The 72089-nt window shown below is 38.7% G+C and overlaps 1 long non-coding RNA gene across 1 annotated transcript; it reads right to left on the reverse strand.

Annotated features, from left to right (window-relative positions):
• Positions 1–13857: 13857 nt before the first annotated feature.
• Positions 13858–40903, reverse strand: LOC141372890 (uncharacterized). Its single transcript, XR_012378412.1, has 3 exons — positions 40812–40903; positions 16111–16178; positions 13858–14151 (listed from the first exon to the last, which is right to left on the reverse strand). It is a non-coding gene; the product is annotated as an uncharacterized lncRNA (long non-coding RNA).
• Between the last annotated feature and the right edge of the window lie 31186 nt (positions 40904–72089).

Consider the following 72089-nt stretch of genomic DNA (forward strand, 5'->3'; position numbering starts at 1 on the left):
TGAGGGTAAGGAAGAAAGAAAGAAGGAAATTGGGCTTGAGAATTATGTCTAGCAACTTTGGAATTATATTAGCTCTCTATTGCTGCATAACAAATTACCAAAAAATTTAGCAGCTTGCAACAACATTATGTCTCAGTACCACACGTCAGAAGCTGGGCATAGCATAGTTGAAGCCTCTGTTCGGGTCTCACATGGCTGAAATTAAGGTACTGGCAGGGGCTGGGCTGTGGTCTCATCTGAGTTTCAAAGTCCACTTCCAAAATTACTGGTTTTTGGCAAAGTTCTATTTCTTGAGGTCACCATTTCCTTACTGAGTGTCAGCTGGGAGCTGCTTTCAGCTCCTAGTGGCTGCTATCAGGTTCTGGCCAGGTAGCCCCCTCTGTCTTCAAAGCCAGCGACAGGGGATCTCCCTCACATGCATCTCTGACTTCGGGAAGGGCCCAGTTCCTTTTAAAGGCTCACCTGCCTGGATAATCTCCCTTTTGATTAACTCAGTCATGTGATTGGTAACCTAATCATGGCAGTGGCAGCCCATCATAGTCACAGTTCTGCCCAAACTCAAGGTGGCATTTATATATTACATATTTACATATTGGAGAAGGCATGTGGGTACATGGTGGGGCTCGAATTTTGGGGACTATCTTAGAATTCTGCCTACCACAGGCACTGAGGAGACTAAATAGGTTAGAAGCCTATCAAGGTTTTGAGGAATTTTTATTGTCAAAGAACCCAAAAAATGACAATAAAATAACAAAACAAAACAAAACCTTTTGAGCCCCCTAACTTTCATAAGCAATCGATGCTGGATGTCTATGCCCAAGACCACACTGCTGAAGGTGGAAGAGCCTCAGTCCACCTAGGTCTTTAAATGTCTGCATGGAGCAGACGTCCCACCTTCCCCGCTGCCGCTCTGGCCACCCTCCAGACTTTTTGAAAGTGAGAAATGACTGTGTTGAGCCATTGAGCTGCTTGTTTTATCTACCCGAGATGCTAACATCACTGTAACCAATACGATACCTGGAAAGGCAATGAAACAACGAAGTGGAAGGGATTTTGGGGGTTCCCAGATGACCCAGTGGAGTCAAGTTATACATCTCCCCTGACCACCTTCCCTTTAAATGTCTGTGTTGTTTGAGCCTCTGAATTTTTAGGTCTCTCCTCTCTCTTACAGTATCTTAGTCTATACCCCAAATAATAAACACATTCTCTTCTAAACAACTTTTACACCTTTGTATTGTTATCATTCATGCAGGAAAGCTTAGGTATTACCTTTTATTTCTTATCTATCTCTGTCTTGAACTGTTATTTATATTTTTACTGTTAATTAACTTTATGAGTGTTTATAGATTTTCTCTCCAAAGTTATAAGTTCCTTAAAGGACTGGGACTATCTCTTATGAATTTTTATGTTACATGATCCTTAATATTATTCCTTAAAAATAGAAGAGTTCAGTATGTATTGACGATTTTTGGCTACTCTAGATCTCCTGTATTTTTTTTTATTGCTTGTAATTCAAGTTTCTGTCTCCAAAGATATAATATTTTCATTTCTGAAATTAATAAAATAAAATAAGCCATTATTAGTCCAAATTTTAAAAACCTCATTCTTAGTTCTTTTGGCCTCTTTATGTTATGATAATGATATTCCTGCCTTAGATAGTGAATGTATTCTAAGCTTATCCAGCTACAGTAGTAATATTTTGTGAGTAAAGACAGGCAGTATTAAAGAAATCCCTAACAGAACCTACCTAATTACTTTGAAAATATCTCTTCCTAGTGACTTAACAGGACAGTTTTCCATATGAGAGAATGGAGCCTGGCAGAGAACATTCAGGGAGGACAGATTGACCTATCCAAATAGCACATTTTTTTTCCCTCTGAAATGGGACAAAAACAAGCTTAAATTTACTCTACCAAGTCTTTGGTCACATGAAATCAAATATTCAGGTGAAGTTTTTAAAAATCAATTTTATTTCACTGTTGAGCTTTGCTTTCTGACTTTGGGAAGGAGTTCTCCAAGGGCCACTGCTTGATATAAGACTGATCTGAAGGACAGAAGACATGAGTTTGAAAACTAACCAAGATCTCTGGATGGCTTAAGGTCCCAGACCAGGTGGAGTCCAATGGACTACATACTTGGGGGGCTGATCGTTCCCATGTGCCCTCCCAGGGTTCTGAATTTGAAGCTGGTTAACAAAGACTATGCACAGGATGCCTGGGTGGCTCAGTCAGTTAAGCGTCTGTCTTTAGCTCAGGTCATGATTCCAGAGTCCTGGGATCAAGTCCTGCATCGGGCTCCTTGCTCGACATGGAGACTGCTTCTCCCTCTGCCTGCTGCCCCTCGGCTTGTGCTCTGTCTCTCTGACAAATAAATGAAGTCTTTAAAAAAAAGACTATGCACCATCCATAAAGTACTGTATAAATATATACACACACATATATATTTAAAGTATGTAAAAGTTAACTTTATATACAAAAGTAACTTCAGGGGGTGCCTGGGTGGCTCAGTCAGTTAAGCATCTGCCTTGGGCTCAGGGCATGATCCCAGGGTCCTGGGATGGAGCTCCGAGATGGGCTCCCTGCTCAGCAGGGAGCCTGCTTCTCCCTCTCCTTCTGCCCCTCCCCTCCACTCCTGCTTGCTTTCTCTCTCTCTCTCTCTCAAATAAATAAATAAAATATTTTTTAAAAAGTAACTTCAGGCAAATATCCTAAATTTATAAAAGAAATAATTTACTGAGTTAATTGGTTATAAACTACCTAGGTGCCTATGCTCTAAACAGAAGAAAGAAATAAACCATATGCTTAACTTCTTATGTAACCTAGTCTTTCCCTGAGGAACTAGTAGATACTTTGTTTCTGTTTACTGAGAAAAAAAGTTATTTAGTTGTGAAATTTGGTGGACCTAAATTTAGACTTCATCTCAAAAAACAAAAATATTTTTGAATAATTATGACTGGTTAATTAGTTGCTGCCTTCTATTGAGTAGTAGCCTTATTTTAACTGGAGAAAAAAACAGCGTTTTGATTAGACAGGTGATATAAGTTAATTTATTGAGTTAACTGATTAACTGAATAAGGTTAATTCATTTTCTCTAATAAGCACTAAAGGACTTCAGTATTTAATCTTTTCTTAAGTGTGGATTTATTATACTCTTTTGGTTTTCTTTTTTTCTGTTTTACCATCTCTCATAAATAGCTTGTCTTTTATCTGAATGTTATTTCAAACTATAGTGCCACCTAGTGTTTATACAATTTCTCTGGTCCATCCTCTCTAAGAAATAAAGTGATGAAGTCATTGTTTCATGGGTGAATATTTTAAAGAAGAAAAGCCATGTGTGTGTGTGTGTGTTTTTTTTAAATTTTTCATACCATGGACTCTGAGTGAACCAAACTTATATTTTAAATTAAACTCAACTTCTAATTTCACCTAAAGAAAGCAACCAGTTATTTTTAGTAAACTTCACATGGGTCATGGCTGAGATGTTTAGTATTGTGCAGACTTCACTGAAGTGTTTGGAATTCACAGAGCTTCACACAATGTCAAGTCCAAAGTAGATGCTTAACAGATACTTAAAATCATAGACTGCTAGTGCTGGGATGTCCTAGCTGAGTGACTGGGGACATAGGGCAATGGTGAATAACAGGGATTGCTGCAAATATGCTGTTATTTGCTTTCTTTTCACAAGTTTCCTCATTGGTTCACATGATTTCAAACTCCAGAACTATATTCAACTATTTCAAAAATTAAGGAAGAATGTAAATAGGGCATTTACTTAACGATAAGGTGGTATCTAAGAGAATAATTGATCCTAATGTTAATTCCTTACAGATGTCCTCTCTTTAGAGAGATATATTGGATTATTTGTTCCTACTTTTTTTCTAAAGATTTTATTCATTTATTTTGCAGAGAGAGACAGCACAAGCAGGACGAGTGTCAGGCAGAGGGAGAGGGAGAAGCAGGCTCCCCACAGAACAAAGAGGCCCGATGTGGGACTCGATCCCAGGACCCCAGGATCATGACCTGAGCCGAAGGCAGTCACCCAACCTACTGAGCCATCCAGGTGCCCTGTTCCTGCTTTTTTAGAAGACAATTTATTACTTAGAATTGATGACTACTTTCAGCTCAATTTTAAATGTCATCTAAAGGAGTAAGATTATTTTGGGAACTTCTGACTATAGTTTTGGTAACTTCTCACCTTTCCTGGGGTTGATACTTTTTTTTAAGATTTTATTTATTTATTTGCCAGAGAGAGAGCACAAGCAGGTGGAGCGGCAGGCAGAGGGAGAAGGAGAAGCAGGCTCCCTGCTGAGCCAGGAGCCCAGTGTGGAACTCGATCCCAGGACCCTGGGGTCCTGACCTGAGCGGAAGGCAGATGCGTAACCAGCTGAGCCATGCAGGCATCCCTCTTGAGATTGATACTTTTTGATATTGTTTTGGTTGGAGTGCCTTTGTAGCAAGCACAGAAAACCCAGACGGTCTGTTGCCCATACAGTAAAAACCTATACAATTGGTTTGATCATAGCTCTGGTTCTGTTTCTCTAAGTTCTCTTAGCCCTGTTTTAGGTTTTGTCCTCCAGCTGGCTTCTCTCATGGTGATAATACAATCCATCATACCTGCCATCACTGCAGCAACCAGGAGGAGAAAGCTTTGCTTTCCCTCTCCCTGTAAAAAGCTCCAGACAGGGCTTTACTCTGCATCAAATTATATTGTGTCTTTCATTCTGGGACTAGGTCAAGAGAATGGGATTAATCTGAATGGTTTAAGTCAATCAGAAGCGGTCCTTGGAATAGAGCTGAGGTCAATTACAACCAAACTTCATGCCTGAAAGACTCAAGATTCTGTTAGGAAGAGGGAAATATATACTCCACTCCTTTCTGGATCTCAGACAATGCTACTGAACTCTAGATAGCTCCTTAGTTCAATCATGGCTCATTCACATTGGTTATCCCAACACGAGGTGTCATATACAGTAAGTGTTCAATTAATATATATTTATGTATTTATTTTTAAAGATTTTATTTATTTGAGAGAGGGAGAGAGAGAGAGAATCTGAAGCAGACTTTGCCCTGAGTGCAGAGCCCAATGTGGGGCTCGATCCCACAACGGTGAGATCACGACCTGAGCTGAAACCAAGAGTCAGATGCTTAACCAACTCAGCCACCCAGGCGCCCCCAGTTAATGTATATTTAAAATAAGTTAGCCAGAGGCTAAAGAATGCATTCAATAATGGCTTGTTTTTATGATTTTAAATAAAGAATGAATATGTTGGCTTAAAAATACCTTTCTAAGTCAATGGATTGAGAAATTTGTCATGTTTAAAATTGAGCATTTTTTGGTTATTTTTGCTATTGATTGTGGTAATAGCTACCATATGTTGTTATTACCCCACACAACCAAACAGAAAGTTAGAAGGATGATTCATGGAGCAAACAGTACCCTCAATATGGAGATTAAAGTCCAGGAAGTGGAAGACAGCATAAAATATTCGTATCATTACTTTTCAAAACTTGTTTCAGATGTTGTCACAAGATGTTATCACAAGAAATCAAAACAGTAAATCTGGGAATACTCATTGAAAATGTGAGACTAAAAACATGTTGTTGATGTCATTTAGTGAAGTCCGTGTCAACAAGGGAAGATGGGAGCCCAGGACTTTCCAGGTTTCCGCCTTATGGCTTTGCCTTATTATCAAGCCACAGTGAATGAAACCAGCCACATCTTTCATTCTGGTCCAGTGTTATGGCCACATAACAGGGGCATTATGTTAAGCCCTGATCTCTAGTATCCACACAGACCATGCCTCCAGAGATAAGGCATTCTTTTCATCAACTCTGTTAGAACCACCAGCCAAAACTTTTCCCACTGAAGTGATTCCTGACTGCTGACCACTTCAAATATGAGGGAAGTACACACCTGAGTAAAGCCCATGGTTTAGTTTTCTCCAGAGAGGAGGTTGCCATCTGGGTAGGTGGAGCCCCTGAAGTGGTTTCCAAGCTTGTTCTTCAGAGACCCAGGGTTTTGCCCAGCCTCAGGGACAGACATGAGGAGGAGGGTACTAGTGGATGTGATTCTATTCCTTACCTCTTTTCTCTGCTTTATAAATGGGTCTTTTATATATCAAGATCCCATATTCAGTTTTATTTAAAAAACAAACAAATAAACAAACAAAAACAAAAAAACAAAGCCAGTGCGTACAAAGTTTGGAGAGCCCTTGCTGTGCAGGATAGTTGAGTATCCATGCCTGGAGGGCATAGCTACAAACACTGTGATAAGGTTAGTGAAGGTCTTAGTGACATATGGATGCCATGGTCTGCATCCTGGTGAAACATCTGACTGAAAGAGCAGTTGCAGTTGTCATCTAGACTGGTTATTTACCATGTAGATATTTAACTGTATATCACTCTAAATTCTCAAATAAGCAAATGGAATATTAAATGATTTCTAAAATGCAAAGCCTTACAGTGTCATATATTACTACATATCTGCCAGTGATTCCCATGGGGCACAACAGAACTTCTCAAAAGGCCTGAGCATATGGGTAAGTGACTCTCTGTGGCATTGTGACTTAGGAAATTCAAATTCCCCTTTAAAAAAAAAAAAGTCTGTTCTAGACTTGTGACTAAACATTCTTCTGTTAAAAATTCACTTTTCTAGAGCAGAACATTGTCTTCTGTTAAAATGTAAATAATTCCATGTAGAAGATATGATGTTTCACAAAATACATACTCAAGTTTTCAAAAATAAAATTTAAAAATATCTGGAGTTGCATTTATTTTAGTGTACGATACCCTCTTTCTCTTTAACAACAGAAAACTGAATCTTGCCAAATTGAGGTAATTCAGTCACTTCTGGTTTTAAACTCAGTCTTTCTGAAACTTACTACTCAGCCTTTTAAGAGTCTTTTCCCCCTTCTTCCATTCTCCTTAAAAGAATCTGGGCTTATGGAGCCTTATTTAAGGGAATGCTGGTGCACTGAAGAGTACATGTCTTATCTGTGGTGGTCTCCTGCCCTCAGAGGCCTTTGCTGAGGTGTAACTCACCTCACCAGGTCTTGGGGATTGACTTCTGCCTTTGCTTCGTCTTCCACTTCCAGTTGTATAATCTACTCTCTTTGTCCTTCTTGACCCAATCACAAGGGTTCTTTAGTCTATCATTGCCTTAGATACTTCTCTGCCTTCAGGAACCCCTGACTGCTCCCGACCCCAAACTAAGGTGAGGAGAACTCTGGATAAAAAGGGTGGTATGTGGGGCGTCCAGGTGGCTCAGTTGGTTAAGCGACTGTCTTTGGCTCACGTCATGATCCTGAAGTCCCAGGATCGAGTCCCGCATCAGGCTCCCTGCTCAGCAGGGAGTCTGCTTCTCCCTCTGACCCTCCCCCTCTCATGTGCTCTCCCTCTCTCATTCTCTCTCTCAAATAAATAAAATCTTAAAAAAAAGTGTGGTTTATGGACATGATATGAGTACATAAACTATTTAAATTATTTGTTATTAGTTTTTAATGAGATCAGTACAGGAATTGAGAATAAACATTGAGAAACTTTTATAGAAATTTGGATTTAATAATTAAAACTTGGGGCTTGTATTTTTATGTCTTTGGATTTTCTTTATTATATACCTAGTAATTCATTTTTATTATTTTATTTTTATTAAAAAAGTAACTGGGCCTTCACCACAGTGAGTTTGAGAAGTCTTGGCCTGGATGATTGCCTTTCCTATTCAGGCTCCATGTTGGACTTGGCATAGGGCTTCTCTGTGAGATCTGGGAAGCTACATCTGCCCACTCCACTGAGGCCATGAGTCTCACTGACCCACCGAAAGGAAAGCCACAGGCAAATCAAGAAAAAGCATGAAAAGGAACCTCTGTTAAGATCTTAAAATATTGTCTACCTCACCATCTGGATATCACTTAACAAAAAAGACAGGAAAGTAGAAAGAGCTACATAAATGGAAAAAAATCATTTTACCTCTAGGGAGCCTGATTTTCCTCAACAATAAAAAGAGAATAATAAACCCCACTTCACTGATTGTTGTAAGGCTTAAATGAGAAAACATACATAAAATTCTTAACTCAGGGCCTGGCACAGAAATATTAATTTCCTATAAAGTTTGTAGAGTTCCTAAAACATTTTTTTTCATTTCAGCAGTTAAGTTCTCTACCCATATATAAAACATAAATGTCCATTCTTATTAATCTTTAAGTTACTGGAAGTTGAAAATTCACTACTTAGGTCTGTAACTGTAAGAATCATAGTATTTACTAGAATTGTAAGAATTAAATGAGAGAACAAATGCACAGTGGTCAAACAAAGTGCCTTGGATGTAGGAGGAATTGAATTAATGATAGTGTCCCCCGTGATACACACATGCACACACACATACGCATTCACCCACACACATATGCACATCTACACACAATCACCCATACCTAGCATACTCGGATACAAGATTCAAAAGCTGTTTTCTGTCAGTAAAATAAAAAATGCAGTAGACCTGGGCATCTACTGTGGATGATGTTTTGTTGATATATTTGGTGTATAAGTTTATTAAGCAGAAACAAGGCAAACAAATGACAGCTGCCTCCTGATGATTTTGTTCTCCAGCTATCAGAGAGTGATTCCATAATTGCATCTGTTTTCTCCCTATCTTGCCGCAGTGTGACTTTGGTAAAGTAATTATACGAGCAAAGGATGGTTTGGACCTTGGAAGTGGAATATTTCTCTTAAACGCTGCTGTTTTAATTAAATGGAACCTCTAGGAGAACAGTGTTTAGTTGTGCAAATGAAACGGGCTGAGCCTTGGGGCACTCTGAATCCAATAGAGGAAATAGAGCAGCCTAGTCAATTGGGCACAAGCTATGAGAAAAGTGAAACCATTTATCAGGCAGACTGGAAGTTAATTATTTAGTCAAAATATAATACCTCATAACATGCCAATGCATCAAGCCACGTGGGGCAAATACGTAAATGTGACGACTATTGATCACCACCAAATTAATGCCTTGGTTGTTTAATCAGTTTTGTATTTGTTTTTAGCACGTTAAAATCAGTTAAAAGCCAGTGCAGTAAAAACAATGGTTGGAGCTGATACAGAGACCAGAGCCATAATCAAATTTCAAAGTCAGAAACTGAATTTGGTTCATAAAGCCCCGGAAAGCATGGTTTCAGAATCACTATGTAGACTAGGGTTTATGGGGAAATTTTCTCAGTGGCATAAATGAGATCCACACACAAAGTAACAAAGAGAGTAATCATCTTCTCTTTATACATCTCTGGGCCTTCAAATCCACCCACAGTCCTGGACAAAACATACTTTCACATAATTCGGGGAGTAAAGTGGTATCAGGAAAAGAAAATGATGGGGATGAGAGAGCGCTACATTATCAGGAACCTGTCTTAAAATGTACCCAGGGGTTGATTTAATTTGTTTTATGGTAAGACCCGTAGGCATGGAAATGACTATGGTGAAGGAAGGAGTTTTTATACTCACAGTTCTTTAGAAGCTGGAAGCTAGGCATGCCACGCAGGTCCACATGGGAAGCACAGGTTGGTCAGGAGGTAGAGGGAAGGCAAGGGAAAGTATGGGAAAAGTCTTCATTGTGGTTTCTGTGGGAAAGAATGGGCCAGGCCAGGCAAGGCAAGCAGATTTAAGATTGGCTAGTTTGAATAATTCCAGCAGGCTCTGGGGTGTATGGATTGTCCTGAACTGTTTTATACCTGGTCCTGAAGTGATCAGGGCAGCGGCGCTGGTGGCTGGGTACCTGAGAATTCTGTAAAGGAGGTAGTCGGGGAGCTTGGGCTGCGGATTGGCCGGTTTGCATATGAAAGGGGTGCTTCCAGGCATGTCCTTTACAGTCCATAGGAATTGCCCTGAGAGACCGTCTCTCCAAGGCAGGTGAGGCCCTAGAGCATCAGAAAATAGAGAAAATATGAAAATATGGGTAATCCAGGACCTTTCTTTCTCTGTGTTCTGGGATATGAAGAATATGAAAGTATTGAAAACACTGGGGCTGGCATCACTCTGTATGTCACTCAGCTGTGCTAAGGGCTGTCTTTATTTTTATGCTTTGTTGTTAACCATTCAAAGATGCTATCTGAGCTTTGTGGATCCTGACCAGGCATTCTTCTTAACTACAGATTATTTTGCAGCTCTGCTGCTAATCATGTTTTCTTCAATAGCAAGAAGGCTCAAAAAGTTAAATAATGAGAAAATGACTCTTTAGACACCAGTGATTCTGCCGAAGTTCTCTTGAAAACTCTTCACTTATGGAGAAATGCCTGGGAAGGCTGCCCACTGAGGGTGTCAGTGAAGGTATTAAAAGATCAAGCATTGTTGAGGAAAGATGAACATCCCATTGTGACATAAACAGAATACATTCTATAAATTAAGGTCTTGACACTTCAAAGAGCAGAAGCAGCAATATCCTTAGACTGAAATAGGTGGGAATGGTTTTCAGATCACTGTTTTATACCTCATACACAGAATAAATTATAAGCCAAACTGTAGCCAAATTTATCATATCAGAGGTGTATTTTACGTTCATTTATTTAATGTGATCACTATAATGCCTATGGTTACATTTGTGCTAAATTTTCAGTTATTAAATTTGATTTTCAGTAGATTAAATTTAGCAGTAAAATGTTCTCTGTGCCAAAGCATAAAAGGAGAATCCTCAGGCAATAACATTTTTTCAATCATTGTTTTTTGAAATGCATTTGGTTGTAATAAACACAAACACACATGGCAAAATATGATAACTATTTTTTTCATTGTTAGCATTTTCATCTGGAAGTTTGAAATTTAGCCAACAATTGTTTTTGTTCCGAGGTCAAGAAATGAAAACATCATAAAAATGTTTTCTCACAGAAAATAACACTGCATTGATCACATCTAACGGGCTCTGGAAAAATAACAAAGAACCAGTCCTCTGTCTCCAAGGGAACAAATGCCTGTTTCCCTTAAACAGTGGCTATTCCTTGTCTCACCACTGTGGGGTGCTGCTTCCCATTAAATTGTGTGTGTGTGTGTGTGTGTGTGTGTGTGTGTGTGTGTGTGTGTGTGTGTGTGTGTTTGCTTTTTACATCTATGATGCTTGATGTTGAAAGGATAGTATACATTCTGATTTGGAAATATAAAGTGCTAGGATTCTATGTACTGAATTTGAGCTCTCTGAGCTTGACTGTGGAGATTCGGCTTTATCAGATGATAACTAGTTATCCTGAGCCTGAACTTACATGTATTTCCCACTCAACAAATGGCTTCCATGATGGTAGCAGAACTCCAACTAACCATATTGCTAATTAATCTTATTCCACACACAGAAAACCTTTGAAATTATGGAAGCATTTAACTCTCTTACCAGTTGAGACTCCTGTGTTTCACCATTTTAGTGAAAGAATAATTGAACGAACAAGTAAGATTTTGTTTTTTTATATATTTTTATTTTTATTAAGATTTTATTTTATTTTATTTTATTTTTTTATTTTTTTAGATTTTATTTATTTGACAGAGAGAGAGAGACAGTGAGAGCAGGAACACAAGCAGGGGGAGTGGGAGAGGGAGAAGCAGGCTTCCCGCTGAGCGGGGAGCCCGATGCGGGGCTCGATCCCAGGACCCTGGGATCATAACCTGAGCCGAAGGCAGACGCTTAACGACTGAGCCCCCCAGGCGCCCAACAAGTAAGATTTTGAATATGGATGCTCATGTAGACTTGCTAGTTAGTTTGGTTAAAAAGAAAAAAAAGAACTCCACAAGACTACTTGACTTAAGGAAAAGGGGAATAAGTTAAAGACTACAGGAAAAACTTAAGGAACTCAAAGGAAGAGACTATAACCTCCAAGATGGGAGCTGAGAAATGCCAGTCTTCAGGAAGCAATGGAGCTATCTCTATACCACTAAAGCCACATGGTCCTTTCCTCTCTCTGAACTTCAAACTGAGAAAATGCTTCCTGTCCTTCCTTTTTTTATTTAAACACAGTAAAATCCCATGAGGTAAAAAAAAATTAGAGAGTTTGTATAATACTTCTCTTTACATAAATTGATGCCACACTTTGAACAGACTATCTGGCTTTATATAGATTGGGATTGATCTTATTCCAGCAAAAGGGGTTGAATATTCTAATGCTACCCATGTCTTTTTCTTCATTTCAGCTTGATGTCTTTATACATTTTGTTGAACTTCACTGAATTTATTAGCATTTTTTAAGAGTCCCATGATGACTATGTAATAGAAAGGCAGGCTTGCTGCTCTTCTGATCCCTATGGCCCTTGGACAAGGGATGGATACATCATCCAAGGCCTATCAATTCACTGATTGGCCAGATTCTCTCTCACAGGAAATGGGCCATGGAGACACGTGCACTACAATAATTTGGGGGCTGAAGTTTGAGCTGAAAGGTCAGATTGAAGCAGAGCTTGATTCAGTGACATAGCAAGTAAAAGCTACAAGCAAGCTGAACGTTATGGGGAACCTAAACTGAGTAAAAGAGTAAATTATTAAATTTCCTGAATGAAGTCTTTTCCATTGACAAATACTTTGGAAAGGATTCCAAGAGGGCATGAAAGAAGGTCTAATAATTGAACTAGGTTATGTACATATCTGAGACTCAGGATTTGGGGACAGAGGGAGTATTTAAAAAAAAAATACCTTTCTCTCCTGATTCAACTCCAGGAAGGTTAAATAATTTAAAAGGTCTGGTAAGATGGAAGAGAATTTCTAAGGAAATGCACCATGAATATGACTGGATTAAACAATTGCCAGGTCACAGGTGTTGAATCTGCTTTGCTTTCTTCACCATATGCCCCACCCCAGTTTCTGCCATGCCCCTCTGGCCCAGGAATAGGGGTAGAGGAATTGCTTCCTCAGTATTGGGGTTAGAGAAGAGGTACAGTGGCTATGGTTGCTAGTTTCTTACTGACATTTTCTTTTCCCTTGGACACTGATGGGAGAAAGAAAGGAAAACATACACAGTGTTATCAAAATATAAGCCCATTGACAGTAGCAGGGCTGTGGCATTTATTTTAGATACTTTTACCAAATAAGAAGCACCATCCATTTCTAGAAAGAAGTCTAAAAGAGAAATTGGTGATTCTAATTCTGTCCTATCCCTAACAAACTTTCTGAACCCAGACAGGTCCCCTCATTTTCCTGGGCCTCAGTTTTCCTTTGTATAACAAAAGATCAAGTCCCTTCCTACTCTCTCTATTGCTTATATTTCTTGTTATTCTCTTGTTAAAGTGGCTGTACCCATCCCAAACCAGATGATGATCTTTGTTTCCCAGCCCAAATCAGGGTGTATAATTTTGGAAGAGCAGATCTGCCAACTTAAGATTTATAGGAACCAATAAATTAAATAAGATGGGCTTTTGACAAGCAGTTGTTTTGAAAGAGGGAAGAGAATCCAGGTAATTACTTGATATTCCATGGAATTAAACTATTTCAACCCTCCCCCCTCCATGACATATGCACATGATTCCAACCAAATTGTTGTGCATCTGAAACCCATGTGGAGAGGCAGGAGAGTACAGAGAGTTTGAGGGTGTAGGTCATAAGGCCAGGTTGCCTGATTTCAAAGCCCAGCTCTGCTATTTCCTACTATGTGATGTTGGGCAAATTACTTAACCTATGTGAGCCACATTTTCCCCATCTGTGAAATGGGTGTAATAATGGTACTTTCCTCAAAGAGTGGTTGTGAGGATGAATAAAAGCACTCAGTATAGTGTCTGGCACATAGAAACATTGCTTATAATTATTATCTAAATATACTGGTAAGGACGGGGTTAAGAGCTCATGGAATTTGATAAGGTCTGGGAATGCTTTAAAATGAAGAAAAATGGATTACAGACAGACTCTCTGGCTTCCAAGAGGCATCTTTTTTCCCCCCATGCTGGCATGTCCCCAACATTTGTCCGTCACATCATCTGAGTGGTGAGTGGCCTCTCCTCTTGAGTACGTTCCAAGAACCAAGGATGGAAGAATCTTTGTAGACGACTCCAAATGGCTACCCATGTAAGCAGGCTGGTTGGGTTTTATTGATTACCTAGTGTAGTTTCTCGTTTTATAGATGATTGGCCACCCATATTGGAGAAAAGGGTAGGCAGATAGCCGAAGCAGCCACACTGTCCGGGGAAGGGCCGTGCAGAGCATGGGGAAGGCTGTCTCGGAAAGCCAGAGTCCAGAGGGGGAGATAAAACAGGAGTCAGCACCATATGAACAGGGTAGAAGGAAGAGGCAGAAGAACAAAGTTAGAAGAATTTTCCACAAATACCTCCAACAATAATCATGCAGTTTGGGAACCGAGAAATCTCTGTGGAGCTAGGCTCTGCTGTGTCCTTGGCACTCCTAGCATCAAAGACGGCCAGTGTCTTGGAGACCCAGCCTGTGATACAACTCATGAGATTCTCATGAAGAAGATGGGAAGTATGTATGGGGAAAAAAAGTGTGGCTGCCAACTGCTGGCTTACTTACAGGTACTGTGATTTGTTTAGTGTTTTATTCAGTGTCTAATAAAGCTGCTTATCATTTTGTCCATATCACTTTGGGCTTATTCAAAGGCAACGTCTTTTTGTTAAAAATCCTGATGTAAGCGCTCTAATTAGTTTTTGTAGAACTAGCTAGATGTGGAGGAGCTCTAATGATCAGCAGCTGGTTGCTCTGCTGGTGCCCAAAGAGAAGGCCTGCCCCTAATTGGATTTACCTGCATGGTCTAGTTACCAGACAAGAAGTACAGGAGAGGAGTTACTGGGGAATACAGACGTGAAATAAGGACGTGTGCATGAGAGACCGCCAAATATCAAAGCTTGTGCCATCTGTCGTGTTTATAAAGCTATGCTATTCATAGATCAGACTGGACAGAGTTTTAGGGTTCACCTAGCCTAGATCCTCATTTTTTTTAGAAGAGGAAACCGAGGCCCAGAGTAGTTCAATGCTCATGCAAGGTCACCGAGTCTAGGAGGCAGCCCATGTCCTACTCAGGGGCTCTTCCTGCCTTAGCCCACTGCCTCTCACCCTCACGGCTAACCTGTGTCTTCGGAGGGGAGGAAGTTGTTTCTCTCTGTTTTTATCGTGTAGGCCGGAAGACTTCTTTTTGGTAAAACATAGTAGTGAAAATTACTGTTGGCTATTTTCTAAAATACAGTTCTTTTAGAATGAGGATTTCAAAGATAGCTTCCAGTTAGAAGAGTTCTTCGCAATGATGTGTGAGACAGACCGCCCCTTTGAACAGCCCAGGAAGCATTCCTTATAGAAGACTCAGGTCATGGGTAAAGAAGCTGGAACAAGGTGATGGCCTTTTGTTAGAAAGGAAAATGCTTTGATGAATGAACCAGGGCAAACATGTGAGAAAATGTACCCTCAAATCCCAGGAAAGGGAAGGCGGGCTTGCTTGTCTAAAAATGGTTAAATATGACCAAGTTAAGTGTATGAATAAGCCAAATTACTTATACTTGTCTGAGAGAAGAGGTGGCTTATCCAACTACCTTTCAGGAAAGGAGTGTCTCAGTGCTCTGTGACTCTTCAAGTTTGTTCAGGTTTCTAAAATAGGATTACCAAGGAGGCTGACAGCAATGGGAATAATGAAGTGCCCAGAATAAGCAGCAAGGTGGCTTATGTCATGTTGTATGCAGCATCATGAATACGAGGTGATTTATCCCTTCCATCAGGCCAAGCTCCTCACAGGCAAGGAATCTTATTCAAACTATGGCCACATCCTAGACCATAAATAAAAATCCCAAGCAACAAAAGCACTTTTGACCAAATATAATTTAAAATTAGACTGCATTCATCTGATTTTAAAGGTAGGAAAATGTTTCAGAAACATTTTATCCATAGTCTATAAATAATATCATGATCTTCACAAATTTGATATTTAAAATTCCAGTTGGTGAAACTGTTGTCAAACTCTCCAAGGGCTTTAGGGGAATATGAAAAGTACTGTAAGCCACTTGAAGCCAAGGAATATTGAGAAAGCATGGAAGGGTTGATGTTTCTCCGGGTTTTGTAGGAAATGTAGGAATGGAGTCACTGTGTAATGGAAACATATATATATATATATGCTTTTATATATATATGAAAGGAAAATAACATGAGCAATCTGCATTTAAATGTTGTCTTACTTTTGAAGAGTATCAAGATCCTTTTGTTTTTTTCCTCATGGAAAATCTGTAGACCTTCCCTTTAATACCTAGGGAGGTGAGGAGAAAGTATTAGATGGATCATTTGGAGGTGAAAAAAGCCTCATAAATTTGACTTTTATTGTGTCATCACAAAATTTCTAAGGAGTTTTATTTATTATTATTTTAGTTACAGAAAAAACTAAAGTACATTGTATGCCTCTATTTACCAAGTAAAGTTTTTAATGAGGTCATTAAAATGACTTTCTAATTCCACGGTGCTGATTTTTTAGGTAAAATGAAGGGAAAGGCTCTTACTGCAACCTCTGCCCTCTGTTGTAAATTGACCTTGCACATGCCTGTCTGCTATGTGAACCGTGAAAAATTTTTTGGAACTCTTTCAACCCTCTCTCTTGCCTTGTTGTGGTAGTTAACATCTACAGTGAATGATAAATCTGTAAAAGGCACAGTGCAACGCTGCTCATTAATTGGAACACGTGTTACAAATTCATAGGTAGATGGAGGCTGTGATGATCCGTATGAGTAAGTCGAGAACATTGGGTTTATTCAGCCCCCTTTGTTCTTCATGTGACGATAATAAGGGACATACAGTCATTACCAATAAAACAATGTTCTAGGGATCTCTTCCTAATGAGCATCAGTTCTAACACCGGAGGCTGTTAGCTGTTGCCAGTATTATAAAACTACAAACAAGTTTACTAGTTTCTTCCTGAAGCTTTTTTTGGGTTTTGAGTTGTAAGCTTTTAACAGAGTAACAGAATGAACACATCGTTCAACTGCTGGTTTTTTCACTCGGTCTTCTTTTAGACCCAAAAACTATACTGCAGACATGGCTTTTTTAAAAATCAAATTCTTTTGACATTTTATAGATTTGATGGTTTAGGTGAGTCTTTCTTTGTTCACTGTAACTTAAGGGGGGAAAAAACTGAGCAGATTCTTTTAGAACTTCCCTAAGTGAATGTAGGCATGGTAGATGCCAAAAGTCACTCCTCCAAGGACAACGCGAGCTCAGGTTAATAGTGACTGTAAATAAGAATCTTGAAATGAACCAGAATAAGTGAATGATTATAACAGGATGATCTTTACCGTGCGGTTGCTCACAGGGTGGTTTCTGGTGTTGGACTCCAGCTGTCTGAATTTTAATTTGCCATTTGCTATTGTTTCACTCTGGAAGTGTATCCTCTGGTTGAGTGTCAGAATAAAATGGAATTATAATAGTGACTTCCTCATAGTGCTAGGAGGACTAAATGAGATGGTAGATCCAAAACTTCTAACACAATACCTGGTTATAGTAACCATTATTATGTTATTATAATTTAAGTGTGGTGACATAAATTCATAGGATTAAATGAGCTGTTCATCTTGAAATTCTCATAATTCTAGCTATCCATATCCGTGGTTACATTGTAAGACACATTTTATTTCTGTTTTCAGATGAAGAAAAGATATAGAATGAATAACATGTAATTGAGTTTATCACTGAGTTAAATATTAAGGTATTTTAAAAAGTGCTTCTAATATTGGGACATGATAACAGTTTGGAATGTGAGTCATACTATCCGTTATATCGTGTGACTTCATCTGCCAAGAAGTTCGGTGGTTGCATTTTCCCCTTCCTTTATTTTTAACTTTGCAGAACGAGTTGAACGTTTTGCTTTTCAAATTTCATTTGAGGGAAAAAGTCTATGCTATATTTTTGCAAAGATTTGCCCTCTTTCTCTTATTTGATAAAATCTATTCAGTTCAGCTAAGGACTTTATGGCCAAACCATTTCTCTCTACCGGAAGAATCAATGTTGAATCAGACATTTGTTTTGATGATAAGAACTATTTGACAAGTGCTAAAAGCTAAGAACAGCTAAGTGACAGGAACTTGGTTCAGGAAGATAAAACCTAGCCAAAAGAGGAAGGTAAAGAAATCCCTGCCAGAATGAAATGGGGGCTTATTCCAGTTGCTTCCCCAATCAGTTTGCCATTCCTTCTGCATTCTGTATGTGGAGAAATGGAAATGGTGAATTCTGGGGGCTGTCACTCCGTGCAAGGGATTGAGACAGGCCCCACTGGCCGGCCCCTCCTCAGTGCCTGGGACTCTCTAAGCAATGGGGATTATGGTAGCCCCCCCCCACTTCCCAGCAAGTGGCACTCTTTCTTTTCTCCTTTTTCTCTCTCATTCTTCTAGTATCCTTTTTCAAGAAATGCATATTCTCCAAATGCACGAGACCGGCTCCTGTCCTCAAAAAGCTTATTATTGAGTGGATGTGCCCTGCAGCGATCCATCCTCATGGAGTCCTCCACGTGGCTATCAACATCCAATCAGGATGATTCGCGGCCCCTTACATTAAACTGCATTTTATGGGTCTGATAAGTACCTCCTGAGTAGCACCTTTGTAGTATAAGAACATGGGGAAAGAGAAAGCTTATTTGTCCCATGATTACATTTTCTAAGGGAAAACTTAAAATGGGCCATTTTATTTTCCCATGTGTAAAATAGTGTTTTGTATGTAAGTGGACTCAGCAATCCAAGAGGGCGTGTGTAGGTGCCAAGAGAGCTCCAGGTTGCTTGGCAATGTACACAAGGACCAAAAACCACATATGGCTGTCCTTCCAGGGATGCTCAGTGGAGAGCAGCCCAGAATAATAAGCTTTGAATGAGAGGTGAGAAATGTGAGGGCACCACTGTGTTTAATTTTTTTTAAACAAAAACAAAATAAACAAAAACCAAGCCGTAAATGTATTATTTCCCCTCAGAAATGGGACACCAATAATGGGGTTTAGGCTTATGGTGCCAAGTTCTCTCAAGTTAAAACTAGCCTGATGCAAAGCAGATGAAATTTCATCTGTGGCTTACAAATGAAAGCTTTTTAATGGGGAAATAGAACCACTTCTGCCCCGGAATTGTGCGGGAGCCTCAGGTTCAATAGAAGTTCAAGTCTTCTCTTCCTCAGCATGCTGGAAGCAGGCATCTTGGTAAACATGTTCTAAAGGATTCATGTGGAATGTACTAAAGGTTTAATGAGAAGGGTTTCTGAAAGCCAAGAAATAAAGAAAGATCCCCCAAATGAATAGTCTACTGTTTAGGTTTATTTTTTAAAGAGTACATCAATCTAACATACATACAACTAAATCTCATCAAATGGGGACCGGTTGATAGAGGATACCTTTGGTAACACACTTCATTGTCTCTTCATTTGGAGATGGTAATGAACTTGGCAGCCACCCTGCCCCTTATTATAAGTTTAGGGGTGGGATCCCATCCATCCCTAACTCCTCTGTTTTCTGAGCAGAGCATTTTTAGGGCACCATTGTCATCGATAAGGCATTAATGCTGAAAGAATTGACAGCATTTGGGGGAGTTGGAGAGGTGAGGGTTTTGTAGTTTTTTTTCTATAATTAAACCTGTATTTTAAGTTATTGGTTCGTTTTATGTCGTTTTAAACCTCAGTGAAATAGAATCCTATCTTCTTATTTTCTCCAATATATAGAATATTGGACTGCTTGTGGGAGGTGGAGCTGGGGCAAGAAGAGGGAGTTGGATGATAAGGTTCTTGTGAGTCTAAGCAGTCACTAGCGAGGACAGTGTGAAAGGCTGCTTCTGATCGCTGCCTGTGGCACCTGATGCGAAAACTTACGGCTGAAGAGCGTACAGTGTCATCGGCCATCAGATGCTTGTCCCCAGGTGCTGCAAAATCCGAAACTGGAGAGCTACAAGTTAGTTCAGTTTCTTCCCAGAATAAAATGAGACCACCACGAATTTACCCTTGCTTGGTAAAGGTAAATCTCCAAACGGACAGGAAGAATCCTCAAGGTGGCAGCACCTTCATAGCTTTCAAATCCTCCCCTTCTGAAGTTTTTTAATTAGAAGATACAGTAACTACATAAAAACAATGGATCCAGGAATAAACACCTCCGAGGCGCTACCAACCTGGAACTAGGCAGGAAGCATCCAATTATTAATGATCTCTTCTAGTCTCAGACTAAATATTGCTTGTTTTGACTTTCATGCGAAAATACTCCCTTTCAAGGAACCACTGCCAGTTGATAGACTTGAAAATAAAACAGAGCATAGAAGTGCAAGAAGGAGGCTTTGGTCTGTGACTTCCGTGCGGAGATAAGATAGTGGGGCTGCCCGTTTGTCTGCCCATCCTTCGCACCAGCAGCACTGTGCCGTTGTTATTGTTGCTCTGATTTTCCACGTCTCTGTGCTTAAGGAAAAAGCAATTATGGGAGATTTGAGCCAAGGGAATAACAATAAAATATGATTTAAAACCAGGAGCAGGAAAAGAGAGGGAATGACGGCTCTTCAGCAGGCTGGTGAAGGGTGAGCTGAACTGCCCTGGTGGAAATGGCTTAATGTGTTTAGGAAAAGCCGTTTGTTGCTCCGTGAGAAGTCCTCTTTCGTTTTGGACTTGGCAAATGATCCTACGGAGAATATTTATTTGTTGAAAGTATAGTCAGCTTAGTCAGCAGTCTCTTCTGTACAAGAAAAAAAAATGTAGGAAAAGTTAGCATATTCCACAGGCCCTCATATGGCTTGATCTTTCTTCATTTATGGGTCTAGGTCTCCACGACATCAAAAACGAGTGGGCAAGAAGGGAACTATGGAAAAGCTAGCTGTCCCTCTTATGTATCCCTAAACTAACCAGTTGGATTTTTTAAAACTGGATTTACTGAATTAAATGAACTGAACTTGAGTGATGATAATTTCAATTTTGGGTGATCTCCGCAGAGCCGGTGTGAGGGTGTTGGTGACACTATTGTCTCTTATTTATTGTCTATCAGTGTCTCAGTTGCCCAGGCTCAGAATCTGAGATTTACTTATTAGCCATCTATTCAGACACCATGCATTGAATAACCACTGTTTAACTCTGTCAGGCCCCGTCCTAGGGCCTGATCTTCAGCATTTTATTTTCTTTCAATCTTGTCATCAATCAGCCCAGTTTTGGTTTTTCATTCTAGCCCATGGACTCCACCATAGACTCTGCTCATGTAACGGGTGTATTGCTGCAAAAGCCCTGCTCTAAATGTTCATGTTTGCTGATGTTTAAGCCTTGAGTGTATTCTATGTGCCCCTGCCACCCACTTGCATGGTTCCTTTTTACTACCGTGACTCCATTGTTTATGAGATCAACTGAAAAATCCCTTTTGATGGAATCGAAACTTTCTTTTTCTTTTTAAAGATTTTATTTATTTATTTGAGAGAGAGAGAGGGTGCGCACAAGTGGGGACAGGGGCAGAGGGAGAGGGAGAAGCAGACTCCCCCTTGAGCAGGGAGCCCGATGTGGGGCTCCATCCCAGGACCTGGGATCATGACCTGAGCTGAAGGCAGACGCTTAACGACTGAGCCACCCAGGCGCCCCTGAAGTCGAAACTTTCTTATCACCTGACCCTTCCTCATGGGAATAACCTTATTTCCTGAGGCTCTTCATCCCGTCCTATACCTGCTGTGCTTTTTTGCCTTCTGGCATTTTGCTCAGAAAGGTTTCTCTACCTTCTTACCAAACTCCAGGCCTCTCCTAACATTCCTTGTCTCTTCATTGCAATCTCTCCCATGGCATTTAGTATTTCTACTCCATATTCTGTCTTGTCTTACTTTTTTTTGTTGGTTTGGCATTTGCTGTTTTCCTAACAAGTGTATATTCTTCTGAAAGGCATATTCTCGATCTCTGACTCATTTTGTCTTACTGTGCTCAGCACATAGTAGGTGGTGAAGAAATGCTTACTGAAGAGTGCTTAGCAAATTGAATGTTTTCTATAAAGGAGTGGTCAACCAATACCTGCCTACTACGCTCATCTGTCCCCAGAGGAGCAGCTTTCAGAAAGAGTAGATAAAGGGAAAAGTTCAATTTAAGAATGTTCCTAATATGTACTAGAAAGTGTTGAATCTTTCATGTTGTAAAAGCCACCTTTAGAAGATTACGTGATTGTTCATGTAACAGGAAAAGCTTATACTTGATTTTTATTTGAAACATGAAGTTTAGGTAACTGCAACATCTGCATTCTTATGACATGTTTAATACTGGGCAGCCTGACCTCTTATTGTAGCTTAATAATTTTATTTTTTCTAATAACACAGTCTCCATCATGGTGAATTATGGTATTCAGAAATGTTTTGGCGGTTACCTTGTGCAAAGTGAGTAATTCTGACCACTGAAGGCCTTTTTCTGCACCAAAGTAAGGGGTTGTAAGACAGTTGCCCTTTGCCATCATCCCGGTTGACTTTGAAGAGCATAGAGACACAGCAAACAAGCTTTCTTTCATGGGACTTGTTCAATGTGTATCTTGCCCATATCTGAGTGTCTCCATTACTGATATTGCCTCAGCCTCCTGGGACTCAGGAGAGAGGGGAGGGAGAGCATGATTCCAGCTTCAGATATAGTATTTTAAAGACACATTTATTTCTGAAGCGATCTCCTAAAGAAAGCATAGATAATGCAATTATCGGTCTTATAAAAAACATAGAATATTTAGGAACTAACTTTTTAAAGAGTGTTCTATTACCACTGGTGCTTGTTTATATGTTCCATACTTGGCATAACTACCCTTAATATAAGCAGCCTTCAATTTTACAAAGATTACCTTCCACAGGTGAGGATGTTAACACGTACCAGCATAGGGATTTATAAAAGTGGTCAACAGTGAAAGGCAGGAAAACCTCTGAGCAGGAAAGGCTAGAACCCTGGGAAAAAGGAATTGTCCATGGCTTCCATCACTGGCTATTAGAACTGCCAATCACCGCCCCAATTCAGTTTTTCTGCCATCTTGACCAGATGGTCTGTTTTGCCTAACTAGTGTATTCCACATCTTCTTTGAATTAGCAGCCTGGAAAAACTTGGCAACCTGCATTTTCTAGCTTTTGTGAAAAGTATTCCCTGTTTGTTGAGCTTTAGCAAAACCCCTGTGCCAGACTTCAAAGGCTGCACCAGATGGCAAGGGCTCTCCTCCTACTCCTGAACTCTCTTCATTGTGGGCCAGAGGGAAGAGCTGGCTCACCTCTCTCTCTGAGTGCTGCCCATGTCAGGTCAGAGCAATAGAAGTAAATATCTGGCACAGCGGAGTAAAAGAACTATATGATAATAATGCCCTAGCATTATGCTGAGAGAAGTGGTCATATTATAAGAGATGGGGTGTGTTTACCTTGTAAATACTACTGCGAAGTACCTGAAGAATTTAAAGCCCTCCCACCTGCACTCAGTCTCACCAGCTCCATGAGAAAGAGGTGGGGAATCCAAATGACACAATGTAGCTGAAATCCAATACTTTCACAATTCTGGACTTCAAGCTCTATTACAAAGCTGTCATCATCAAGACAGTATGGTACTGGCACAAAAACAGACACATAGATCAATGGAACAGAATAGAGAGCCCAGAAATGGACCCTCAACACTATGGTCAACTCATCTTCGACAAAGCAGGCAAGAATGTCCAATGGAAAAAAGACAGTCTCTTCAACAAATGGTGTTGGGAAAATTGGACAGCCACATGCAGAAGAATGAAACTGGACCATTTCCTTACACCACACACAAAAATAGACTCAAAATGGATGAAAGACCTCAATGTGAGACAGGAGTCCATCAAAATCCTAGAGGAGAACACAGGCAGGAACCTCTTCGACCTCAGCCGCAGCAACTTCTTCCTAGAAACATCACCAAAGGCAAGGGAAGCAAGGGCAAAAATGAACTATTGGGACTTCATCAAGATAAAAAGCTTTTGCAGAGCAAAAGAAACAGTCAACAAAACCAAAAGACAACTGACAGAATGGGAGAAGATATTTGAAATGACATATCAGATAAAGGGTTAGTATCCAAAATCTATAAAGAATTTATCAAACTCAACACCCAAAGAACAAATAATCCAATCAAGAAATGGGCAGAAGACATGAACAGACATTTTTCCAAAGAAGACATTCAAATGGCCAACAGACACATGAAAAAGTGCTCAACATCGCTCGGCATCAGGGAAATCCAAATCAAAACCTCAGTGAGATACCACCTCACACCAGTCAGAATGGCGAAAATCAGCAAGTCAGGAAACGACAGATGTTGGCAGGGATGCGGAGAAAGGGGAACCCTCCTACACTGTTGGTGGGAAGGCAAGCTGGTGCAACCACTCTGGAAAACAGTATAGAGGTTCCTCAAACAGTTGAAAATAGAGCTACCCTACGACCCAGCAATTGCACTACTGCGTATTTACCCCAAAGATACAAATGTAGGGATCCAAAGGGGTACGTGGACCCTGATGTTTATAGCAGCAATGTCCACAATAGCCAAATTGTGGAAAGAGCCAAGATGTCCATCGACAGATGAATGGATAAAGAAGATGTGGTATATATATATACACACACACACACACACACACACAATGGAATATTATGCAGCCATCAAAAGGAATGATATCTTGCCATTTGCAGTGACGTGGATGAAACTGGAGGGTATTATGCTGAGTGCAATAAGTCAATCAGAGAAAGACATGTATCATATGATCTCACTGATATGAGGAATTCTTAATCTCAGGACACAAACTGAGGGTTGCTGGAGTGGTGGGGGGTGGGAGGGATGGGGTGGCTGGGTGATAGACATTGGGGAGGGTATGTGCTATGGTGAGTGCTGTGAATTGTGTAAGACTGTTGAATCACAGACCTGTACCTCTGAAACAAATAATACATTATATGTTAAAAAAAAAAAGAAGATAGTAGGAAGGGAAAAATGAAGGGGGGGAATCAGAGGGGGAGACGAACCATGAGAGACGATGGAAACTGAAAAACAAACTGAGGGTTCTAGAGGGGAGGGGGGTGGGGGGATGGGTTAGCCTGGTGATGGGTATTAAAGAGGGCACGTATTGAACGGAGCACTGGGTGTTATATGCAAACAATGAATCATGGAACACTACATCAAAAACTAATGATGTAATGTATGGTGATTAACATAACATAAAATTAAATTAGAAAAAAACAAAATCCAATACCTTGGGGTGGAATTAGAGGGGTGAAAATTTAGCCTGGATTATCAAGGGAGGTAAATAAGGGAGAGGGAGACAGAAAAGGAGAAAATCCTTGACACTGAACTAAGATGGCTTCAGTATGGAGTGATGGATAATTTAAGAGGAAAAATAAAAAGTTGTTTTGCTCCATCCTTTGGCTAGATGTAACCTTGATTATCTAATAGTATTGCTTCTTTTCTGACAATGTATTCTCCATTCCTTCCAAACCTTAGGGTATCAGAAAGATACACACAAAAACAGAAACAAAATTCCTAGAGTGGCAGTTCATTAGGAGACATAATCTATGAATGAAATGCATACGTTTTCACCACAGATGCACCTGGGTGGGTATTTCACTCACATTGCTACCTCCTCCTTCCTTTTCTGATGCCATTCCTCAGAACCTACTCCTCTCCAAGGCCCCTTTCAGGAACTCTATCTTGCATACTTCATTAATATCTGTATATGTAAGCTGAGATGTCTGAGGGAAGTGGTGAGGAGGAGAGTGGAGAAGTCAGCCCACTCTCTCCTGATTGCCTCTGCCTTGCTATTTCTCTGAATCTTCAAAGCCTTCAGATTTTGAAAAGTCTTTTAGGGGCAGAGAAGTCATGTATTCTTTCTTATTAAAAGGTTTAAGGAAATATATTTTAAAATACTCTTATCTGCTCCATAGGCTATTTGGGGATGGGGGCAAATTAAGAAGTGTAAAACATACCAGGAAAACGAACAGATGAGTGGAATGCAGACCACAGCCTTCTGCAGGAGAAGCTGCTGGTTCTGAAGTCTTTTCTGGCTCTCTCTCTGACTCGGGGCCTGAATTGGTTTCTGATGTCTGTCTAAATTAACCCCTTGTTATTGAAAGTCAAGACCCATTTGTATGAGTCAAGAAAGAAGTTGTTCTCCTGAAATCTTGGTGGTCTGTGTCTATGCAGGCGCAGCCCAAAGTTTCAGGTGAGGTGAGAACATCGAATTCCCTGCTGCTTGCCTAACTCGTCTTCATACACTCCTGAAAACCAGGCCGAAAACATGTTGGTTCTCAGGATCAAGTGACTGAATTAAGGCTGCCATGACTCCTTACCTACGCCGGATGTCATTTTCTATCATTGTTATAAGTGTAGAAAAAGCCAAGAGGAGAGGATGTTGTGTGCCTAAGACAGCATTCTAGCTTGACTCATGCTACATGCAGAATTGCCAAGGATTATATTCAACTCTGTTCTATAAATCCCATGTTGATTTTTTAAATGCATATTCTACTCCAATGACAGTACTTGAAGAAAAAAATTTGCCCTCTAAACCATTTTTGGAAGATATTTCCCTCTGATAGTATATGTTGGAAGATAGAGTAGAGTAGTGGGCTGGTACCTGCTTACTTCTGTGACTATTGCAAACTATTTAACTTCCTTGGGCCCAAGTTTTATCATTCATAATATGAAGATAATAATAAATTCTATCTTATAAGTTCACTGTGAGGATTAAATAAATTAATCCATATAAATCCAATAAGAACGTGTGCAGGACATACAAACACTCAAAAATATTAATTGTCAGCAACAATGTTGCTGACATTGTTGGGTTTTCTGTTATTTCTCTCATCCTAAAGATTAATACAAAATTTATTTAAAAACACATTTTGGGTAGTAATTTCTGATTTGTGGATTGTGAATCAACTATAAATTACTGTGGATTCATTTTATACATTTTCCCAAGGCAATAAAGTTTGTCCTGTAATAAATCTAGATATTATAAAAATGTTTGTAAGTTTCCAAAATAAGGGAACTTTCCCTGTAATTCATAAGGACTTCAGAGAAAAAAACTACATTTAAACTATTAATTTATTTAGAGGAAATCTGAGATGATTGGGGCAGAGGTGTCAACGTAAGTCTTGGGTCTTCCCAACTACCACATTAAAAGAGATAGACAACTAGAGAGCAACATAAAAAAAAAAACCCACAAACAACACAGAAGGGTGACAGAATATCCCCATTAACTCCAAAATGTAAGAATATGAGAACATATTACCAATAGCAACAAGACCTACCAGTTATCAGCTTCCGTGTGAGGGGAAGCGTAGGGAAGCACCAGACATCTGTCAGATCTGAGAACAAGAGAGTCCCCACGTAACCAACAGACATTCATGAAAAGTGCAGCATACCAATTTGAGAAACCAGGAGGGATTTTGCCCAATCCAATAGCAGCATAAAGAGTCTGGTGATAAAGACTGGAGGGATGGAGCAGGCCAGCCCTTGTGAACTCTCAAAATGGACTAGTCGTGATTCTATTCATGACAGAATCCTACACTGAGGAGAAAAAAATTAGATCTGAATAAAAGCTGAGGACAGAGATAACAGAGATGGAGGAAAGATCAGGTCCAGATAAAAATGGGAGAGGAAAACAGTTCGGGAATCTCAAAATGAGCTGCCATTTTATTTAAATAGTACACAAGAACATGAAAAGAAACTGTGAAATCTATCTTAAAGTTTGCTTCTTTATAAAAGTTCATGAAAACTAAATTCACATTAAAATGGGAGACAGTAAATTATTAAATATTACATACACATTTAAAAACAGAAAAAATTATAATATACTATTTTTAAAAATCTTTTAAAAATCGAGCACATATTAGAAGAGTTGAAAGAACAACATAAGTCAGAATAAAAAAAATTTAGAAATGAAGTGACAGAACTCAAGAAATAATTAAAAGTAAAAGATCATTTTAAAAGCAAACACTAAACTAGAAAGAGCACCACAGCAGTTAACACAAAGGATGAAACCTTAAGAGAAATAGAAAGGAAAAGAAGATTTTTTTAAAATAAGAAGAAATAAACAGATTTCACCTATAATACCTAAAAATCTAATGCTATACATATACTATACCTCAAAATGAAATGCATTAAAATAATAACACAAAAGAGAGAAGAGGATAAATGGAGTTAAGTTTTTCTAAGGTCCTAGCACTGTTTGGAAGGTGGCAAGAACATTCAATTATACTGGATTCTAATAATTTAAACATGCCTATTATAATCTCTAGAGAAATCAGTAACAACCAGTAAGCGAATATATAACTATCAGGAGAAAAATAAACATCTGATTAATTCAAAATAAAGAAAAAAAGCAACAGAAAAGTGATATAAAATAAGTGAGCAAAAAGAAAATGCATAGCAAAGTGATAGAAACCCACATATTAATTATTAATGGTCTAAATAGTCTAATTAATAGACTGGATTTTTTAAAAAGCAAAGGCCAACTATAAATTACTTACAAAAGACACACCTTAAGTATAAAGAAAGGTAGACTTGAGAAAGAAGTATTATTAGAGATTAAGGGAGATATTTCTTGAAAATAAAAAATCATCAATGAGGAAGATACAACAATTATTCTAAATTTGTAAGCATCTAATAGCATAATTTCAAAATGTGTAAGTCAAAAATTGATAGTACTACAAGAAGAAATAATCAAATTCACTATCATATTGGGAGATTTTAATACATCTCTCCCAGTACTGATAAAACAAGCTAAAAAATTAAAATATATCATACCTGAACAGCATAATTAATAAGCTGCACTTAATTCACACATATATATAACACTACACAAAGCAGCAAAATACTCAAGGAACTTTGACAATAACTGAATATATGCTGGGCCATAAAGCAAGTCTTATCAAATTTCAAAGTTTTGAGTTTAGAGTATGTTCTCTCATCATAGAATTTATTAACCAGGTATTAAGCTAGATAATCAAGATAAAAAGGATGACTAGAAAATTCACCAAATGTTCTAAAATTAAGCAATATGCTTCTCAAAGCAACCCATGATCAAAGAAATCACATCAGAATTTAGGAATAATTTCTAATAGAATAATTAAAATATAATATATTCAAACGTGAGTAATGCAGCTGAAGCTATGCCTAGATGAAAATGTAGGGTCTTAAAGGTATGCATTAGAAATAAAGGCTGAGAAACAATACTTTAAGTAACTATCTCAAGAAGTTAGGAAAAAAGACCAGAAAATTAAACTCAAGGAGAGAAGAGAAAATTGGCAAAATGAAAGAACCAAAAAGGATACAATAGTAAGATAGTACATATAAACCCATACATATCAGTAATTACATTAAATTTGAATGGTCTAAATACTCTAAGTAAAAGTTTATCAAAACAATAAAAAAAATCAAGATATGAATGAAGAGTCCTGAAATAAGAAACAATTGTATATTAATGAAAACAACAAAGCCAAAAGTTGATTATTTAGAAAAACTAATACAGTTATTTGGCATATAATAAAACTGATAAAGAAAAAAAAACCGACAAGGAGCAATTTACTAATATCAAGAATGAGAAAGGGGATGCTACAGATCTTTCCTACATAAAATATGTATAGATACAGATATTATGAAAAATTTTATGTCAATACATTAAAAGAGTAAAATGAAAAAGACAAAATCCCCCACAAAATTACCAATATTGACACTAAAAATTAGAAAATATGAATAGCTGTTATTAAATAAATTGATTGTATAATTAGAAGTTTTTCCACAAAGAAATATTTAGTTCAGATAGCTTCAACAATTAATTCTTACAAATAGTTAAAGAGGAAATAATACGAAATTTATACAAACTCATCCAGAGAAAGAATAAAGGAAACCCTTCCCTATCCCCTACTTGTAACCTTTAGAGTAAAATTGGAAAAGTGTATTAAAATAAAGAAAAATTATAGATTTCATGAAAGATTCAGGAACAATCCCAACAAAACATTAGCCAATTGAATCCCTACTATATAGAGATAATATATTAAGACTACATTTGGTTTATTCTAGGAATGCCAGTTTGCACTAATATTAAAAAAAATCAATCTTTGTAATTCAACATATTAATAGAATAAAAAGGAAAAATTATGTTGCAAGCCAAAATGCAAAAATGTACCAGGCTAAGAATAGTAGAGAACCTCTTTAATTTGATAAAAGATTATCTGCAATAATGTATAGCAAACATCATATTTAATGCTGAAATATTGAAAGTTTTCCTCTGGAGATTGGGAACAAAATGATATCTGCCATCACTACTTTAACATTGAACTGGAGGTCCTTAATAGTGCAATGGAGCAAGAAAAAAATATTAAAGGCATAGAGACAGTAAAAGAAGAAATGAATTATTTGCAGACAGCATGCGTGTCCATGGAGAAAGTTCAAAGTTATCTACAATTAAATAGACAAACCTAGTAAATGAATTTAGCAAGGTGGCTGCATATAGGCTTATACCAAAATCAATTGTATTCCTAAATATCAGCCATGAATAATTAGAATATAAAATTAATATAAAAGAGCTAAAATAAGGCAGGCAGAGACAGCCAGGGGTTTCAGTGTGCTACACTCCATAGTGTGCCTTGCCATAGGTCCACTCAGCTCCTCAGCCATCAAATTCCAGTGTCCGTATGCATCCCCACAGAGGCATTCTCAGACCTGTGGTGGCTGAGGCTGTGATCTTCTTTCATTTACTCCATCCCACAATCACTGTCAAAACATATCTGCCCATTCTATTAGTCCCATCCTATAATCTCTATTTTATCTCCAATGTAGTACCATTTTTTTCTTCATAGAACATATTAAAACTATCTTTTTTTTTTGCATCACTCGCTACAATGTATCTTCAGTTGAAAGTACAAAAATAATGAGACATTGATCACTAAGGCTTCGTGGAGTTCAATTGGTTTGTCAGAAATGTGGATTAGAGCTGGGTCCTGTTTCAAGATGAGTGTGAAGCACGAAGAGGCACTGATGTCATATCTGAGTTGGGATGCTGTCAGATCTGAGTTGCACATATTCTATATAAGTAACTGAAATGATGTCTTTTCTTTGCAAGATCTCCATACCATTAAAATGAGGACAGAAAACTTCCAGGTAAAAATGGCATATAGAACTCATATACTACCTTCTTGGTCTCAAGAAAAAAATTTGACTGGATTTTGGCAAAAGGAATGTTTTAAAACTGCATAAACCATGAAGCCTAAGAAAATGGAGGAGGCAAAACAACAAGAAAATATTAGAAAATAGAAAGCAGATGGAAGGAGCTCTAAAGCTACCAGGACCTATCTCTCTTCCCATCTTTCAACTCAGCCTTCTCTGCGTGATGGCTTCATTCTGAAGGTAGTCTTTGGATATGGTGGGGAAGATAGCTAAGGGCATCTTTAAGCCTATTCTTGCATATTTGTGATTCAAGGAGAGATCCTCTGTGGCCGGGTGGCCTGGCAAAACTCATGAAAGAATGTAATAGGCCCTGCTTTATGCCACCAATTTGCCCTGCTGGGGGCTTGACCATCATAGGTCAAGTGCACCTTTCTGAAATAAGGAGATGTCATTGATAGCCCCATTGAGACCACCTGGAGAGGGGAACTTAGGTTCCACAGAGAAAAAGGTGCTGCTGGGCAAACAAGATATATCTACTAGGGAAGAAGAGGTGAGGCTGCAGACAATACACAAGGTAAAAATGAAAGTAATGACAATGTAAGAGAGAGGGTTTAGGTTTTGTTTGTTTGTTTTTGTTTGTTTTGGTTTGTTTTTACTAACAGTTCCCTATAGCTTCTGCCAAAGCATCTCTTATTATTTCAGTGTGGCATCACTGGGGCTCTAACCTGTTCCCTCCTGCACAGTTTTACAAATCCCTCTCTCTCTTATAGCTCTCCCTAACTCTAACTGTTCCAACCAGCAGAGTGTGGATGAAAAGAGTTGCCATGTGGTGAGTTGATGTTGCATAACTGAAAATAGTCTTTTTTAGGTTATGCTCCAAAAACGTTAAGTGGATGAGAGAAGTATTTATTAAGTACCCACTCTGTGCCCAGGATGGCCATAGGCACTGAAGATCCCAAAGCAGTAAAAGGAACAATTTCTGTCTTTGAAGGTCTTGAAATTTAGTTGCGGGTTGCTATGGACTGAACATTTGTGTCCCTCAAAATCATATGTTGAAACCCTAGTCCCAGTGTGATTGTATTTGCAGGCAAAGTCTTGCGGAGGTAATTAGGTCATGAAGGTGGAGCCCGAATGAAGGGGATTCATTCATGAGTAAGAAGAGATTCAAGAGAGATTATCTCTACCTCTCAGATAAAGAAGAGGTTGTATCTTCTTCTTCTTCTTCTTCTTTTTTTTTTTAACATATAATGTATTACTTGCTTCAGAGGTACAGATCTGTGATTCAACAGTTTTGCAAGATAGCAGAAGGGGAAGAATGAAGGGGGGGAAATCGGAGGGGGAGATGAACCATGAGAGACGATGGACTCTGAGAAACTAACTGAGGGTTCTAGAGGGGAGGGGGGTGGGGGGATGGGTTAGCCTGGTGATGGGTATTAAAGAGGGTACGTTCTGCGTGGAGCACCGGGCATTATATGCAAACAATGAATCATGGAACACTACATCAAGAACTAATGATGTCATGTATGGTGATTAACATAACAATAAAAAAAGAAGAGGTTGTATCTTGTCTCTATAGGTGAAGGAAGGCTCTAGGAGGAGGGTTCTCACCACAGACACTGAAATCTGCTGGCACCTTGATCTTGGACCTCCCAGGCTTTGGAATGGTGAGAAATTAATGTTTGTAGTTCAAGTCCATGGTAACTTGTTAATGCAGCCCAAACTGACTAAGACAGGCATGAAAAACATGTAAACAAAACTAGGGATCAATTCAAATCAATTCATAAAGCTATAGCCAGTGTAGTGTGTTCCATAGCCTAACCAAGGAAAAGCTCTAGCCAGTGGAAGGATGGAGGAACAGTGTGCTTTTTGGTAAGCTGCTGCTTTTCACCAGTGCCCAGCTCTGGGGTATTGGCTGAAGTTATGAAGTATTTGAATAAACCCCTAGAATATTTCACTTTCATTGCAGGCATAGCATACTTGCTGAACCACAGTTCACCTATATGTCTTGGTCCTTTCCATAAAATCTGTCCCCCTTCTGAATGTCTACACTGGGAGCCTATCAAAAGGAGAAGAGAATTTTTCTGTCCTAGTCTCTGTGTATCAAGTCTTATGCATAGAGATTCAGATGGAGACAGTGGCCTAACTGCCCGGTTCCAATCCTGGCTTTACCACTGAGTAGCCATGTCGACTTGGGTAAGACATTAATCTCCCTGTGCCTCTTACTGGGTATTTACCCCAAAGATACAAATGTAATGATCCGAAGGGGCACCTGCACCCCAGTGTTTATAACAGCAATGTCGACAATAGCCAAACTATGGAAAGAGCCCAGATGTCCATCGACAGAAGAATGGATAAAGAAGATGTGGTATACACACACACACACACACACACACACACACACACACACACACATTTATATATATATATATATATATACACACACAATGGAATTTTATGCAGCCATCAAAAAAATGAAATCTTGCCATTTGCAACGATGTGGATGGAACTAGAGGGTATTATGCTATGTGAAATAAGTCAGTCCGAGAAAGACAGTTATCATATGATCTCACTGATATGTGGAATTTAAGAAACAAAACAGGATCATAGGGGAAGAGAGGGAAAAATAGAACAAGATGAACCGGAGAGGAAGACAAACCATAAAAGACTCTTAATCATAGGAAACAAACTGAGGATTGCTGGAGGAGAATGGGGTGGAGGGGTAGGGTAACTCGGTGATGGACACTAAGGAGGGCACGTGATGTAATGAGCCCTGGGTATTATATAAGACTGATGAATCACAGACCTGTATCTCTGAAACCAATAATACATTATATGGTAATTAATTGAATTAAAATTTTTTTTAAATGTTAAAAAAAGAATTTCCCTGTGCCTCACCTGTATAATGGGGATAATAATAGTATCTATTCTTAGGCTTGTTATGTATGTTAATTGAATTAATGTGTGTAAAAGCCCTTAGAACCACACCTAGCTAATAGCTGACACTGTACATTAGCTCATAGTATTATTTTCCCAGTTCTTCCAACAGCACGATGATTCTCTCCATCTTTTTGAATGACTATATATATATTTATTGAGTTCTGCCATGCCCTCTGTCACAATATCTCCATTTTTTCATTTGATAAACCTTTATTTACCATGTACCATGTTCTAGCCAAGCTATGGAGATTAAAAAAAAAAGGGAGACCCTCCTATGGGACATTTTCTCTCCATTTCTATGACCACAGCTATCAAATCTGGACTGCTGTAATCAGATCAGCTTCTCTAAAATCTGTCTTTAACAAAGCCGTCCTACTAAAGCCTCTATTCTGTTCTCTGATGGTTAGTAGCTTGAGCTTGCACCCTGGACCAGAATTTCTCCTTATGGATTCTACCTCTCTCCCTTCATTCCAGTGACAATTCTGGTCCAATCCAGTTTCCTGGCCATCAGTAAACATACTATGGTTCAGGTGTTTTGTTTTATTTTGTTTTGTTTGTGCCTTTCTCCTCAGTTAGCTTCTAAAATTCCTTAAGAGTAGGCAGTGCTATAATGGAAAGAACATGGGCTTTGCATTCAGACCTGGTGCTGACATTATTATACAGCATGGCGGTTAAGTAACTTGTCTGAGCACCAGTTTCCCCAGCTGTAAAGGAGAAGTGTCTCATACAGTGCTGGGCATGAAATAAATGTTAGTTTCCTTCCTTCCTTTTGTGTCCTCTCTGGCACCCACTAGAATGCTGAAGGATCAGCAGGTGTCTTAGCCATACACACAAGAAGAGTGCAATCATATAATGAGCATAATTCATTTCAAAGTTGCTTCCTAACTACAGCTGCTCTTTGAGGTCATGGGAAATGAAGAAACCGTTCTAGCATCACGGCCTCGGCTTAGCATTTTAGAGATTTCCTCTACGCATTGCCAGGGCAAGAACTGGAGTCTGGATTTTTCCAGCCATTCATCCTGTATTTTTATTTCTGATGTCTCCGACTCATCTCTCATGCAGCCTGGTCTTCAACACCAGCTTCTGAAGCTTAATTTTTTTTAAACCAGGACTCCATGCTGCTGTACAAATAGCCTGACAGGAGAGATGTGGTGTGTGACGGTCTAAATCCTCCAGCTGGAGAATGAGGAGTTGCCCAGCTTCCTCCAGGCCTGCAGAGTGGACTTCTGGGGCCAGATTGATTTGATGCGGCAGCTCTGTGATGAGTTGTGTAACTACTGAGTAAAAGAATCAGCTTAGATTATTAATGGCCAAGTCTCAGATGATTCAAAGACTAAGTTCCAATAAGTAGTTCCAAAAGAGTCCAGGGAATTTAATTCTGAGGTGTTATAGTGTGGAGCCTAGAAAACTTATCTAGAAAATTTTGAGGGTGTTTGCTACTGTTTGAGCAAGAAATAGCAAAAGAAATACCTTTCTGAGATGTATTTTCATGATCTGGAAAGACTAGATATGAGGCTAACAGGAGAAATCCGCTGAATCAAATTGTTGAGCATCATACTAAAAATATGCACAGTGAGTTTTAGCATCTATTGAAGTAAAAATATTTTTTGTAGCCTACCTCGTGTAACAACTTGGTAGAAAATATTAGGAAATAGCAACATGACTCATAGATGAACATTAATGGGTCAGTTATTCTTGTGTTAGCCTTCCTTGAAGTTACTGAGAATAAATGAGTCAAAGTCTGACGTTTTACTCTAGATATTGTTCTATGGAAGTGGTCTTCTGATTTAACATAACCTAAATTCAGGGCCTACCACTCACAGTGGGAGAATATGTAAACATTTTAGGTGGAGGTTTTGTTTTTTATTGTTTTGGTTTTTGGGCTTTTTTTTTTTACATTTAATGATAAATCTATTTTGTTGTAAAAGGAGATTCATTGGTAAATCATAGGAAGGTAGTGTTGAGTGACAAAGGCAAGTGCTAGACTACCTCAGACAACACGATATCCTTTCCAAAAAAGTTCAAAAAGCAACTAAACTAAACAATATAACATTTGGGCGTATATGTGATAAAAACCACATTTTCAAAAGCCTGGGGATGATAGATAAAGACAAACTTCAGGACAGTGACTCCCCTGCACTGGAGGTGGGAACTGGGACACACGGGTTGATCGAAGTCATTGGCAATGTTCCAGGGTTTGCGTCAGGTGGTGTGTTCACAAGGCCTCACTAGGTAATTAAATAGATGCCCAAAAAGCTTTCACATGAGACTATGCATGAGCCCATAGTGACAATGTCTTGAACTAAGAATTGGATCATTCCAATTTGGTATACCTGAGGTTCATTTACAAAAAACTTAATTTTGTAATAAAAGATTTCAGGAGGAAGGCACAGGCATTATGTTCTCTCCTCTTCCCATTTATAGGATTCATTGAGCTTGCATCACTGGGTGCCTCCTCTATGCAAGGCATAGCAGAGCTGTAGATGAGGCTTTCAAACAGGCATTGGATTAAAAATGGAGCTGCCCCCCCCCCACTTTCTTTTTCCTGGAGAAGAGTGTCACCTAAGGCAGTTTTAAAAATTGAGTCTGTCTGATTTTATTCCACCTGGTCACGGCATACCGTTTGTGAACATTCAGGTTTGATTTTGATTTGTGATGCCTTGCTAGGAGCATCTGTCCTTACTCCGGTGGGCACCCTCCCCCTTTGTTTTATAATCTCTATCGCTTAGGATTGAGGCTGATGGACATCTGTAATCAGCACATTTCTGTTCATATACAGCATCTTTACTGGAACTACAATCTGTTTTGCAATAAAACTTACTTTCTGGTATTTACTAACTTTAGTGGGAACACCAATTCCAGTAATTAGGCTGAAACCATGACATGACTGATTTAGAGAGACTGATGTTAGCTGTTTAGATCAGCACGTTCTAGGAACCTTCCATGAAAGGGTTTGCCTACAAACTGCCATCCCTTTAAGGTAGGTGAAAAGCAGTCCACAGAAGCCCTCTGACATACTTGTAACATTCAATTATTCATGGTAATGAGGACCAGGCATGCAGCCCTGTTGTTCCCAGTGGGACATCAAGTTAAATCCTGATGGCCTAGAAATAAGGGCAGTATTTGGGTTTGTGTACCCAGGGGCCAGTCAGGCCTTTGTCACTGGTACTTCCTGCATTTTTCCAGGGTAGTAGGGGAGAGCTTAGAGTAGTAGCCACCTGTTGAACAACCTAACTATGCCCATTGGCCTCCTACGATGTCAAGATTCTAAAGAGCACTCCAAGAACCACCTAGAGCATCAAAGTAACGCAGCCCATCTGCTCTGCAGAGACATGCTAGCAGTCCCGGCATACAACCTCCTTTGTGGCCTTCCTTCGTCCTCTTCTGTAGCCTTCCGCTGGGTGTAGAGCAGACCCATTGAGGATGGAGGCTCAGCTGATGTGGAGAGAGCAGGTGGCAGGGTGGAGAGCCTGCTGTGCTGGGCTCATAGGGGCAGGGACACAGCAGGTGAGGAAAGCAAGCGGGCTACCCTAAAGGGGCAAGGCTGCTGGCTGGGTCCCTGCAGGAAGGTGTGGAGAAAGTGTTTCTCTTTGTTTGCTCTTGCTACTTATTCTGTGGCATCTCAAAGCACTGTCATGGTCCAGGACATGGCGATAGGACACTTATTTAAGGATTCTTACTTTTGTTCTCTTTTAAAAAAACTGTTAAAAAGAGATTGTGTCCCAGAGTGGGTTGAATGTTGGGACAGCTGTGTAAAAACCACTTTGGAGATTCAGGAAAGATACTGAATCTGGAAGTGAATAACATGCCAAGAGATTTCCAATACAAATTGAGGAAAGCACTTTTTCAAGTGAAAGCTGATGGGAAGCCTCACACTAATGAGTGCAAATGAACAATGCGCTTTGGTTTGGATCATTAATAATGAATTAGCAACGCCATCTAAATTTGCACAGGCATGTTTTCCATTGATTATTTGATCCTGTGATTGTTCTTGTCAGGTACGTACGACTGACAAGGTAACAGAGGAGTTGTCTGACTTCCCCAGTCCACACAGCTGAGGAGAGTGGGGAGGAGGGTCAGAAGTGCATTGGTTAAGAATCGGAAGATCTGTATTCTGATTCCAATGGGCTAATTAATTTTGCAGCGGTAAGCAAGCAAATCACTTAACTGCTCAAAAAATCCCTCACTCGTAAAATGAAGTTTGAGAAGATTAATTGCTCTCAACCTCAACTGCACTTTTAGCTCCCCTCCCCAGTGGAGAGTTTTTGAAATATTACATCCCAGACTTTAGACTCCACCCCAGATCAATTAAATCTAACTCTTCCGTGTGCTAGGCCCTTCAGCCTCCTTGGCTTGTTTGCTTGCTTGTTTGTGCTCATGCTGAGATCTCTTGACCTGTAGATTTCTGAGGTGCCTTCCATCTTACATATTTGATGTTAATCTAGTTCCCAAGACTGGATATTTTTAGGTCCATTGCATCAACTCCCACAGTGTGAAACTTTGGCGAGAGGCTAAATAGGTCTATTTACTCAAAAGAGCAAAACTGAGACAGGAGTGCATGGGTGCTGATGCCCACCCTGGGCTATGTCCTCTAACATCTCAAAGGCTCCTGCAAGTGTCAGTCCCATGGAAAGTAAGAACTCGTTTGTGTAAGAGGAAAACAGCGCATTTTTATTGAAACATATTATCAGTTTAAGTGAAAGTCAAAACAGAGAAGGAGACAGCTGTCACTTTTTCAGTTTTAAGAATTGAAAATGTGCTGGCAAGAATGACGATCTGTGGAAAGAAATAGAACCTAAAGCTTCCCTCATCTCACTGAGTGAAGACATATCAATGCTCACATCCTATGAACATATGCTCTTTCTACAAGAAACCAATAGTAATTTTAAGGATATATACATTTGATTAATAATTTGTTGAAGATGCCAAAAGCCCAAGGAATATTTCATTGTTGTACTTTCCTCAGCACCCCAATTTTAACTATCTGGCATTATTTTTTTTAAAGATTTATTTGTTTATTTGAGAGAGAGAGAGAGAGAGCACGAGTAGAGGGGAGAGGGAGGAGAAGTAGGCTCTCCACTGAGCAGGGAGCCCGATGTGGGGCTTGATCCCAGGACCCTGGGATCATGACCTGAGCCAAAGGCAGGTGCTTAACCAACTGAGCCACCCAGGCGCCCTCCATCTGGCACTCTTTTCTAAGCATCATCCAGCCAATTGTCTGAATGGAAGAATACACCATTTAGTGGGGACTCTACATTGTATTTTAAAGCTAGCACATAATTTGCTGATTAGAAGGCAGTTCTTTTTGTGCTGTATGTTTAATGTAGAGCAGTGATACAAATACTAGCACATTTACTAATATCTGTGTCACTACTATATGTGAAAAAAAAAAGCAGTGTTTTGGGGAATACTTTTTCCATGGGGGAGGAAAAGATTTTCTGAATAACTGTGGGAAAGACTTGAATAAAGTTATACAGTTTCCTTTAGAACAAGCCTGCTGAATCTATAATACACCAATTGCCTTGGACCTCTCCAAATGTGAGAATGCAGGGCAATATTTGCCAAAGTCTGCTACCTCAGAACCACCTTTTGTGGAGCATCCTGTGCATTAGGGATGCTTACAATTTTGGAAAACAATGGAACAGAGATAGAAAGATGTATCAGTCATAATACTTATATTGGATTTTGCCATCATAAAGCATCTGTGTTGGATTTTTATATTAAATTTTTGCTTAAGATAACAAAGATGAGAACAGAATAAGTAATTATCTCTCTACCTGCAATGCATTGAATATCTTCCGCAGAAACCCTCAGAGGTGATAATCCTAAACACCTATTTAACAACCAAGATGTCATGAAGATAGTACAAATCAAGAAAAAAAGAAGAGCACAATTTCAGAGGGAATAATGGATGCAATTAAGTTATTGGGTAAGTCACTTAACCATGGGGCAGGTAAGTCAGCCCCTTATCAGTTAAAGTCAGAAATAATGTTCCATTAGAAGATTGAAGGAATACCCAAACGCTTGCTTAATTTAGGTAATGATGATTATCTCTTCAAAGAATGTTCTGTATTTATAACTGCTATATATCTGTTTTGGGTGGTGAAAACTATAATTGCAAAACTAAATTGAAACTCAATTTTACTTTTATAACATTGCCAGTTTAACAGATACATATGTGATGAAATTATAGGAAGCATAGTTTAAATTAAGATTGCTAACCTAAATGTTCAAGATATAAACACAATTTATGCTTGTCCAAAATTGGCAGGAAGCATTTGGAACTGAACTGTGTTTTTGCATGAAGCTCTTCCTGCCTCATGGTAGTAAACACAGAGTTCTTCCCTGGCGTTAGGAATAACAAGAATGAGTGAAATCTTGAGCTTAATGAATTGAGAAATTCAAGAGCTTAATTTTAGTTCACAGTTCCAATTTCCTCCTTGAGTAAATCATATCACTGCTGCTAAAAAGTAGGAAACACAACTAATTTTAGTTTTGTTATTTTTCCCACTCCTATCCACACATTAATGAGCAATGAAAGTCCATAAGGCAGGACATAGGAGAGAGAAGTTAAACAAAACAAAACAAAACAAAAAAACCAAAACGACCAAACAACATCAGGAAAAAAGGTCCACTGGCTGGGTAATGGTTCCCTAAATTAATCAAGAGTATGCAAAATTAGAAATCAAAACAATGCTGAAGGCCAAAATGACCTTTCTAAAGATATGGTTGAAACGTCTACTGAAAGAACGCCCATTTTTTTTACTTACTGACTAAGACTGTTTGGAAAACACCACTTAAAGTAAGCGAATCAACTAGTTTATAGGGTGTTAGTAACAATATTAAGTAGGGAGGCTGCTGGACCATTCCTTACCTTGAGGAACAGGAATTGGAGGATTCCAGGAGAGCACTCTGAAGCAGAATAATAATGCCAAGCACTAAGAAGGTCTACAACGATTGTCACTGCATAGATGAAAGGATAACAAAATGAAGAAATTATGGAAAGAGGGATGTCACCTTTAATATTAGCCTAGTTCTTAGGTTATGCTTGATTTCTTAATTTTGTGAGCTTCCAAATACCTCATTCCCTCTAGGACTAGGATCTTTCTTCTTTACCCTCTATTTTGTCTTGCCCCTGCTTCTTACTGGTGGAATTCCCTGATTCCAACTTGTTTCCCAACTATCTGGTTTCCAAGTTCTGCCTAATCTTGGATTCTCTGTTGCATTCCTTCTTTTACCATTGCCCATCCACCGTGTAGAGAGCCAATCAGATCCACAGCCACTGATTCCTTGGCTATTATTGGCATCTATTATTGGCATTCGCTTCTTCCCCGCTAGATTTGGCCCCATAGTCCATCCCCCTGGCTCTGGGGCTCTGGTTTCTCTGCACCACCACTCTGGAGTTAACTGAGCATCTGCAGGGGTCCTGTCCCAAGGTATGGCCATGAATATGAATCTAAACAAGTGGATATTTAAAAATAAATACTAAATCATTGTTCCTTTCCCCCAACCCCAATACCATCAGCAAAACAAATTTGTGGGCATATTCATAGTCCATGAGAAAACTCTCCACATATACCCAGGCCAGATGACCATTGGAGGAACTCTATGTAATTGCAGGTTCCCAGAGGTTCTAGCTCAAGATATCTGGTGGGAGGATTCTCAGGCACAGTCAGGCTCAGGAACTCCAGGGCTCTGTGTTGTATTCTTCACATTGAATTGGCTTCTGAACACCAGCTGTGATTCATCTGACTGAAGCAGCTTGGATCATAGACTGCAGTTTCTATTATTTTTTTACTTCAGGTATTCTGTTACATCTTAGACTCTTGGAAGACTTTTTTTTTTTTTAAAGAATCTCACTTTCAAATGTAAAATGGTATAAATGCTGTGGAGAAGAGTAGGGCAGTCCCTCAAAAAATTAAAAATAGAATTAAACTGATGAATCATTGAACATTATATAAAAACCAATGATGTACTATACCTTGGCTAATGGAATTTAAATAAATTCTAAAAAATAGAATTAAAAATAGAATATGACCTAGCAATTTCACTTCTAGGTATATATTCAAAAGAATTGCAAGCAGGGTGATAAAGAGATATTTATACACCTACGTTCATGGCAGCACTGTTCATAATAGTCAAAAGATAGAAGCAATCCAAGTGTCCATCCATGGATGAATGGGTAAATAAAATGTAGCATAAACCCACAATAGAATATTAGTCACCCATAAAGAGGAAGGAATTCTGACACATGCTATAGCGTGAATGAAGCTTGAGGACATTATGCTAAGTGAAATTAACCAATCACAAAAAGACAAATACTGTATAATTTCATTTGCACGAGGTACCCAGAGTAGCCAAATTCATAAAGACAGAAAATAGAATAGTGGTTTCCAGAGCCTGAAGGAAGAGGGGAGTGGAGAGTTACTACTGTTTAATGGGTATAGACTTTCAGTTTTACAAAATGAAAAGAGTTCTGAAGATCGACAGTGATGATGGTTACACAACAATAGAATGTATTTAATATTACTGAACTGTACACTTAAAAATGGTCAAGATAGTAAATTTTATCTCATTTTGTTTTATTGTGTGTTTTACTGCAATTAACACATTTATTAAAAAGTTAGTGCTTGCTGAAAAATTTTTAAAAATAAGAAACAAAAAAATCCCACTTTTTAAGCTTTGGTTCCCAATTCCAAGATACAGTGGAGGTATGAATACAGTTGCAAAATCAAAATGAACTTTCTAAGCTATTGTCAGATTTTGCTCAAATAGTCTGACATTCAACTGAGCATCCACCATATTTAAGGCACTGTGTTAGGTGCTGTTGGGGGTGTAGCAAGTATAAGAGTGTATGGGAGAGAATCTCAGGCATGGGAAAATTTAAAGTCCACTTGAAGGAATAAAACACGTCCATTAGTAAATATACTGTGGGGTTGGATGCTATGTGAGAGAGAAAATTAAATGTCACAGGAAAGCATAGAAGGAAGAGAGCACATGTGGGGCACAGTAGATGGAGTTGGTGACAGTTGATCTGATTTTGAAAGTTGGGTAGATAGTGATAGGCAGAGATATGGGGTGGTCTTTCCAAATAGAAGGAGCAGAAAATAGAAAAGCATGAATGGCTTTCCAAGAACAGGAAACTGGACATAGGCAGACACAGTGTGTTGGATCCACTTTAGACCTAATTTGAGGCAATAAAGAAACCATGAAAGGTTTTTGAGTTAGAATAGTCACAAAAAGACAGCTCTTTTAAAGATGTAATCCGCACTGGTGATCTTACACTGAATTTGAGAATGCAGGTGGGATATCAGCCAGAAAATTATTACGAAGGCATGTAAAAATGGCCACCTGGAACACAGAAATGGCTACAGAAATCAAAATAAGGGGAGGAGATGAGCCGTTGTGAGAGGCAGCAGGGACAACAAAGAGGAGTGGAGAGAGCACTAGGTTGGGAGTCAGGGGTCCAGGCGGCAATCTTGTTTTTACTAGCCCCTTCTTTGTATAAGCTTGGAAGGTCACTTAGCATCTTAGAGCTTCAGTTTTTCTCATCTTTAAAAATTGGGAGTAAGGATGATTTCAGTGGTTACTTCCAGCACCGAGGTTGCAGGATTCTAACCTGAAGTTATGGTTTGGTGGAGTGATCACAAGAGAAGTGAAGTCACCAAGGAGGGGAAAGTCAAGGAGGAGATACCCATCGTGAAAGACTCATCTCCCTTTCCTGGGTACAGTAAACAAAGCTCTATCTCAGTGCAGTCCTGCCAACAGGGGATTTGTGAGGCACACTGGACCGGTTGTTGGTCTGGCAGGAGAGAGCACTGGGGAGGAGAACAGCTGAGCTAGCAAGGGCGCGCGTCTGTATTTTATGGTCCCGTTCCTCCTGGCTCTAGTGATAGCACCACCATCGTTCTGGCAGACCCGGCAGCAGGTGCACGACCATTGTTTGTGTTGCCCAGCTCTGCAACAGTACAAGCTAGGCCAGGGAAATGGCAGCTGCTCTGCTGAGCTGGGTGATGGGAAGGGATTGTTTCTAGATGGCTTTGCAGCTGACATCAGACACAAATCATCATTGTTTATGAAGAGGATTTCTCCTGTCATTTAGCATTTCACTGTTGGACAAAAAGATTCAATGAAGGACCAAGTGAACACAGTATTTGGTTTGAGGCTGTTCTTACCCATAATCCAGAATTTCAAAAATGTGTAATCCCAAACCAGCTAATTTGTGCCATGCATTGCTGCCTTAAGACTCCCCCATTATCTCATCCAAATACTGTAGACGACCCAACTGGCCAAGACCCTTCTTTGAGCTAACAAATATTTATATGGAACCATCTCACCCCAGTGGCAGGAACACTCTACCTTATATAGTTATTTTCCACTGTTATTAAAATCCCGGGGGGGCCTATTCCTTCTCACAACTCATATCTATATGAGTAAGATCTCATATCTATTCCTGTATCAAAAAATGCTATTATCAGATCTCATTAAAAAGTCTGTTTATTTCTGGTGTTCCTAACATCCTTTTCGGAACATTAGTCTTAAGAGATTGTGGAATTTGAAGTTTTGGTTAAAGAGAATCTACCTTACTCTAAATTCTATAAGAGCAGGGAATTATTATTTTTTTGTTTGTTTTGTTCATTAATACCTGGAACAGGGCCTGGCACATAGCAGAGGTTAAATAATTATTTGTTGAATAAATAGAATATATGGGTCATGATGATGACCAGGCCTTCAGCAATCTGGTCACAGGACAAAACTTCTAGAAATTTGTTAATATCTCTAGACTAAATATTCTATTTAGGGTAGATTGCTTCTCCCAGAACAAAAGTTCTCTGTCATCCTCCATAGTTGTGGTCCAGTCAAAGCTTGTTTCCAAGGAAAGCACCTAGTAGATCTCAGATGATGACGATGATGTAGAAAAACCCAGGGGAGCCCACAGAGCTTATAATATTTATATCTAGACATAACTTTGCTTGTGGTCTTGCAGAATCACCATTAAGGGTGGGGCCCTGTAAACTTTATGTGCAAAGATAACAATGTTTAGATATATTCATATATGAAATGATGAATAACCAAAGAGTTCTAATGTCCATATGCCTTAATATTACTGAGCCACTTACATATTGAACTAAGCTATGTAAGAGTTAAAAGTTGTTGATAAAGTGATTCACTCTGTCAAAAATGTTTTTTCTTGTATTGTTTTAATATTGATATAACTTAATATTAGCTTATTGATTTAAGTTCTATTTCTTCCCAGTACCCAGAAGTCTAGATCCAGAAGGGGTATTTTCACTGGTGTGCTTAGTAACTGACTGAAAAATAATTTCTTCCAATTCTACTCTTAAGTAGATTAATGTCAAATGTATGCATCAGTTTGAAGAACAGCTTAAATCTTATGTTAATTGGCAGCTATACAATCCAGAAATTATTTCAGTGGATGAAATTTCTTCAATACAGTAGTTTTTAATGGGATATAAAACCACCTAAAAACCTTCAGTAGAAGTACACAAATCTCCAACAACAACAGGTATGTGATAAATTGGCATGCCAGTCAATGCACAGACATTTCAGGCAGGATAGAGAGGATTTTAGCCTGAGAGACTAAAACATATATGTATTTTACTATTGTTGGAGAACCAAAGCAAAATGCGTTACAAACTGTGACTTAACACAGTCAGCAGGGCAACCCAAGGAGGAAACCCATTAAACATTAGTATAATTGAAGGATCACTAAAGAATCCAGTGTGACTTGCAGGAAAGTATCTGGAGAACAAGCAGAGTTCTGCCCATGTATCTGCTCCAGGATGAGGAGGGACAACATGGAAATGAATAAAGCCAGAGCACTGGATGGAGTGTTCATCTGAAAGCCAGATCTGAGGGAAAATGTGACATGAAAGCAAACCCGTGATGTAATAGAAGACAAAAAATGCTGAAGGGCTTCTTGTACTACAAGTATCTTCTGTTCAGCTGACCAGGCCCTGATAAATCAGGATGTGATTTCATCTTCATAAAACTATGTAATTCTTAGCTGAGAAGAAAAAGATGAGGACTAAGATTTCCAGGAGTGATGGGCATTTTTTTGCAATGGGCAACCCTGGTATTTCTTGGGCATGTTCTGGGTCATCAAATTGTCCTCTTAAATTTTTTTTCATTTCTGTGTGTGTGTATGTGTGTGTGTGTGTGTGTGTGTGTGTGTGAAATTTCTAAGTTTTTATTTAAATGGACCATTTGGTATTCTACCTTTCCATTACCACTTGAAAAAAGTGGGAATGCTCAAGTTTCAAGATAATGTACTCCAGCCTAAATGGCTAACACTAATTACGTCAGAAAACAATGGAAATACAGATGGATTAAAGAATAATATAAAAATACATACATGCATGCAACACATAGGTGAATATTTTTGTGATCTTGGGATACAAAATTACTTCATGTGATAGGTTGAATAATGTTCTGCAAAAAGTCATGTCCACAGGAACCTGTGAATATGACTGTATTTGGAAATAAAGTCTTGGCAGGTGTTATCAAATTAAGATGAGGTCGTACTGGATTAAGATAGGCTCTAAATTCAATATGACCAGTGTCTTTGTAAAAAGAGGAAAATTTGGACACACAGACACAGACATACAGGGGAAGCCTGTTGAAGAGGGAGGCAGAGATTGGAGTAATGTATCTACAAGCCAAGAAAGCCAAGGGTTGCCGGGAATCACCAGAAACTAGGAGAGAAGCATGAGAACAGATGAGGTTTACCCTCAGAGCTTCTGAAGGAACCACACCTACTGACACCTTGATTTTGGACGTCTAGCCTCAGAACTGTAAAAGAATACATTTCTGTTGTTGTTAAGCCACCCAATGTGTGGCAATTTGTTACAGCAATCATAGAAAAATAATATACTTCCTAAGTAGAAAAGGAAGGAAACCCCCCAAAATTGGTTATTTGACTTAATAAAAAATTTAAACATCTGCAGGTAAAGAAATGTAAAACCGAAGTTAAAAAAAAAACAGGAGCTGAGAAAAATTAACCATGTATTTGAAATATTTATGTCAAATACATGGTTAATATCTTTAGTATGCATGACTAGGTAAAGTAATTAAGTACCCATTAGAATGTTGTGCTAAAGATCTGAATAGACAATTAATGAAAGAAACAAAAATGTCCAATAAATCTATGAAAGCATATTCCATCTCCATAATAACTATGAAAAAATGAGAAACTAATTTTACCTACAAAATTTGCAAATAATAATAGCAAAAATGTGCACGACATTGTTCTAAGTACTTTACGTGTTGCTAACTCTTTTGTTATTTACAACAGCCCTATGAGCTAATAGGGTTATTGTTAGCTAATGTTATTATCTTCATGTTATAAAGGAAAAATACAAGCCATAAATTTAGCAAGGATACTTAAATGGCTATCCTCATATACTACAGTTTGGAGGCTAGTTTGGCAAATTTTGTTTTAAAAACAAACATATCTTTTATTGCAAGAATTCCCTTTGTAGGAAGTTGTCCTTAAAAAGATAAAAGGACAAAGTGTTAACAGATATTATCTCTGTGTAATTAAGATGTATTTTATACTCTTTTGTATATTCTTTATATTTTTCTGTTTTCCGAATTTTTTTATTTCTAACATATAGCCTGTGAATAGTATCCCTCACTTTGGCAGTGCACAACTTGACAGCCCTGATGATTTTTAAAAAGCAGATGAGAATTTCTGGCTGTAGATAATTGACAATTTTCCTTGTGTTACTGAGAAATCAAATATGGCAGATGGGAAGCTTGTTGGGTAGGCAGAGGTAAGCTTTATGATATAACACTTTGTCTTTCCTTTAAAGGGCACAGCCATGTAAAAATTATTTGATACTATTTTTATTCATCCCAAGTAAATATCTGGTAAATATTTTTATCAGTTTTTAGGTGGAAAAATTGAAGCATATATCGTTTCCCTTACCTAGTACTCAAAAACTGAGCTTAAAGTCAAAGCCGTGGCCTGTTTCCAGCAAGAGTGTGTGCACTCACAGCATAAGATATCATACATACATTTTTCCAACTCATTTCCTACTTTTATTACCTCTTTAATTTTTCCTTTGATTTATTTCAAATTTATTTTATTTTACCATTTTGTATGCATCTTTATAGACCTTCTTAAATCTTTTCTTAGAATACAGCACAGTATAAATAAAAATGTATTATGTTAATTTTTTTTAATTTAAATTCAATTAGCCAAGGTATAGTACATCATTAGTTTTTGATATAATGTTAATTTTTTTTAAAACTTCAATTAATACTCATTAGTAAAACTGTGGAGAAAATTAGAGAAACCATTTTTTTAAGACATCTAGAATTTTAAAACCAGAAATAAAAATGTAAACTAGTTACATTAAGATAAAACAAAAACTAGTATAAATGACTTTTAGATAAATGTAAAGTGAATGTTTTAAGTGATCACCAAGTAGCAAATAAAGGTGAATTGTGTCATATTTCGTGTGTCTTCTGTTGTAAACCCGATTAAAATCTGGGTCCCTAGGGTTGCCGCTTTCTTTTAATGGCTACACTTTGGAGACAGGTGATGGTATGCTGAATCTCCATGGCTAAGTGTTTGATTTATTATTAGTTTTGATTTGAGAATATTCTGTGTATGCAGTCAAAAAAAGGAACAAATGAAACAATGACATTTGGAAAGCAGTAAAATTTGAGGGTAAGAGTTCAGAAGAAATTAAATATGCTCTGTCAGCTACTAAAAACAAATAAAAATTAAAAAGCCCAAATGCACTTAGGAAGTTCAAAAACTGGGGTTTCACATGTCTGAAGAGGAAATAAATCATTGTATTCAATATGGCCTGCATCAGGTGGCCTAGGATATCATATATGATTTTATACTTACCAAAGACAAACATCAGTACTGTGGTTAGAATTCAAAGGCACCCAAAGAAATCAACCAGATGATAAAAGGGTAAGAGGATTGAGTCTATGAAGAGAGATTATAGAAAATTAATGTGTTCAACAAAGAGTAAAAGAGGAGAGGGGTTTGAGACTTCTCCTTAAATACTTGAGAAAAAGTACCACAAATGAAAAGTTGGAGCCTCCAACAGGAGCAAGAAGCTAACAGGGACTGACTTATCCAGTAGGCTCAGTAGGCAGAGTGCCCAGGGCCCAAGATACTTTTAGAGGCCCACAAAAATGTTTTAACTTCTTTCAAAAATCAGAGAAAAATGAATATTATCATAATAAATATATAAAAATGGATCAAGCCTGGGTTGTATTCATCTTTATGCCAACACATTCATAAAACGTAATTTTCAATATGCTTTTATGGAGGAAGGAGCCCACAAGGACAAAAGTGCCCAGGGCCCATGAAAGTCAGAATCTGGCCCTGGCAAATTTTAGACAAAATATTTGATCAAAATAATTTCCATGGTAGGTTGTTGAGTGTTAAGCATAGATGATCTGGGGGGCTTGCAAAGAGGTGCCCTGTGTTGAGGCTAGGAAGAAGAGGCTCACTTTCTCTATGAAATTCTAATTGCACTGTTCTGATGTCTTCCCATGTGTTAAACACTCATATAATTAATGCTCATGATAATGATCTGAGGTAGGATTTGTTATCCTTCTTTTACAGATGAGAAAATTAGAACTCAAAAGATGACATAACTCACTAATGTTAGAGATGGAGCCATCGTCAGACCTGAAGCCCTGGCTTTAAGTAGCTGAGACTCCTTTTCTTGCCCAGTTAACATGGTGTCACGACACAAAATTGGAAAATCAGACAGGTGTAATTTCCACCCAGCCCACACTACACTTACCCCACTCCTCATCACTCTTCATCAAGGCCCTTCTTAGATTCCTAATCCAATACTTATTTCGTTAGTTACATCTTAAACAGTTATGCCGTAACACATGCATCTGCAAGTTCAAATTCTTTTTGGTATGGCTTATTACAAGAAAAGAGGATCTTTGAGTAAGTTATTTTACTGCATGAATCTGCTTCTTTTAAAGGTTTGGATCCCATTGATATGAACTTAGGCGATATATAATTTTCTAAAAAAAAAAAAGTATGTACTCTTGGGAAGTGGAATGGAGAAATGATGTTGAGTGATCAAAGGTCATTTTCAAAACAGGGATATCGTTTTAAAACCAGGTCTTCTAGCTAGGCCAAAACATATGTGGCAATTTATACTTCAAAATTAGAATTTTTTAGAATTTATTCTAGGAGAGAGATCTCCAGGGAGTTGATAGATATGTTCATGGATTGTCACATTCTTTGGTATTTCTTACTGTGTAGTTGTAGGCTATTGGAATTTCTGAATCAGAGAGAGTGACTTTTATTAAGAGAAATGGAGAAATTTTTATTCTACAGAATTCTTCTTAGGGAGAACGTTGTATATTTTTTAGGAAAAAAAACCCCACTTGGATGAACTTCTTAGTATGAAAGATGAGATCCTAATGGGCCAATAAATTGCCTCATAAAGCCAAGTGGATCTTGTTACGTGGGGGACCCTTTGCCTAAATGCTATGGTGCGTTTGAGTGTACCATGTTTAGCATGGAAGATGGGCAGAGTTGAAAGGCTCTGCACAGAAGATGGGGGAGTAATTTGAAATTTCCAGAAGATCCAGGAGGAGGGTAGAAAATCCAGTGAGGATGGTTAGAAAAGGGAGGGGGGGAATGTCTAAGAAAAGAGCTTAGGAGAAGAATTTGTATTAATTTTTAAGTTGCTTGCTACGGAATTTGCAAAACAAACCTTTCCCTCAGAGTCTTCAATAGAGCCTATATATCTCAATAATGCCTTTGAGAGGGTGGATTCTTTTCAAGGAATTCCAAAAGGTGCTGAGTTATGAATCAGGGTTGGCCTAAGACCGCAGGCCTGGAGGCAGGAGTTGGGGTTAAGGGCAAAAACATCTGGGTTCCATTTAAGTTTTGCTCCAAAGTCAATACCACATGCTGGGAAAAGCAAAAGCATCTACATCCCTGCCCAGCACTGAATATAGAAGGAAATTAGTGTTTCTGACAGGAAAATTGCTTAAAAGGTCAGGATACCTCTTTCTCTAACATCCTAAGAATGAAAAATCAAAATATACTACAGATATTCATCTTCCATTAGTCTTTTTATTTTTAATCATCAGTGTTACAATCATAGAAATCCTGCTGGTGTCACTTCATTTTTTTTACTGCAAAGATTTTGCTGCAATAAGTTTAATTCAATGACTCAGATCAATGTTGTTGATCAATACTGATTTTCACCAGTGATCCTTATTGTCATTAATTATAATAATGAAGATGAGAAGTATCATCTTATTATTAATCTCTTGGGTCAATAACTACTCTCAATGAAATACTGATATGACTGGGACAGATGATACAATAATTTTCCTTTAAGTGATTGAGTTACATTCCTTGCTGTGGTGACAAATGTTTCCCACACTTGCTTCTATCGTTTAGCAGTGTACTTAAAAAAAAAATTCTGTTGTTTAAGCAATCCAATTTGTAGTGCTTTGTTATGACAGCCTAGCAAACTAATACTGGTACATATTTAGAACACTTAGATTCATCCAGATAAATAGTTGATTTTTTTAATTGAAGTATAATTAACATACAATGTTTTATTAGTTGCAGGTGTATAACATATTGATTCAACAGTTCTGTACGTTACCCAATGACCACCACAATTCGTGTTCTTTCTGTACCAACTGTTTCACAAAATCAAAGTTGTTTATTTAGTCCTTTATGTTTTCTTTAGAAACTCAGCAGATTGGGCTGGGAATATTGGTAAGACCACTCTGAATAGGTTTTTGCAGGCAAGGTAAATAATTCATAAAGACATATAATCTTGGTAATCCACGTGTCTCTGTCCCTTCTTTTCCTCCATGTAGCTGGCCTTTATGAGAATTACTTCAGATTTCCACTTCCTTTATTTTACAAAGCAGTCAAGAAGATAGTTGAGTTTTAGCATGTAATCTCTGGAGCTTTGTTTGCTTTCCTGCAGTGACTTGGAACCACTGGGTCACATCTAATTAATATGTTGTTGGCAGGACACACTGAACAGAAGTTGTCAAAACCAAATGATTAGAGGTTTAGATTCAGGGTTGAATTGCATGTGCTACTTCCAAGAGTTACTGCAAGTAGTATGTAACTGCTCAAACCTACAAGGTCTAAGGCTATTAAAACACACACACACACACACACACACGCGCACACACACACACACACACACCCCTCATTAGTGGATTTTTTTTTTTAAATCATAGAATACGTTGCCAGCAAGTATTTTTAGATGGAATTTCTTTTAATCTTGTCAAGTAACAGATATTTGATATTTTATAAATTTGACACCTCTCTCTTAAAAACCAAGAGAGGTGTGAGTTGAAGTATTTTTTTCAATCATTTTGACCCAAAAGTTTTGATAAGAAAAGTGAACTTCCGGGCCTATATTCTTCAAATTGACTGTCGACATTAATGAAGCTCACTGCGTAAGCTGGGCTTTTTCACTTATCCAATGTAAACATACTCCTAGCCCCGTATCTTTGTAAATTTTACACTATATTTGCCAACCATAAAAATCTCTGCAAACAGTGGACAGGATCACCTCTTGCTACCTGGTAACGATGTTTATAAATGTATTTATTCAGATAAGATGGCCAAATACATTTAAAATATTTCTTAAAAGGGATCTCAGCAACGTTTTTTTGAACCTGAAATCTTCATTCCATGTTATTCTTTCCATAGATGCTTCCAATGGCCAGATTTGTACAAGAATGATGAAGCGAGGGTCTGAGTCTGGTAGCCATATAATTTTTTGTTGTCCAAGTTCATTTCTTTAGAATACTTTCATAAGACATGTGAATGTAACTAAGGCAAAGGTGTTTTTTTTTTTTTAACATCATGAACTTTCTGATTCACATATGACTTTCATAGAGTCAATGCGATCATCTTATTTTCACTTTCTTCTCTGCCACTACCTGGGTAGTGGGTAAGTTCTAAATTCCTTCTAAATTCCTTCCATTTACTTAAGGCTCACTTGAAGCAATTTTGCTCTTGACTCTAGACCCTGTTTTGTTCAGTAGTGGAACTGATTTGGACACTATTCTAAGACAATCCCATAAGATTTTACCAGTGGCTGAAATCCAGTTCTTCCAACTTGCCTTATCCTTGGCCCTTACCTATTTGGAGATCTGAAGCTGGAGGCCAGTCTCATGTGATTTCTCTGAGTTGTTCCCCAACCATGTTCTTGTGAGCAATACTTCTACCCAGACCTGTTCCCCACACAGAGTGAGTACCCCCCTCTCCTGCCAACATGATTTGCCATGTGGAGCCCAGTCTTGCTCCTGTTCCCTTAACATAGTCACTGATGGAGCACTTGGTGAGTGTTTGAGGTGGACCCAGTTTGATATTCTTCCGGGAGCCAAGTGCTATAGACTATAGACCCTTCATTTGATTCAGATAATAACTTCCTTAATCCAGAATCAAGTCATTTGATTCTTCCTCTATTTTTACTGGTGTTGAAGCAAACAAATTAAACCTCCTCTGGTATGCAGTTTAAAGGCTTAGAAGTGGTGAGAAGGATATATTTGGCACTGTGAAATTCTGAATTATAAAAAGAGAAGTACAAGTGAAAAAAATGCAAAAGTCTAAACTATTACTTAAGATATATAATAAATATCAGCAACTTTTAGGAACTTGGCAATTTCCAATAAATGACCATAGCAGATGGTTTTATAACTTGGTTAGTCACTTTTATTAATGTTCATAGTTGGCAGCTAATCTGGTTATTAATTTTAAGTTTGCTACCATGTGTGTATTTATATATTCTTTAATTCAGGACTACATGACTATAACTTTCATATTCATATGCAATATCATTTTTTAAAAGATTTTATTTATTTATTTGACAGAGAGAGACACAGTGAGAGAGGGAACTCAAGCAGGGGGGAGTGGAAGAGGGGGAAGCAGTCTTCCCACAGAGCAGGGAGCCCGATGCAGGGCTCGATCCCAGAACCCTGGGATCATGATCTGAGCCAAAGGCAGATGCTTAACAACTGAGCCACCCAGGCGCCCCCATATGCAATATCATTAAAAGCCAAAAAAAAAAAATCAAACTCAGAAGCAATCAGGCAGTAATTCTGCTTAGCATACAACAATGGTTTTGACAATTATTATAAACTATTCCTCTTGAATTAAACCCTAAATGTTCACAGGAGACTACGCATGAGATTTACTGAAGCAGATAATTCCATTATATTAGTATAGAAATAGGAACAGGAAAAGGGGACAAAAGCACCAATCAATGTATGTACGTGGAGACACTGAAGAATTTTCATATGTATTTTTGTCCAGTAATAGATTCTGAAGATTATTTACAAACTTGCAGTTGTTTTCCTTTTAAACGTCTTTATTTACAAAAGATGAATGGTGTGAATTGTTTCACATCATGAAATAGTACATCATATTTTTCTTTAAAATAGGATCCCTTGACTACAAGAAATTGGTGGTAACTGGATTCCCAACTTGGCCTCCCTTTACTTTTTTGGTTTCTGTCTTCTGAATATATTCTGGTTTGTTTTTGTCTCAAAATATGGCACTCACAACCTAACCCTATTTTCCAGGTGCAAATTGGCAACCGTGGAGAATAAACTGACCTACCTTCTTCCTTTCTTCTTTCCGCCCTTCTCTCTTTCCATCTTTCCTTTCCATCCTTTTCCCTTCTGTTCTTCCTTTAGCAAATACCGAGAACATAATCTCTATCTGGCACTGTATTAGGTGCTGGAGATAAAAATGAGCAAAAGAAAACATTGGCCTCTACTTTCATAACGCTTATAATCCAGTGAAGAATACTGAGAGGAACAAATGACCTCACAAATAAATGTAAAATTGCATCTGTGACAAGTCCCAAGAAAAGGTATACAGTCCTATGAGCCTGTTATAGGAGGATTTGAGCTAATCAGGGAGATCAAAAAGGCTTCTCTTCTCTTGAGCCGGATGCTAAAGGAAGGATAGAGCTAATAGGGCGACGAGAAGACAGAAAATTGTCTCAGGCAAGGAAACAAGCATATGCAGTGGGAGTGGATAGTAAAGACCCTGGTGAAGGTACGAGGGATGGGAAGGAGTCCAACACGAAGGAGCAAAGGAAGGGGAAGCCTGTAGGAAGCGAGGTCAGCCAGCAAATAGAAGGTGCCAGATCATGCAGGTTCTTGAGGCCATTTTATCTTGAGCTTAACCCAACAAATGTTGGAGTTTTAAAGAGGAGGGAGATGACATTTTAATTTTAAAGATTACCATGAAGAGTGGATTGAGAAGACACCAGCGTATATGCATATGGATCAGTACAAAGATGACTGCAGGAGCTTGGGGAACAGATAATGGCGAGGTAGCTTGGTGTCGCTGGCAAGAGGACAATGGAATTGAGAGGTATTTAGAAGGAAAATTGGTAAAACTTTATAATGGATCCTATAAGGTGGGGAAGGGGAGCATTAGATGAAGGCAAGGGATTCATGGACTTACAGCTTCTGTCGGATGTGACTGGAGGGGCGCTGTGCCATTGGGCGAGGCGGGAAACACTCTTGGGCCGGATTTGGGAGGAACAAGTAAGAGTACGGTTTTGCAAGAAGAGTCATTGAAAATTGCACAAGGAACTATCAAGTAGGAAGTCGGTTTATGTGTGTCCGGAGCTCAGAAGAGTGTTCGCAGGTGCTGATATGAATTTGTGAGTCTTCTGCATATAAATGGCAACTGAATCTATATGGAAGAACATCAGATAAAAAGAGGAAAGGCCAGAGCTCTGAATCTAGAGGAACTCAATAATTAACCGCCCCTGAGAAGAAAATACAAAGAAAGAGAAAGGAGCAGCTAGCAAGGTGGGAGGAAAGCCTTAGAAGATGCTGAGATTTCCGGAGCAGGTCGGCCTTTCCACGGCAAGGGAGAAGCTGGTGGTTGAGGGCTGCTGCGAAGTTAAGAATAGGAAGCATCCTTCTAGTTGATTCTTATAAACTTACTGCCAGCTAAAATCCTTAAATGCTTTTTCAGATATAAACAAACAACCCCAAGGTCTCAGTAGCTTAATAGAATCCAGGTTTTTTTTCTTTCTCACATCCGATTCCAGGGAGGTTTGAGTTGTTCACTTTGAAGAGGTGACTAAGGGAATATGCGGCTTTCATCTTGTGGCTCCTCCAGCTTGTCATTTCATGGTCTCCCTGGTATCATCCTGCTGTGGAAAGGAGGAAGGGAATGTGGGGAAAGGCACACCTGATCCTTAGCTTCCTCATTTTAGAAGTGACATACGTCACTCCCACTCACATTCCACCATCAGAGTCAGGCAATGACAAACCTAACTACAGGGAAGCTGGGAAATCTAAAAGAGCAAAGTCAGACCAGTGAGTACTTACAAACCCCATGACCCCTGTCCGGCCCTTAAGGAGGTCAAGTTTGGGATCCAAGTGCAGGACCTTGAATTTACCACCATTCAGTCTCAGTGTTAGATCTCATCATTTCAGCCCACGAGGCCTTTTTAGATTCTGATTCTGAAATCTCGCATTTCCTTCCTTGCTTGAAATTATTCAACAATTTGATCAGCATTCATTTTGTAGTTTTATCCAATTAAGGGATAAACTTCTTAGTTGAACAGGGCCAAGTACTGAGTCTCACCTGAAACATGTCTCCAGAGGTTGTACTCTATAGACTGGTTTCAACCCACCCTTCAGCATCCCTGGTGCTGTTCAACCACATAGGGATTGTCCAACTGGACTAGTGTCTGTAGATAATGAATAGAAGGAAGAACAGGGTGTTCTCCTAACATCAAGTTTAAGATGTTTTTCAAAATTAAATTAGAAAAGCAATACATATAGGTAGTTCTTCTGTAGTAGTAATCTGTAAATAATTACTTGAGGTATCTAGAGAAGACCTTATTTATGATAAATAAGGCATAAGCCTCTATAAAAAATTTGCTCCTAAAAAAAAGAATGTCCTGTACCCCTGAAAAAAATAATACATTATATGCTAATTAAAAAAAAGGATGTGTCATAGTCTAAATGTTTGTGTCCCTCCCTGGCTATATTTTTATGTTGAAATCTAATGGCCAATGTGATGTGGTCTTAGGAACTGGGGCCTTTGGGAGGTGATTACATCATAAGGACAGAACCCTTATGAAGAGATTAGTGCCCGTGTGAAGGAGGCCCAAGAAAGCTCCTTTGGCCCTTTTCTCACCCTGTGAGTCAGAGGCGCTGCTTATGAACCAGAAGGTGGGCCCTCAGAAGTCACCAAATCTGCTGGTATCTTGACCTTCGACCTGCCAGCCTCCAGAATGGTGAAAAATAAATTTCTGTTGTTTATAAGCTACCAAGTCTCTGGTATTCTGTGATAGCAGCCAGAATGAACTACGACAGAATCAATATATTTACTGTTCTAAATTTGTTATACATACTAAGTTGGAAGAAGGAATGTGGTCACAGAGGGAGCAGATGTTCCCATGCTGGGGAAAAGAGCCTGGGAGCATAGACACCCTTGTTCTGTGTGTTTCTAGCCCTAACCAGGGGGCGTGAGCATTCAGCCCTCCAGGCAGGTATCACCAGCTGTATATGGCTACAGCCTTGCGGCAGGCAGCAGACAGACAAGAAATAAAACATGGGGGCACCTGGGTCTTTGTAACTTTGATGTGAATAAATGATGGGGATGTAAAGTACAGCATAGGGAATATAGCCCATAACAGTGTAATAACTTTGTATAGTGACAGACGGTAACTAGACTTACCGTGGGGATCATTTTGTAGTGTACAAAAATACCGAATTGCTATGATGAACATCTGAAACTAATAGGGTATTGTACGTCAATTCTATGTCAGCAAAGATCTTTTTATTCTATTATTTTTTTAAAAAAGAAATTCTGGTTTCATGGGTAAAGAGTTTCAACTTGGGATGATGAAACAATTCTGGAGGTAGATAATGGTAATGGTTGCTTAATAATGTGAATGTGCTTAATGCCACTGAACTGTGCCCTCACAAGTGATTAAAATGATAAACTTTATGGTATGTGTATTTTACCAAAATTAAAAAAGAGAGAGAGAAATGATGAACCTGGAACTGAAATGTGAGGTCCTCACGACATGGCTGATATGTCCCCTGTCTCCTACTCCCTTTCCCCAGCCCTCCACTGTATGAAAGCAGTGAACGTCAAGTTCTGGGTCCCTCCACCCTGGCAGAATCCACACTCACTTCTCATAATCTGCTGAGATGGCAGGGTGTGTCTCCGCGAGGACCAGAGTAGGACCCTGAGACACATCCACCGGTTCCTTTGCGAATCCTTGATCTGCTGTGTCCTTCCCTCTACTTGCTGGCAGACCAACTCAAAGTAGGCGTGGCTGTATCCAAGATGTCCTTTCACTAGCTCTCATATGTGGACCTGCCTTTCTAGTCTGGCATAGCTCAGGGCTCTCCTAGTTTTAAACCAATGATAACTAAAATAATCAATTCATTCTATTTGCTCTTTCCATATATTCTCTGACTTTATATGATGTATATATGCAGAATTTATATATCATTCAGAATTGATATATCTACCAAATAGAGAATTTATCAGCCAAAATAAGATTACCCCACTTTTATAGTTATTATAAATTAATAATTTAGCAATCTGATTTAAACATTGCTGTCATCAGTGAGACACATGAACTTTCAGATGTGCCCTCCATCAGGTGCTCCTGGATTTAGAACTGGTGATCTATGGACTCCGAGAAACAAACTGAGGGTTTTAGAGGGGAGGGGGGTGAGGAGATGGGTGAGGCCGGTGATGGGTATTAAGGAGGACACGTGTTGCATGGAGCACTGGGTGTTATACGCAAACAATGAATCATGGAACACTACATCAAAAACTAATGATGTAATGTATGGTGACTAACATAGCATAAAAAAAAAAAAAAGAACACGAAGAACTGGTGATCAGGCTGAAGCCTCTGCAAGGAGCTGCCCTGTGTCCAGTTGTGTCCTTAGGGGCCAGCCTTGCTCTTTAGCCACACCACCTTCTAGCCATTGTTTCTCTGTCTTGTCCACTTGACACTGGTGTCAAATGCTTTATGGAAGTTGGGACATACTACGTCTCCTAAATTTCTGTCAACATTTAGAGTAGCTAAATGCTTCCTTGCAATCTTTTTATTCTTCTTTGGCTTCAGTGGCTTTTTTCTAATATTTTTCTATCCATTACTCACATTTCCCAACGGCTTTGCAGGTAGATGCAGCCAAGTGACTGGTGTCATCCAATGAAATATAAGTGAAAGTGAAATGTGAGACTTCTGAGCTGGGACATTTAGGAATGTTGTGCCCCTGCTCCATCTTCTCTTCTGCTGCCAGAGAAAATGGAGCTCTAGGTCCCTAGGTAACTGGGGGGAGGAGAGCCTCTTGCTGACCTACCTTGGGCATGTGATGTCATTGGATCATTTTGTGCCCACATCTTAGCCAAGCCTATTCTGACCGATAATCCTGTTGGTCAGAAAGTTTCTCTTTTAAGGCAATGATTGTCACATACTACATAACTTACACACTTGAAATAGTCTGTATTTTGTTTTACGAACACAATATACAATTTGATGATTTAGCCAAGTATGGATTTTGGAGTCAGAATGCTAGTGTTTGAATCTAGGCAACACCATTTACTAGCTGTGTGATCTTGGGTAAGTTAATAACCTCTCTGAGCTTTGTAACATGAGAATGAGAATAGCACCTACCTCTGAAGGTAGTTGTGAGGATCAAATGAATTAAATTACTTAAAGTGGTGCCCGGCACATAGTAAGCATTTGATAGATGTTTATTATAATTACTAGATGTAACAAGACCCTCATGAATATTGCTATAATTAAAGTGTGAAGCATTTTGATAATGTGATATATGTGAGTGTTGTTGTTGCAAATCAACATATACTTTAAAATTCTGATCATGAATGTTTAATTCTATTTACCCAAAAGAAAAAAAAATTAGAATTAAACATGAAGCAGCTTATAAATAATTTCAAAGAAGGCAGACTCCCACTTCCTTATGGATAATGAGCAGCTGTTCCACATCTGTCGTCCTGTTTTGAAGTATATATGTGTTTAGCAACTCCACACAATAAACAGTTTTCTCTCTGACTCTTGTCTTTGCTAGATAATGTTATGGACAGTCTATTGAACCTGTGCATGAACACACATTTCAAGTAAGCATGATTCCATTATGACTTTAAAAGCTGATTTGATTTATAATTTAATTTCTCTTATTTTTTCAAAAGATACAAAGCCAATATTCAGCATCCTATTATTAAGAGTTTAATTTTCAATTCTCTATTTCCCTTATGAAAGGACTGATGAGAAAATACGTAGTCTCATTATATTCTAATCTTTGGATACTATATTCTGTTTAAATCAAAAGTATGGTGCTAATTTTAGGTCTCTTGAGTTGCCTTGCAGAAGATATTTCCTATATAGAACGTATATGTTAGAACCAAACTAAAAGAAAATTTCTACTTCTACAGTGCTTATAGAATGCTACATTTCTCTCTTCCAGAATATTTTCTTGTTCACTAAATTTTAGTCAGAATGTAATCATCATGAATATAAATGTTTTTACTTGTGTGGTAAAGCAGAGTGACCATCTCTAGTATGATGACTTAGATTTTAAGAATGAAAATAAATGGGAAAATTACATTAAAAATAAAAATGGTACTTTCCCATGGAAAAGGCTGAGAATTCACGTAATTTAGCTCCAACAGAAGCCCCAGAAGGGGCTTTTAAACCATCTACCAATAAAATATTATTTTTCACATAGTAAACATTCAGCAAAAGTATTTGCCCACATAGAATCTACAGAGTGATTACTCTTTCTCTGCACACGTGACCAGGCCTGTGGCGAGCAGAGAGCTCCAAGAGGAATCCACCTTCACATTTGATGGGGGAAGCCAGTGGAGCATGAACGTAAAAAACCTCTCTCATGGGCCTAGTGACCAGGATAGTATGTTCTGCAAGTGGACAGTGGTGGCAGGACAGGCAAGAGGGCAACGCAGATGCCAAAGAGTAGCAGCAACATTTCTGATTGGTTTTCTCCCAAGATTAGTATTCATAAGTTAGTTTGTTTCTATATGTCTGTTGTGCTTGGAAATGTGAGGCTAATACTAGCCAGCTGCTGTCTATAAATCTTGGCACTTGGATCTCAAAAAACTCTCCAACTTTGCTTTTGCAAACTCACTAGAAGCTAAATTACCATAAAAAATAACTTGCCCTCGCTGTGTCTTCCATGGTCTAAGTGTCTCCAAATGTAAATCTCCCAAACTACAGATATTTTAAAAATCCATGCTTTTTTCTTTTCCTTTCTTTTTCTTAAAGTTTCAAAGCTTATATTTAATAAGCGTTCTGTGATTTTTTTTCTTGCTTGTTCCAAGATCTGAACATTGAAAAACAGTCACTCAGTCACAGGTTATACTTGACAAATTTTCTAGAAATCTAGGTATGTCATTAAACCTTTTGGCAAAATTAAGTAAGCAAAGATAAGAAACTATAACATAGGTGTGTTATGTCACTGACTCCTTCATTTTATATCATTGATAGGACTCAAGGGTATACATTGACACCCAGACGTTGGTTTCCCTAGATAGGTCTGTAAACCAGAATTATCCATATCCTTAAGTGTATGTGTTTGGGAGTTGGGGAAGACAAAATACATTCACTGAATGCCTACATGTACAGTTGCTATGGTTTATCCATATAATCTCATTTAATACCCACTATTAATTACTGAGATAGATATTTAAAATTTCTCTTTTACAGATGAGAAAAATGACACATATAAAGCCAAAGTAATTTTCTGGAACTGGGGCTCACTTAGTTGTGAATCAAAAGCCCAAGCGCTTTTTCACTGCACCATGTTCTGAGCTTTTTTACCATTTCATATATGTCCATTTTATTCTCTTTTTTCGAGACTTCAGATACACAGAATTATCATTTTAAAGTATAAAACAACAAGCTAACTACTTTAATTGAGTCGGAGGGTACCAAAAAAGTGCAATGGATTCTTGTGGGGGGGAAATATCTAAACCCTGCTTTGGTGTTTTTTGATCTTAGAAGTAGTAGAGTATACCCTGAAAAGCAAGTTCTAGAGTCAGACAGCCCTAGGGTAACATCCCTGCTCTGTCATTTACTTCTTAGCTTGCAAATTTAGACAAAATACTTCATCCATTTGGCCTTCAGTTATAATTGTGCAACAAGAACAATAAAACAAAGTTACATGAAATAACAAAGATTGATGCTTAGAATACACAATGATTGAGAGGGCACAGGGCACCCAACGATTAGAAGAACCAGCCGAAATCACCAGTAGAGGCTATTGGTATGTATAGAGACCCCTTTTCTCACTTTGCCCATAGAATCCTTGCCAACCTCCCCCTTGGTGGCACTGTGGAAAGTCAGAGGTGCAGTCAAGGTTGAGAGAGATAACATTCTAGAAGTGCAATGATTGCAGTCTAAAGAGTTCAAGAGGAAACATGGTTGGAAGGTTTGCCATTCTACTTTTACACTATGAAGTTCCAAATGGTAAGTTTAACATAGCCATAAAATGAACTATAATTTACATTTTCTTGTATATTCTGGGTAAGACTTGCCTTTGACATAGTGGTGTGAGGTAACTCTTACTCGGTTGGACACAAGATGGAGAATCTTTACAGGTTCATGTGAGGTATAGTGATTTATCAATGAAGATTTAATAATGATAGAGAAAAGGAACATGCATATTTGTTTACTGCATTATCAGTGCAAGTCCAGATTCTTTATCCTCTGATTGAGAGTCCCCCCAAATTAACATGTCAACCATATTCTCCTGATCTAATCTTACATGATTCTGTGAAAGAATGTTGTTCCAGTCAGCTGGATCAGCTCACCAGGGCAGCCCACTGGAACCAGCCTGGTCACCAGGCCCTGGAATGAGTCTACTGGTATGAATTACAGGCTCCTTAGTGCATCTGGTCAACCTAACACAAGGAATAGAGGACCAGAGAATGCCCTAAATGGGAGAAACTGGAGCTAGAGCTCACCTGGGTCCTAAGTAGAGTTTGTAATACCCGGCTTGCGTGGCAGTGCCACCACTGGTTGGTCCCAAGGCCTAGAGGAATTCTTAAAAATTGTCAAAGAAGGTATTCCCAAAGTACAGGATCCCTTGGTCTTGGGACCAGGTGCAGGAGCCTACATGCCTAGTCTAAGGGCGGTAATACTTATATAATTGGTTTTCATGTCAGTCCTGGAAATAAAAGATGAAGTACTTAGCACATTACCTATAAACCAGTAAGAGCTCAGTATATGTTGAATATAATCATCATCATCACCATCATCATCACATCAAATTGTCCTTTCCTTAGGAAATGTTAATAGATACTCCAAGAATAAAAGAAGTGAGGTATTAAAACAAATGGCTTTAAAGAACAGTTCAGGTTTTAGGTTAATGATGATGGGTTGAATCTCTGAAGTTATTTCCATTCCTTCCCACTAAAACAAAAGTAAGGGATTTTTTTTTTTTAAAGCATAAACCTATCAGACAAAGAGAATGGGTGAGAAGTCAACAAAACCCACATTTTGGAAGATATAAAGTAGATGAATGAGTGGTTAATGACTTGGGAGACTTGAGAAAGTTGACTTCTAAGTCAAGAGTGAGGAAAGTTGAGAAGCAACTCAAGTTTTGCTGTACTCAGAAGTTGGAGGCAACACTTCTGAAAGTGGAAGTGAAGATGGGACTGAAAGCAAAGATTGGTTGAAAATTAGATTCTCAGACCTCCTCACCCCTCCATGCAGAAAAGCGACTGACTATTCAACAACCCAAACAACCCACCCCACTCCCAACCAAAAGCTATATTATTTCTAGAGCACTGGTCTTTGGATTAGAGAATCAGAATTATCGACATTAAATAAAATAATAAATATGTAATAAATAAAAAATAATTAAATAAAATTTAAGAATTACAGTTAAATTAAATTAAAATAATAAATAATAATTGCAATAAATAAATAAATAATTAGACCCAATCCCCACTACTACCACTATTGCTATTTTTGAGTTTTAGTTTAGTTTTGTTTTGGTTTGATTTATTTGTTTGTTTTTTGTTTGTTTCATTTTGTTGTGGTTTTTTTGGTCTCATTCAATCCCCAGAACTCTGACAACCAGGGTTACAGCTATTCTAGTCAGGATTTTGGAAAAATCTTTTCTGGGAGCTTTGCCCAGCCCAAGGGAAATGCCCTAAAGATACTGACTATGCCATCATCTTCTAGTGTCCTAATATCCATTCTTCCCTTCTTCTTTAGTAATATAATTCTTAATTGGTCATATAGTTATATAAATACTGTAAAAAACCAATCTCCTTTGCCATGAGATGTGGCCAATATTTCTGGCTAATGTGATATAAGCAGATGTTCTGTGTATAACTTACAGGGATAGGATATATATCTTTCTTTCCCTTTTTTTCCATTTTCTCATTGATTAGAATGTAGACATGGTGCTGAACCTTCTTGTATCATGGAGTGTAACATCCACAAAATAGTAAAGCAACAAGATAGAGGATTTCTTTGTCCTGGAAACTCTGGAGTGCTATGCTAAGCCCAAACCTGCATTCGATACAAATAAGCTTTTCCTTGTTTAAAATAGTCTTCTTTAAACTTTATGCTACATACAGCTGAATGTATATAATAAGCAATATAATAAGGTAAGATGCCTCCTCAATGAAATGGCATAGCCCAATAACCTTTCAGTGAAGCCCATGGTTGAAGAACCCTGCCCAAGCCCATGGAGGTAACAAACAGCTTTATAGAGCTTCACTCTCAAAGTTAAGAGGTCAGCCAAAACTACCAGAAATTTGAAGATTTTTGAGCTATCATAAAAGACAGAGATAAAAACCGCAACAATAATGATAACAGTAAGAAAGAAATTTGGAGAAAAAAGAAACTATGCAAGAAAAAAATCCAAAATTTATCAGTAACTCTTCAGATAGATAAGATAAACAGCTTGAGTTCGTAAAGCAAGAGAAGAATACTTTAAAAATGGAACAGAAACTTATGGTTTTTGAGGTTAAAAATATGATTACAGAAATAAAAAATTTAATGAGAGCTGGAGGATAAAATTGAAAAAATCTCCCAGAAAGTAGAGCAAAAGGCAAAGAGATGATAAATAAGAGAAAAATATTTTTTTTAAAAAAGAATCAATTCAAGAATTCGAACATCCAAGTAACAGGAATTGCAGAGAGAAAGAAGAGAAAAAAAGTTAGGTAAAAATCTTCTAAAAAATAATTCAAGAAAATTTCCCCAAACTAAAGCCCGTAAGTTGACAGACTACAAGAGTCCATTGCATATTCAACACAATGAACAAAAAGCAGACCAGCATCAACCCATATCACTGAGAAACTGCAGAATACTAGAACAGAGAACAGATCTCAGGAGAATCCAATAGGGGGGAAAAAGGTAACAGAAAGTAGATTCAAGAATCAAAAAGTCACCAGACTTCTCAACAACGTTGGAAACTAGAAGGGATGGGAGCTTGCCTTTAAAATTCTGATGGAAAATGATTTCCAATATAAAATTCTATACCAAGCCAAACTATTAATCATATGTGAGAGTAGTGTATGATATTTTAAGTCATTCAATAACTAAAAACTTATCTCCCATGCAACTTTTCTCAGGAAATGACAAAAGGATGCCTTTAACCAAGAAAAGAAACCAAGAGGGAGGAAGACACAATTCCAGAAGATGAGGGAGAACTATGAGAAATTCAACTCAAGAGAGATGTGAAAGGACCTCTCAGGGTGATGGTTGTCTTAGGTCAGGTTCCCAGAGCAGAGCCCGAAACAGGAATTCATGTGCCTGTGACTTATTGGAGGAGGGCTCTCAGGAGAAAGCAAGAGAGGGAAACAAGATAGGGCAGGGGAAGGAGACAAACAAAGATGTGGACTCAGCTGAAGAACAGCTTAGCCTCATCCCATGGGGAGCTCAGCTGCATAAGTTGCACCTAAAGGCAAGGAGACAAGATTTTGTCCTCCTGGATCAATCCAGCATTGACTGTGAGAGGGGTGTAACCTCTTGGTTGAAGTGGCTCCCATTTGACTTCAGGTAATTCATTGGAGAAGGGGCATCTGTGAGGCACCGGCATACACAGCAGCTGCAGGATGGGTGCCCCAGCCCTCTAAGGGGATCTGAGCAGGGTACCAACAGTGACCACTACAATGGTGAGAACCTAAGCAACCAGTGTGAGACAGGCATTGAGGGCAAGACATCCAGACTAGAGAAGATCTGAAGGTTTTTTGGAGAGATGTCTTCAAGAAGATAAAACCGAAGGAATGCTTAATGTGTTTGAACATATTGAGAGGAAGGTTAGATAACAGAGGGAGAGTTTGGGGATAAATTAGTCATAGGTACATGAAGAACTTTGCAAACAGAAAACAGTAAACTAACTCCAGGGAAAACTAGAAATTGTACAGGAGGAGAAATTAGTCAAAGGTATTACATGGCTCAAGCATGAATAGCATTTCACATGGTCATAATAATGAATACACTGAATACTGATCAAAACAAAGTGTGAAGTAACTACCAGGAGGATGGGGCAGTGGAGTAAAAGAGTCCTCCTGGCTTGTCCATTGATGAACCCAGCAGTATTCTCTGGGTTCAGTGAGTCAACTGGGACCAATACTTCCCTCCCGCCAGGATCTATCAAGACTGGAATGCGACTGCCCTAGGCAACTGGCGTGGAGCTGCAAAGTGCTGATCTCCACAGGCAACACCACCTTCATCTGTATAAAACCCACTGTCATATTCCCCGCCCCCCCAAAGCCTCCAACAAAGAAAGCAACCGGGGCAAAGGAGGCATCCCTCTCCAGAGCACATCTGGCTATGCTCACCCAAGCCCCCCTCACCATATGATGCCAAGAGACTGGGGTCTGTGTGTATCCTGCTAGTCCTTCCACCCGTGAGTTCCAGCCTGCACCGTTCGACACTGTATCTCTGCCTGAGCCCTTTTGCTTAACACTTCCATTGTCAAAGTCCATAGATAATACCTAAAATCAACATATCCAAAAAGTAGGAGTACCAATAGTTGTTTAGGGCTATTTAGAGATATTGAGAGTAATACTAACAGAATCACTAGTGCCTCTGGGAAGTGGGAAATGTAAAGCTGGGGTGAAGGATTTCTATTTTCCATAATGAACACTGTAGAACTATGTGCATATGTAACTTTCATAAAGATAAAAATATTTAAAAAATGGTTAAACGAGCTGCTTTACTGCTGTACTTTTCAAGTGTTTTATAAGTGGATATTTTCTAAGGGCAAAATAAGGTAAGCAGCATTCCCCAAACTTATTTGGCCCTAGAACTTTTATATTTACTCCTTTAATCACTTGTTAACATCTTCAAAGGCACAAATGTTGCCATTTGGTAACTACTATCTTATAGAAAGAGCCCAAATTTATAGAAAGCAGAAAAACCTGAAGTCTCTAGACATTTATCTAGCACTTACCGAGTGCCCATACTTGTCCCGGGTTTGTGCTAGATGTCTTAGTGTGTGCTTGCTCCTGTAACTGGATTCTGATTAGATGTGATGATGTAATTTTGATTCAGTCTCACAGTTCATTCATTCAGGAGAAGTTCACTGAATGCCTACTATGTGCCAGCCACTGCTGGGGGAGAAATGTACAAGATACCTAGAGCCCCTGACTTCACTGCAGAGATTCTGCGGCACTCAAGAAGAAAAGGAGAATGGATATATTTGGGCCATCCATTTACTACCAATAATTTTGCATTTCATTTAACGGACCCATTTCTGTATGTTCAAAAGTAACTTCCACATTGGTTCTTCAGTTGCCACATGATGTGCTCCAAAGCTAGCTCAGCCCAGGTGATTTAGAGCCAACCACTACTCTCTTAATTCCAGAGGCACACCCATTACATCCTATATCTAGGGCTGTAAGGGCCCAAGGGGTGTCTGCAATCTTCTCCTGCTTTAGGTCTTTGAAGTCTAGAAACTGATGCTGCATGGTAATGCACTGAATTGCTTCTATCGTGGAAGTTCACAAAGGTAACAAGTTTATACTGAGCTCCTGAAACCTAATGAAAGACAAAATCAGAATACACGACCCCAAATTCCTTTTGGTTTGTTACAGTTTATTTATTTATTTTTTACTTATAAAGTTTTATGTGTTCATTTTGGAACACTTTAAAATGATAGCGAGTATCAATTCAAAAAAATCAACCACAGTCGCTCACCCAAAAATATCCATCCATCTTGGTGTATTTTCTTGCAAGATTTTTTAAAAAGCTTTTCCCATATATAGTCACTTGTCTTAATTTCTAACAAATTAATAGAACAACGGCCTGGTGAGCAGCCCAGTACTGGTAAGGCAACCTGCAGGGACACACTGGGCTGCTTTTCCAAGCCCTGACTCACAATGCATTTGATTGCCAGCGGATAATGCACGCTCCTCTGAACCTCATCACTGCCGCGGCCCGAGGCTCTGGACCACTTTATCACTCAGAACATCTTCCTTTTGGATGTAAGTATTGGAGGGAAACAAATCACGAAAAAAGAGAGAGACAAGAGGATGTTAGTTTTGATTGCTAAAACACACAAAAGACAAGACAGAGAGAGCCTACATCAGCGGGGCGCTTTGCTGCCGGGAGATCAGCTCTCTCCCAAGAGCTAAGGGAGTGCAGGGGCAGAGGCGCCAAGAACGCCAGCTGTCTGTCAAGTGGGGGAAGGGCGGGAGACTACACAGAGTCCTCAGCTAGGGGGCGCTAGGAGCCTTTCATATGCTGCAGGAAAAGCACACTGAGCAATTGAAAACAGCTATGCTGGAAAATAAGCTTTTCCAGAGAGTCCTTTGGCTTTTCTCTTTTGTTTAATGGTCCTAGCGTGCTTTTTATGGTATTGATTTGTCAAAATCTTATCATTCTTATTGTTCAAACCACAGGCTAATCTGTGTTAATTTACTGTCCTTGGCTAAAATAACTCATCAGATATATTTTTTAAATAGGGTGATGAGGGTTTATTTTTTTACACTACACATTTAAAAACCTTATATCACAGACCTGTACCTCTGAAAATGAAAAATAATACATTATATGTTAAAAAAAAAAGAAGATAGCAGGAAGGGAAAAATGAAGGGGGGAAATTGGAGGGGGAGATGAACCATGAGAGACTATGGACTCTGAGAAAGAATTTGAGGGTTCTGGAGGGGAGGTGGGTGGGGGGATGAGTTAGCCTGGTGATGGGTATTAAAGAGGGCACGTACTGAATGGAGCACTGGGTTATACGCAAACAATGAATCATGGAACACTATATCAAAAACTAATGATGTAATGTATGGTGATTAACATAACAGAATAAAATAAACAAAATAAAAAAATAAAATCCTTATACATGTTTTGCATCTTTTAGCTTACACTTTTAAAAAAATAATAATTAATAGCCAGTGGTGGGACTAAAATCACTCCTGGGGGAACTGATTTACCATTTAAAAAAAATCAGCATCGATTTTCATTTCAGTACTTCCTGGACAAGTCATCACTTCTTAGCTCTGGTTATAATAGCATTCAGCTAAGTCTTATCCCTCAAACAGCTTCACTTCCTGTATTTCACAGGATGGTAAGAAAGCCAAGACTGAGAAGGACAAATGATTTTGGCTTCGTTACCATAGAGTTGGGACGGGTGCTTAGAAAAATCCCCTTTGGAAGACTGTGCAGGAGGCCCACAACAAATACTTCTTTGTAATAAAATTTATTTCTTTGGTCAGCAAATTATGCCCTAAATTAAATGAAGCCTGTAGACCTTGAATATAATCCAGCTAACACAACTGGATTACAATGCAGCAGTTTGAATATAGACATCAATGCCATGCTTGACATGTAAGAATGGCCTTCATCAAAATAGTGTAAAAGAGTTGAAGGATTAATTTTGCCTCTGTGGCCCAGTTCCTGAATGCTTGGCCACTTCCCCTACATGAATTTGGCCTCATACATGGAGAAGATGCAATGACCATCTCTCCAAGCACAGCCCGAGACAACAGGACGAACACTGGGACAGTGCTACACTATTGTACCGCCCAAGATCTGTTGGCAGAAGTGCTGTTTTTCCACAGCCCTGACGAGGCAGCCGTTTCCACAGGGACCGACAGTTGCTGGTCAATGCCCACACCCTCTTTCCACCAGCAGTGGAATCAGAGTTCCTCCTCAGAGTTACCGGATAAGATACAGTACATCCAAATATTTCATGGGACACACGCTTAAAAAAAAAAAAATCATTCTTTATTTTAAACTCAAATTTAACTGAATGTCCTGTGGTTTTCTTTAGTAAATCTGACAACTTCATTTCTGTAGTAAGGGGAAATTACTTCCTTCTTAGGATAGGAATCCTTCGTTTTCTTCTTCACTGGGTTTAGGGAAGATAGGAAGGGTTATAAGATTTTTTGCTTGTGAGTCTGTGTTCTCCATGTGAACATTCACTCATTTACAGGAATAAGAACCTAGAAAACTAGTATTTAGTCAGACTAGTCCAGAAATCTAAGAACTCAAAATAATTATTTTAGTCTGAATTCCAAGGGTTATGTATTCCCAGCGTCTACTCCCATCCATGTAACTATTACTAAATAAATCGGCACAATGGCTTATGCAAATTGGAATCAGGAAGGTACCATCTTTGCCTTGATTTTTTCCTATGAGAAATAACTTCCCCATGCTTCTATTTTATCTCCAGGATTTTAATTGGGGAGGTTCTACCACATTGGATAATAGTGTAAGAGTTGATTTTATTTTTAAAACCTGACCATCATTGAGCATCTCAAAGATTGGTAGTCTTTAAATAAATATGTAATACTATGCATATTGTAAATGTTCTCCCCCCAAATTTTTATTACCTTTTTTAGGGTCAGACTATATTCACAAATGGAAAAGCTCATTGTTTATATTATCTGAGCTGAAGAATACTTGGAAACCTCTTTTATGTTGTTAGTTTCTGTCTCTAGATGCTACAATACTTAAAGGATCCGCATGCAATGATCTTTTTAGCCTGTCTCTTTAAATCCCCAGAAAGGGATTATTAAAGCACTCACACTTTAAAGTAGATGGCCGTAGAGGGAGACTGGATTTGAGTCAACATAAGCATTAGGAATCTGAGTTCAAGTCACTGGATAGTGCAGAAAAAGGATGAGGAAGTTGTTGGTAGTAGGGAGTTAGGGTCATACCCAGGAAAAATGTCCTTTGCCCCATAAATGCACCTTGGGTTCATCCTGACTCATGCCCCTACTCTACTCCCAAGGTGTTTTGTTTGTAACTGAAGAGGGGGGTTGATTTTATTTAACCAAATGCCCTTCCCTCCTGCTCTTGGAATGGGATTCATTCACCACTGGTACCACTCCGGTCTAGTGTAGGCTGCCAAACAGGCCCATTTCAGATAGCATGGTAGAGTGCTAAAGGGCTCTTCCTGTTTACTAACTTGCTGTGTGACCTTAAGCAAATCACTTAACTTCTCTGGATCTCAGTTTTATCAAAACAAGATGCCAGAATGGCACTGGATGGACTGTCAGTCTTACCAAGAAAAGAAAAAGAAAAACATCATCAAGGCCTTATATTTTGTTCAGTAGAGAACCTCTATTTTCTCATCTATCACTGCTCTACTCCTCACTAGTCCTATGTTCTTGGGAAATTTATTCCCTCTCTCTTTGCCTCTATAAACAGGAAAAAATAATAACTACTGGATTATGATATTGTGATAGAAAATGAAGCAGCACATATGGAAAACTAAGAATAGTGTTGACACATAAATGTTTGGTAGATTTTAGCTATTATCACAGTTAATAATAGCTATTAATCCGTTCAAAAACATTTTGATTTTTTTATTTTATTTTTAAAAGATTTTATTTATTTATTTGACAGAGAGAGACACAGCGAGAGAGGGAACACAAGCAAGGGGAGTGGGAGAGGGAGAAGCAGGCTCCCCGCGGAGCAGGAAGCCCGATGCGGGGCTCGATCCCAGAACCCTGGGATCATGACCTGAGCAAAGGCAGACATTTAATGACCGAGCCACCCAGGCGCCCCAAAACATTTTGATTTTAAAGAAAATATTAAGTTACATCAATATCCCTAGTAAGTTCTTGTAATTGGCATTTTTATGAAGATATGGTTGTTTTTTGCTTCCTATTAAT

The sequence above is a fragment of the Callorhinus ursinus genome, unplaced genomic scaffold, assembly GCF_003265705.2.
Source record: "Callorhinus ursinus isolate GAN/ISIS: 27379988/994484 unplaced genomic scaffold, GSC_fseal_2.0 scaffold6, whole genome shotgun sequence".
Taxonomy (NCBI): Eukaryota; Metazoa; Chordata; class Mammalia; order Carnivora; family Otariidae; genus Callorhinus; species Callorhinus ursinus.